The sequence below is a fragment of the Daucus carota genome, chromosome 6, assembly GCF_001625215.2.
Source record: "Daucus carota subsp. sativus chromosome 6, DH1 v3.0, whole genome shotgun sequence".
NCBI classification, from domain to species: Eukaryota; Viridiplantae; Streptophyta; class Magnoliopsida; order Apiales; family Apiaceae; genus Daucus; species Daucus carota.
This window is the reverse complement of record NC_030386.2, coordinates 22501569-22554134: the sequence shown is the minus strand read 5'-3', so window position 1 is coordinate 22554134 and position 52566 is coordinate 22501569. Positions and strand designations below refer to the sequence as shown.

Here is a 52566-nt window from a genome sequence, read left to right as displayed (position 1 = left end):
TCAAGGACCGAGCCCCTCCGTTTATCAAAAGGGCGCGCCTCTATACCACAGGTGTGGGGACCAAATTTGACCATAATAATTTCTGTGGAACTCATCGACTAGAGAATCAAAAAAATTTCATAAATTACTTGATATAATATTTGAAAATCAGACGGCAAATTGGTTTGGCTATGATGAATTTAAAGATGATTATAAAGTTTTTGATATATGTGTTTATAAAATGTCGTTTTTTAAATCAACATTTAAATGTCGGAGAATATTTAGAGATTATCCTTTTAAGACAGGAGTACCCGTGCAGGGCACTCTCTAAAGTTTATTGTTTCTCTGGATATAAAAATGGAGACATATCGAAAACACTTGCTGTGATATATGAAGAATTAACATAACAAGTGTATTGCAGGATTTTTAGCAGAACTTCACGGATTGAAGTGAAATTTTGATATGTTAATCTATGAGTGATTTCAAAAACACGGGTGATGAAAGTTTTTGATTTCATGTTCACTGACGTATAGAAATTTGCACTTTAATCCCAAGAACATGAAGAAAAATCTTATCAAAAATACGTAATTTTATACGTTAGTGAACTCGAAATCAGAAATTTTCACTACCCGTGTTCTTAAGATCACTCGTATATTAACATATTGAAATTTTATTTCAATCCGTAAAATTTTGATTTTTCGTATTTTTAATTATTGTTTTTTCAATTTCCACGTGCCCACTAACAACCGTTAATCAAATTTTGACGGTATAATTTTTATCAGATTTTTTTAAAGTTTAGGTATCAAAAAATTAAAATTTTAAATTCAAGGACCTAAATCATAAACTAACTATAATTCAGGGACAAATAAAATAATTTTTCCTCAAAAAGATAATAAAATAAAGTATTAAAATATGAAATATATATATGGGTAGCGGTCCACAGCCATTAATGGCCGTGGAGCGCTTAACCAACACACACATTTTGGGCCGTTGGATGCATATCCAGCGGCCAGGATCATATTAAAAATTTAATATGTCCAGTGTAGCGCTGGACATGGGAATCCCCGTCCAGCGCTAAAAAAACACGAGACATATTAAACTTTTAATATAATCCTGACCGCTGGATATGCATCCAACGGCCCTGGATCTGTGTGTTTTTTAACCGGTCCCTGGCATATGAATGCCAAAGACCCGGACCTTATATATACTTATATATAATAAGCGTAAGGGAGTTAATTTAGTCGCATGGTCACATGGTCCAAAAACTTATTATCCGTTGGATCGTATATTGAGCAAATAAGTACCGTTAGATTAGAACAAAATTAACTTCTAATTCTATAAGGCAACTGATATCTACTTGCATCTTTATAATTCCTTTTCTGAATTCAAAACAAATTCTGTCTTTCACATGTTTATGATTTTTTTAATCCGAAATAAATATATCCTACCAGCTTTAATTGTGGAATCATATAAATCGCACCGTCACAAAATTATTTTTATCTAATATATTTTAAAATTAATAAGCCAGATATTTTAATCCAAAATAAATATTTCCTACCAGTTTTAATTGTAGAATCATATAAATCGCACTGTCACAAAATTATTTTTATCTAATATATTTTAAAATTAGTAAGCCAAATTTAAATCATATTATAATAATTTTAATATAAAATACATTTATAAATAAAATCTAATGGAAGTTGACGTCACATATTCTACTCAATATATATTAAAATTTGATAGAAAAAATTAATATTTTAGCATGATACATGAGAGAAAAGGAATGGCTTGATTACAATAGTTTATTTGAAACCATTAATGACTGTGACGGTGTATTTTATACGGCATCGCCACTGTCGGATGATCCAACATGTGTAACCAGTTTTTTTTTTTTACAGAAACAAGTCTGAAAAGTAGAACCTATATATTTTTACAATAGTTCTGACTTACAAACAAATCATAATTTCAAATTTTATTTAATTAAAAATTTTAATTTATTATTTATAAATTAAATTCTTTCGCACCACTTACAATATATTTAAAAAATTTATAAATAATTAAAAAGCTCTTGTGCCTTGCACGGGTTATAAGCTAGTATATATCAATACCAAGTAATCGGTGTAAACCAGGTGGGGGTAAAAGACCGATTACAACAGGTCCAGGTCCAGTCCTCGATCCATGATCCCAAAAAAATAAGGTTACTGGATCCCGTTATTGTTGTTGGATGGCGACTCGAAACCCTGAGCCATTCTTGTGGCTTCCGGTAAAGGCTCTTTTACGATTTAAATCGGTTTCCAAGTCATTGTCATCTCTAATATCTAGTGTTGAATTTATCAACTAAGGACCCTCGCTTTACTCACCATCATCTCCTCTTAGGCCATTGGCCCCAGTTGGATATCGTATATGATTGAGTTATCTTAAAACTGAATTCTTGCTGAAATGTTATTTTACTTTCCTGTCATATGTTTATGAGGTACATGAGTATATCCGTTTTTGTTCTTGCAAAATTGCAATGTATCTAGCTTACCAAGTCTTCTGTGCAAAACCCCGAGTCAGATTGTCTAAGCATTTTCCCACTTCAGAAAAAAAAAACGTTTATACCCCGAGTCAGATTGTATGCAGAACCGAGTCGTATGAGTGACAATACCACAAGAGCATGTTACAGTGAACACTGTACCATCCTTCTTAACAAACTTCTTCTTGCGTTTGAGAGGTTTCCTGACATTAATTCTGATTCTGATTCTCATGCAGTCCCGATGCATTGTTTTTAGCATCATATTGAAGGAATTCGCCAAAGAAATTCCCAAGCTGCTTTCCAACAGCTTCCATCGGAAAGTCCATAGGGAGGTCAGGTGCCATAGCTGAACCTTCAAAGGATCCTCACCCGCAGCAATTGTCTCCCGGATCAGCATAACATTATCAAACATCCAAGGCCTTTCCTTTGTTACCCAATGCAGATCCTCCTTGTGAAAAAACTGAAATACAAAGATACCTTGATCTAACTCCTTAACGCTGATTCCCAATGGCTGCCAAACATCAGCAATTTTCGATTTCATTGCTCTAACATTGACATTCTTCTGAGTCAGTAGTCTCCCTACCAGACACAGTTCATATCTATTCACTTTCTCCTCAATGTCAAAACTTCCATTTTCCTCTTATCAAACATCCCAACACTTTATTAACTTATTAACTCATAAATTACTTATCACTTATAAACTTCACTTTCTGCTCCAACTGTCATCTTCAAGCTGAAGCTTCCAAGCAAAACTTAATACATATAACAAGATTAGAAAGGCTTAATATAATCAATTACTCCCTCCATCCCAAATTAGATGAGCTCGTTGACTTCGGGCACGCACATAAAGTCCATTGACCGCATAGCTACATTACTTTTTTTTAAAATTTTATTTTTGCAAATGAAAATTTAAATATGAAATTTTTGTTTACAAAACAAAAATCAAAAAAATAAATTTCGGAATTAGACGGTCAATGCACCTTAAGTTACGTGCCCAAAGTCAACTAGCTCATCTAATTTGGGATGGAGGGAGTATTTTTTTGCTGTATGTAAAATGGTCTGAGATGTCCTTTGCAAACACATTCCTTCGTAGAAAGTTCATACAAACAGAAATTCTGAAAAAGGCACTACACAATTTGAAGGAAGTGAACAAATTATATATACTTTCTACGACAACATGTCTTTCTTCTTCAAGCTGAAGCTTCCAAGCATAATACAGAAAAAATGAGCCTATAGATCAAACCTTTCGAGGACTTGCAGTAATTCAATATATGAACAACAAAACTTAATACAGATAACAACAAGGATACAACGGGAATAACCTACTTAATCTTCTTTGCACAACCCTGATTCTTGGATACGCTAACAGTGTGAAAAGTTGGGCACCTGGATGATGATGTCTTGAATGCAGCAGAAGTTGTTGATTTTGTTGATGAGACCATACCACTTTGACATGGCTTCCCTGCTAACTTAGCTTTTGATGTTTCCTTTATTACGCAAAGCCCATTGCCCTGGGGTTTCAATGAATTCATCTGCTTCCTACTTGAAGCAATCATAATAAAACATATATCTAAAATTAGTCTCTGAAGAATATGCCATTTAACAAGGTCAACAATTATGCAAGTTGAAAATCCTCACCCTTCAGGCCTAACAAGTTGACTCAGAGAAGGTGATTTTAGTTTTCTTATGCAATCTTCAGGTTTTTTATTCTCATTATTGTTGATATTTTTTTGTGAGAAACTTGTATGATTCGGATTTTTCTGCACCGAATTGAAACGTCTTTGTGGAGTTTTACATGCTTGCTCTCGTATAGTCTGCAGGCGAGCTGTTCTGCTCAACTTCTGTAAGTTAAAATGAAGGAGCAAACTTTTACTAACTGCATACGTTGATCCTAAAAGTAGAACATAATTTATAAACCTCAGATTTATGGAAAAATATAACTTTAAATTACACACTAGTGACAAGAACTTACAGCTGCAGCCTTTTGCACTTCTTCTGATGATTCTTTATCATTACATTCGAAATTATTATTGCTTCCGTTGCTTTGTGCTGATAATTTTTCATTTTCCTGTCGTAAAATTGTTCTATCAGAATTAGAAGCTTTCATCTTTTATTATGAATGAAGAACTTAATCTCAAGTTATCTTGTAGAAGTACTAAAATAGAATACGAGGAAAATTACTAACTTTGGTATCATTTCCACGTCTTCTCTGTGAGTTTCCACCTCGAAAACCAGAAACTGCTGCAGCTTGGATCTGAGGATGGTGAAGTTTTCTCTCCATGTTCGCTTCCTTAAGAATACCCCGCTCCTGAAAAAACAATAATAAATCTCAGCCTTCTCAAATTCACCAACAGAAAGTGTCTTCCTTTAAACATTTATGATTAACGTGAAATTATTCCTGCATACATCAGTCCTTAGTCTGAAAGGTTTAGGATGTGTTGGCTTTGGCTTCTTGATTTTCACATCTGGAGCAGCAGGGGTTGCAGTGCTGAGACCATCTTTTACTTCTCGAACAACCTACATCGGTTCCAATAAAGCAGGGTCAGTGCACTGAAGCACTACATATAGATAAAATACAATATGAGATAATATGATTAGGTCCTCTAACTTTTTTGTCATTTTCATGTGTCTGCTTCCTTCCAAGTATTTTCTTCTTAGAATGATTAGTGTTACGGTTAACAGCTCTGCAATTAAGTGAATTCGTTAGTATCACGTGCATAATTGGTGTAATAGATAAAAGTTTAAAAGCATATGTGTTGCCATGCGGAAGAGTAGTATGCATAGCCTTGTACCCGTTCATGTCAGGGGCTTGGCCATTTTCTTTATCATCACCAATCATAATTTCATTCTTTGAACCTTTTTTTGTACGATCTTCTTTATTTATTATGTCCTTGTCTTCTATCCCTTCTTCAACAAGAGCATGAGATGTGGGAAAATTAACCCCTTCTGGATCCACCAGAGAACATATGTCACCTACATTACCTATCGACGAGTTTGAATTTCTTCCAGAAGGCAGTTGCACCTCCGCCACTGATACTTCTTTTACAGAAACTCCAGTTTTTAAATGCTTGTTTCTTTCAGCTGCTATTTCATGACAGGATACAGATTCATCACTCAATACTACTTTTGTGTCTAGATTGCTCAAATAGTTTGTTTCATTTCCTGCAGAGTTGATCACTGTGTTTGAACTGTGTTTCGACATACATTCTTTAGAATCTCCAGACTCAACAACTTCAGATGTTTTCCCCATTCTTAAAGCCTCACCTTGTGCAATTTCTTTTCTTACTGGAGTATCTAATGCCGAACCATCCTTTGATTCTGTGTCAATCCTCTCTTTTCTGGAAGCATCTTCTGAATTTTTCTCAAACTGCTCAGTTGGTATCTGTTTATTGCTCTTGACTTTTTTTAAGGATTTTGCCTCCTTCCCTTTGCAATTTTGATGACATAAAGGCATACTTTTGCCATCTTGAATTGTGCGCTGTTTTCTAGAGGATTCGATAGCTACTGAATTCTGAGTACATTTGCTTCCCTTTGCCGGTTTTCCAGTATACCCCAACAGACGCTTCCTCTGACTTGTTATCTCCAACCTCTTCATCCCTTCACAAAGCTTTGTCAAAGGGGTATGCAATTCCACTGCAGTTTCTGTGGGTATGGCTTTCTTAGGAGAGTGAAACACTAGAGTTTTTGCTACCAAGCAACTTTTAAGGACTGTAGCTTTAGTTGGTCTTGGGTTCTGAACACTTCGAAAGGATGCTTGATTTGACACATTTCTCTTGTTCCTTGGAGTAGTCATATACTTGGAAGCAACTTGCTTTCCCTTAACCATTGGTGTTGAACTCAAATTAACCTTGGGATGAGTTCCGACTTTCTCCTTGGTGTCTAACATCTTTTGAGACATGGATGAAACCATAGCTAATCTTGGTAACCTAGACCTTGAGGATTTCGCAGGAGCGGAAAGTGGGCATTTCATACTACAAAACCAAGTAAGGTAGATAATGTTAATGAGAGCAAAACTAAAGTCTTTGACTACTATAATTGAGGAATCAGTCGACCTATCAGAACAACTTATACAGAGCTAAATGTGTACCTCTTATTTCTTCCATTTAGTGCTCTTCGAAGTCTTATATTAGGACTCCTTGCTGCCATTACCTACGCAGATAGTATATAATCAGGACTAACTGATCCGAAGTTCATTTTAAATATGAGTAAGGAGATAACATACCCTAAGCACAAAATTTTTTGAAATCTCTTCAGGGTCCAGTTCCTCCTCATGTTTTCGGTCACATCCTAAAACCAGTTACAATACGTAAGGATTCAAACAAAACAATAGTGTATGTGGAGGAATAAAATTAATTATGCATTCACCAACAGTGAACTAATATTAGCATTGGTGTACCAGGGAAGAAAATATAAAGATAGAAGCATTTTTCAGCTACTGTGTACTGGATTTTGCACCAACAGGTAAAACTTATGACATATATATATATAATTATTTGGTTCACTATTCTAACCAAACTCATGTTTGCTATATCAAAGAATTATAGTCTCCTTGATCAAAATCTAAGCCTCGACTCTAGAGAATTCGAGTTTAATCAGTAACTTCAGTATAAGAAAGGACGAAATTAATGAAGATATAGATAAGTATTAGTGAATCCCAGCTATCTTTAGAGTCTTGGTTCACAAGTTGAACAAAAGAGAGAGGCTGATCAAACCTCGATTCTTTCTCTTTGCCAAGTTTTAGATAATTTAAATCATGTGAATGTAGCTTGACTAATAACCCCAAGTGAAATTTTCACTACTCGGGACTGATAAATCAAGCAACTTTGTTTTTGCATCATTCAGCAGACTTAATGATATTCCTGAAATCACCAAATCGTAAAGACGATGCTCAATTAAACCTCAAATATTATTTTTTTCTAATAAGATCAAAAAAGGAGACCTTGTTATGAGAAATTAAGCACTGATCAATTATCAATGTGTCTCTCATGGTAATCTCAACAAACAGATTCAGATCTAATCACATAATTGTCAGCTAACACTAAAAGATTGGGCTTTAAGTTAAACAATCTTTAAAGCAAAAAAAGAAGAAAAGTAAACTCAAATAATATGTGAAGAAGATCAAGGAAAATACCAATCTGTTTTTGAACGAAATTGTATGCTACTAGGTCAAAAGAAAACCAACTAACACCCGGTGAATCCCCCGACGCCAAAGATGCAAGCATGCCTTACCTCTATTTTCGTAAAAACTTTTAAACAAATAAAATCCATAATTATTTGAATCACATAACTAGAACAAGATCTAAGCTACTATACATATATTAAACTTTTTAACACAAGCACACATTTGTATTCAACAATTACTCGAATAAGACCCGGGCAAGATCAGGAATCAAGAATTACCAACACGCAAGCAGAACCAGTAACAATCATCGGGGCGAAAAGGGTCATCGGAAGCGGTGAAATCCACAAACTTAGGAGCCTCAATCTCTTCATAGAACTCTTCATCATTTTGCTCTTCTACTTCTCCTTGTTGCTGAACCTCCCTTTCTTCTTCTTCTGTAATAGTCTTCAGAAATCTCTGGACCGATAAATGCGCAGCTTCCATTTTCGATAAGCGAAATATCAAGTGTTTAATTGTGTGTGTTTTGCGTGTAACAGGGAAGCGCTACAGCTATTCTTGTGTCTGTTTGTAGTTTTAGAACACAGCTGTGAAGTCTTGTGAGTGTTTAAGTTTAAACGTTGTTCTGTCTGAATCTGAAACTAGCCGTTGCAGTTCAAGGTTATTTTATGGTCTTTTCGTCGCTTGTTCAATTTTAGGGTTTTTTACCTTTTCGCAACATTGAATAAACTTCCAGAATTTTTCGTGTTTTTCCAGCAAATAATTTTAGTATTAAAGAACATGGTAAAAAATGGATGCATTTCTATTAATGACTTCCGGGATGTTTTTATTTACTAAAACAGACTTCCAGAATGTTGATGTACACGGTTAGAATTGAAATATTACCCAAATTCCGGATTTAACATAAAATTAAATCTATATTTTTTGTTAAAAATTTGAAAATATAATGATAAATTTTATCAAATATTTGAAATTGGCCCTCAAAAATAAGTATTATTTAGGAATATATTACGAAAGTGTTAAAAGCAATATTATTCTTGAAAATTTTATGAATTTAAAATCAGATCATATTTATATTTCTTATTGTTTCATGTTTTTAAATATCACATAAAATATTTTTGAAATTTATAGTATACTTTTACTGAATAAGTGCACGAGAGAAATTTGCCTTCTCATTTTATGATTTTTTTTTTTTCGATACCTTCACTACTTAACTGTATATAGTCTATCGAGTCGTGTTCGGGTTTGACAAACTGAACTAATTTCAAATTGATTGTCAAGTCGAACAATTAAAAAACTTGATTCTCGACTTCATAAGTTTATGGAATAATATTTTGTGTTCAAACTTAGGTTTATTAACGCACTTAGATTCGTTAATGAACCGAGAGTAGATCTTAACGACCTGTTTAGTTTATTTATCACCTAAATTTATCAAACAAGTGTTAAATTAGTTATAAATATATATATATTTTTGTTAAAAAATTGGATATAATGATAAGTTAAATCAAATATTTGATATTTGGCCCTAAAAATAAGTATTTTTATGAATATATTATGAAAAAGTGTTAAAAACAATATTTTTCTTGAAAATTTTACGATTTAACCATAAAATCAGACCATGTTCATTTTTCTTGTTGTTTCATGTTTTTAAATATCACATAAAATATTTTTAAAATTTATCTACTTTTACTAAATAAGTGCACGAGCTCTCATTCTATGATTTTCGGCTTCCTCACTATTTAACTGTATTTAATCGTATATAGTCTATCTAGTTTGTTTGAGTTTAACAAATCGAACCGACTTCAAATTGATTATGGAGTTGAACAACTAAAAAACTTGATTCTCGACTCGATACACATAAAATATTTTTAAAATTTATCTACTTTAAAATACCAAGTATGAATATGAAATGCAATCGCTGGTAATATGAAACAAAAAGGGCTCTCGGTGAGTTTTGTGTACTTAAAAGTTGTCATTTGTTATTCAAAAAAATAAAATTGTAATTTATTCTTCGTTTGCCAAAATCTATTTAGTTTATTACCTATTCAATTGATGTCATATTAACATTACAAAATTAACAAACTTCATTATATGCTAAAATTCCATTGTTTGAACTAATACTCCATGATGTTTTGGTTGATTTTTACTGGGTATGCTATATATTTTCTCATCTCAGCAAAAATTGACCGTTAATTATTAACGTGTTAAACTTCGAAAATATCAATTCCAAATCTTTGTATCAAGATCTTACTTGCTCATAAATCCATCAATTAAAGTCCAATCTCTAATCAAATTATGTGTTCACAATTACAACTTTCATAAACGAACTCTGAAAAACATTGACTCCAAATCTTTGTATCAAGATTTTACTTGCTCGTAAATCCGTAAATTAAAATCCAATATCTACTCGAATTATGTGTTCCACAAGTACAGCTACCATAAACACAATCTATAAATACCCACACAGTTCATCATACATGCATTCTCATTCTTTTATATTTCTGCAACACAGCCATACTACACTCACAGAGCTCTATCTTTTATCGCCAAAATCTCTACTCTCCCCTGAGAAAACATGAATTTGAAGAAAGTGACGATGAAGAATCCGAACGAAAATCGAGATAAATCAAGAAAGCGGAAGCAACCTCAAGTCGAAGATCTTGATGCTGGTAGTCTAAGTTGTTACACTAATAATAATGCCCCTGTTTTCAAGAAACCCAAGAAGAGTACTTATGAATGTGTGATGAATATGAGGATCGCTAAGAACATTAGTGGGTTCCGTTTCTACACTCGTGACGAAGAGGAAGAGGAGAAAATTCTTGGGGTTTCGACGAAACTGAGCCTTTGGATTGATGGTGACGAGAGTGGTGATGATCCCTGGAAAATCAAGAAAACGCTGGAACAGAGTGATTGTGATCATCTCTGCAGACTCATGCTTCGGAAAGATATGGTGCAGAATTATATTATCAAAGTGTGGGAAGATGCTGGGAGAACAGATGAGATTGCTAAGGTATTGGATGGTCAGGGAGGCGGAGTTGTGGTCAGGGTCTGGGACTACGAGAGAGGGAAGGAGTATGAACTGAAGCTGAAGAAACTGGCGTCGAGCAAGTGTTATATTCTTGGCGGGGCATGGAGCAACAAGTTTGTGAGAGAGAGGAGGCTCAAGAAGGGAGACACTATTGGCCTTTACTGGAGCACGGCCAAGTCCAGATTTGTCTTCTCTGTTCGGGCTCGGGCTCCTGGTCCTAATGCTGCTGCATAAGGGTTCTGGTTTTTAAGTTTGGTTAATGCTACTGAGGTTGCTGCTTGATCAATGTTGATGTCCCTTATTCTTAGTATAAGTAGATATAGGAAGTTATTAGTACTAGATAGGTTGTCAATGTAGTTTGGTTACAAACCCTATCATAATATTTTGATTTCTTGGTGAAAAGGGTTTTTGATTCATATCATCTTATGATACCTTGATTATGCCCACTTGATTTTATGTAGCAGTTGAGTGGTTCGGAGAACTATGATTTTTGTGTCTTTGGTTATTACAGAACACTTCATTATGGAACTTGATTGTATTTACTTGATTGCAATTTGCAAGTAGTAATTGAGTCTTTAGTTTTACATAGTACTTTCATGTGTTTGATCATTTATTTACTTACTTTGATTACAATCAGTCAATTATGCAGTTACAATCGAAGTGTTTATAGAAAGATCTAATCAGCTTTAGAAGCCGCAGCAGCAGCTTTCCCACGTATTTTTTCCAATGGAGTGTCACCAAAATGTAGTTTTTTTTTAACCAATTCTCCGCTGCTGCAAAGGCAACAAGCACCAACTTTTAAACCAACTGTTAAGTAAATCCTGGAAATCATTTCAAATAAAAACAAAAAAAAAAGTAAATCCTGGAAAATCCTACGGTTTTTTTGAGTTTTGATAGCAGGTAGAAATGAGAGTTATTTTGAATTTGGTTGGTAGGTACAATTAAAAATCGAGATGGATATAAAAAAAATAAGAAAATATGCTGGAAAGAAAAATATGTTTTTTATGAATATATTATGAAAGAAGTTTAAAATCAATACTTATTCTTGAAATTTTTATGAATTTAATCATAAAATCAAATTAGATTATACTTATACTCATTTTTCTTATTATTTCATGTTTTTAAATATCACATGAAATATTCTTAAAATTTATATACTCTTATTGAATAAGCCCGCAAGAGAAATTCGCACTCACATTTTTTGAAACATGGCTTTGTCCCTATCTAAACGTATATAATGTGTCGAGTCGGGTTCGAGTTTAACAAACCAAACCGACTTTGAATTGATTACCAAATCGAGTTCAACAACTATAAAACTTGATTCTTGACTCCATAAATTTATCAAATAATATTTGAAGTTCGAACTCAGGTTCGTTAACGAATCGAGAGTTAAGCTGAGTTTCTCAATAAGCTGCTCATATTATTTACCACCTAAATTTGTCGATCAAGAGTCAATTCGGTTCGAGCTTTCTACATGTCAAATATAATTTTTTTTAATCGGATCAGGTCCCAATTAAATCAGACTAATTTGAGTTGTTTCCGTGAAAGAGTCTCTTCAAATTTATAAAATATAACCAAGTAATAGAATAGATTTTTTGACAGTTGTGTATATATTTTCTAGTTGAACTCGAAAGATGATCGAAAATAATATGAATTAAATCATAGCAATTAAAAATAGAAAATATGATAATGAGATGAACAATCCCTAATAATATGAAACAAAAAAGGCCCTTGATGAGTTTTGTATATTTAAAAGTTATATTGTTCCTAAAAATATGAAGATGTAAATTATTCTTCGCTCGCCAAAATCTATTAAGTGTAATATATTTTCTCACCTCAGGCAGAAATTGACCGTTGTTATTAACGCGTTAAATAATTCCAATTTTTGTATCAGCTGGTGATATCATTAACCAAAATCCAATCTCTAGCCCAACTGTGTGTTTCACAAGTACAGCTTCCATAAACAAACTCTGAGAAACATTAATTCCAAATCTTCATATCAAAGATTTTACTTGCTCATAAATCCGTTAATTAAAATCCAATCTCTACTCAAATTATGTGTTCCACAGGTACGGCTTCCATAAACACAATGTATAAATACCCATACAGTTGCATCAGACATGCATTGTCGATTCTTTTATATTTCTACAACACAGCAATACTTACACTCACAGAGCTCTCTTTCTTTTCTCGCAAAAATATCTACTCTCCCCCTGAGAAAACATGAATTTGAAGAAAGTGACGATGAAGAATCCGAATGAAAATCGAGATAAATCAAGAAAACGGAAGCAACCGCAAGTCGAAGATCTTGATGCTGGTAGTCTAAGTTGTTACACCAATAACAATGCCCCTGTTTTCAAGAAACCCAAGAAGAGTACTTATGAATGTGTCATGAATATGAGGATTGCTAAAAACATTCGTGGGTTCCGTTTCTACACTCGTGAAGAAGAGGAGGAAGAGAGATTTCTCGGGGTTTCGACGAAACTGAGCCTTTCGGTTGATGGTAACGAGAGTGGGGATGATCCCTGGAAAATCAAGAAAACGCTGGAACAGAGTGATTGTGATCATCTCTGTAGACTCATGCTTCGGAAAGATATGGTGCAGAATTATATTATCAAAGTGTGGGAAGATGCTGGGAGAATTGATGAGATTGCTAAGGTATTGGATGGTCAGGGAGAAGGAGTTGTGGTCAGGGTCTGGGACTACGAAAGAGGGAAGGAGTATGAACTGAAGCTGAAGAAACTGGTTTCGAGCCAGTGTTATATTCTTGCCGGGGCATGGAGCAACAAGTTTGTGAAAGAGAGGAGGCTCAAGAAGGGAGACACTATCGGCCTCTATTGGAGCACGGCTAAGTCCAGATTTGTCTTCTCTGTTCGGGCTCGGGCTCCTGCTCCTGGTCCTAATGCTGCTGCATGAGGGTTCTGGTTTTTAAGTTTGGTTTATACTGCAGGGATTGCTGCTTGATCAATGTTGATGCCCCTTACTCTTGGTATAATTAGATATAGGAAGTTATTGGTACTAGATAGGTGGTTAACATAGTTAGTTACAAACCCTATCATCATATTTTGATTTCTTGGTGAAAAGGGTTTTTGATTCATATCATCTTATGATACCTTGATTAAACCCACTTGATTTTATGTAGTAGTTGAGTGCTGATGTTTGGAAACTATGATGTTTGTGTGTTTGGTTATTACAGACTACTTCATTATGGCTACTTGATTGTATTTACTTGATTGCATGTAGTAATTGTGTCTTTGGTTTTACATAGTACTTTCATGTGTTTGATCATTGATTAACATACTTTGATTAATTCTGCAGTTCCTACATGGGTAACATTCTTTAGCTTTCCGAAAACCAGGTATGTTGTAGTTGCAGTTGTACTAAAGCATACAATCAAAGAGTTTATAGAAAGATCTAATCAGATTTAGAAGCCGTAGCAGCAGCTTTCCCATGTATTTTTTACCAATGGAGTGTCACCAATATGTAGTTTTTTTTTGTCTTTTGTCGTGTTCTCTCCGCTGCTGCAAAGGCAACAAACAGCAATTTTAAATAAGAAATCTCTCCCAAGTTACCAACTGTTAAATGAAATCCTGCTTTTTTTGAGTTTGGATGTCAGGCAGAAATGAGAGTTATTTTAAATTTGGCTGGTAGGTAATACTGTATTCAAATGCTTGTCCAAATACTAGTTCATTAACCATAAACCAGCCTTTTCAGGTTTTTATTCGGTCTTATATAAACCTTTCGAAGTTTTTAGGGACGCAAATTAGGCGCCTCTAGTCCGAACAAAAAAAATTGAACGTGTAATATACACTGTTGGAATCACACGAGTATTTTCAGGGGTTTAGCAAATTGAGTGTTCTAGTTGTATATCAACTTTAAACTTCGGTAAATTCTGGAGCACAAAAGTTTAGACAGAAATGCTTATAGATAATTGTCTGGTCTCAGCACTCCTTTTCCCAGTAATTCCAGATAAGCTCATGTTACAAGTACTAACTCTATATAAGCCTCAAGTGGGAGTAGAAACACAAACTTATACAATTACATCAGCCAATAAAATGTCATGAATCTTCGAAATGATGATCTGTCTCGTCAAAAATCTCCTCCTGCATGACAGAAATAATTGCACTGATCCCGACAGAAACTATGATATTCTTAAAATACTGAATAGAACACGGGTGTAATATTACCTGTAAAAGCTCTTCAATTACGTCTTCCATTGTAATTATGCCAACAGCTTCTTCTTCTTCAGGAAGTTTCGGTAGTGGGCTTCCATCTATTTGCAAGATGTCACAGTACATGTCCTTTGTCCACTTCTTGCTTCTGCTCCCCTTGAATGAATTGTTTCCGCTGTTCGGGAAACTCTTCCATTTCTGGAGTGATCTTTTTGTCTTCAAACTTTTTTCTAAAGGCGGTTTCTCACCATCAACATCTATTTTCACATCCTTCACTGGAACAATGTGCAGAATCTATCAAAGTTAGTTAAATACTTTAACAAAATATGTGAAAGCAATTCTCTGCAGTCCAAATCTTACTGTTAGTAGGGCTTTCATTTACAGCATAACTCTCTGCCTTGACACACTGTCTTACAACAACAGCCATGTGGCTGTGACCTTTCTGGAACTCATTCAGAATGTCATATAGTGGTAAGGTCTCTGGAACCCTAGAATATGTAGAAGAAGTTAAGTGTAAGCTAATATAGAAGTTACAAATAAAACAGATCAAAAAAGAAGGATTTTGATGGGATAAAAATTTTTGATGAGAAAATTGCCTTGGGATCCTGCGGATGGTAACATTCTTCACAGGTACTTTGTCTTCGGGATGTATAGTCAGCAAGTTCTTTGCCTATAATCAATATTTGAAATAAAATACTAAACCTGAAACAGAACTGTAACACCACTCTAGGAAGACACGAACTACATAGTTGAATTAGTGCTCGTAGAACTCTGAATGATGCTAAAAAGTTTGAACTGGCATCCATCTATTTAATGATATTACTCTAATGCATATCCATAATCGATGCAGGAACACTGGAGCAAGATCAGTAACATCAACTCTACACATAAAAACCTCTCAATCAACTCCTTTCCTCATGCAGCTCCACGTACAATTAACTTATGAACTACGGAAGGTCTATACATTACATGTATACGGTGACTTGCACACGTTTATTGACTACGAAAAGACACGATACTTGCTCTGTAAAAATTACCAACCCCATGCTACAGCTATTCTATTTTCCTCATTCACGTTTCAATATTTTTCATGAACTCCTTACAACACATAAAGTAAATCCAAACGCAAACTAACTTCACAAATTCCATCCATGCTACAAAATACAACCAGATTGAGTTGGAACCCAAGGTCAACCAGCTATCAATTGTAAAAGATGTGGATAGGAGAAGGATGATTAAACATACGTCTAGCTGTCTCAAAATGAATGTTAAAAAGTTTCTGTTGTCTTTCATTATTTATAGAAGGTACCAGGAAATAAATTTACGTCAACACCGGATAAGATGAAACTTTGAGCAGAATAATTCCATAATGTAACAGAAGAGTAAAGGGCATATACCAGTATAAGTCCAATTATATTTGTTGGTTGCTCATAGTAGACTGGCACTCTGCTATGGCCTTTCTCCAAAATCAAATTCATCAATTCCCTAAGTGGTTGAAGGACATAAAGTAAAGTCAATAGTGAAAAAAAGAATGTCAAATAATATTCTCTCAAAAGTGGAGAGAATATGTGGTACCTGTCAAGCCTGGCATTAATATCAATTGCAAATGTGTCAGATATAGGAGTCATGGCATCGCTAGCAGTTTTCTCACTGAGTTCTAGTGCTCCGGCAATAATTGTCGTTTCATCGTGTGTAAGTTCTCCGCCTTTTCCTGCCTAGTCATTAATAGAAAGAGCCATAACATTGCAAATTCAGAACCATGCTCAGGTTCAAATGAGGCACAAAAAAAATTAAAAAATGAAGTTAATATTCACAAGAAACTTAGGCCAATATATATTGAATTGCAAGCACCAATAGCAGTGCCAAAATAAATTATACTAATATTGTGGGTAGATATTGGAGAAGGAAGAAAATTTTTAACTGAGACCACTTTTCACACCATGAAGTAAGATAAAAAGCAGCAACTTCAAGAAAGAGCCACTAATTTTATACCTCGTTACCATGCAAATCAACCAGGGTTTTTAACTCAGCTCTACGGAAGAGAGCAACATGCCCGTGTCCAAGGAGGTAGTCCAATAGCTGTATATTAGCACAAATTTAGATGCAGATAATTTGGTAACATAGTATTTTAACTATAGAGTATAGACTAAAGAAGTTTGTCTCACCTTGCTAATTGGATATGCAACAGGAAAACAAATGCAAACAAGAACTCGAACAAATGGTGCCACAGCTGCACCGATAGCCAGTCCATATCTTGAACAAACAGATTGCGGTATGATCTGCATATGGTAGGCCAAATGTTTAATATCACCAAATAATTTTTCATTGCTAGCGTCCACAAGTATATCTAGTTTATATAGGCAGGTCAAGGCACTATAATAAAATATATGAACACTGCTAATTCATAAACATAAATTATTGCAGCAGATTGTGTGACACATAACGAAAGACAACTGCATATGCAGAGTTGGCTACAGCCAATGTTGATCAGTTTGGGCTGGTGTCCACTGTCCAAATCGTTGTTTTAAACTTAGATACGAATATCTTACCTCACCAAAAAGGAGTATCAATGTCACTGAAATCAAGATGGCACCCCAAGCTGTTACAAGACCATCCAGAAAAATAGGAAGTGCCTGACGAGGAATGTAACTTGATTAAGATTCTCCACTATAATACATGGTATAGGTTCTGTTATTATGTCACAACAAAAAATACCTCCATAGCAGCAGCATTGCAGATAAGCAAGGTGCATAGCAATAAATGCTGATTTCTGACAACTGGTAAAATCTTTGCTGTTGAACATATTAAATTATTAATGTCATAATACAAGAGCATTAAGAGTGTCTCATTCAGTATATTAAGAATAAAAAATTATCTTGCATGTGTCACTACTCATTAACGAGTCACTAATGTACACAAGATAATGCATAAATGTATAAAAAAGTGACCTAACATTTTGACTCTCACTTCACTGAGTACCCATCCTTCCCTCATAGTTTCCACATAGTAATGACCAGCTATATATCTATTCCATGAGGATCGAAAGGAAAACTTATGGCACTATTAAGTCCATTCCAGTGTGACAGACCAGAGTAAAACATTCTCATCCAAACTCAATTCTTTAAAAAGAAAAAACTATCTGTGCAGGGGCTTAAGACAACTTATTCATATAGTAGTATTAACAGCTAAGCAACCACCGAAAATTCCAGCAATACACCAAGATATCAAAACTCTATTTGCACAATGTTCATTCCGAACTCCAGAAGCTCCGTTTGCACACCATCAAAGATAACAAACATACTTGTGTAGATCTTCGACTAATCTAGAGTTATTTACTAAAAAAATCATCTGTGCTCATAAAACTGCTATATATATAATAGCATGATTCTGTAGAATATTAAACCATGTCTTCCTCGATTAAGAGGAACGAACACACCTAAACACTTTTATGACAATTTCTACAAGAGCCACAACATGACATTCAAGCTAGACAGCATTAATAAAATTAAATAAATACACATACAGCATATATCCATAATTAGACACACATGTCCACAAGGACCACAGTCCACAATTTCATTAATTGCATCCAAAATTCACCAGAAATATAAATTCCTAAACAGGCACTCGAGCTACTATTAAAACTCGATCGGAGAAATTTAATCATTTATCGAGATTAAAAAAAGAGTATATCGAAGTGAGATAGTACCGGCGTGTATGCGATCAGTAGGAGTCCCAGACTTGGCGAGAACTTCGAGATCAACGAGACTCATAGACATGAGACCTAGCGTGAGTCCAGACATCATACCAGCAAAGCAAACTAAAACCACTACTATTCCTATATGTACAAAAAAGCCTGTCTCGCAACACCTATATTCCACCGCCATTTCACTTTATTTTCAGCTAATTAAACTGTGCAACTAGAGATAAAACAGCTCAAAATCCTTCATATCTTTGATTTCCGTGCAGTTTAGCAGTAAGAAGTATCTTAACTGAGAGAGAGATTGCAGTTCAGAGAGAGAGAGAGGAAGAGAGCAGCTCAGAGAGAGATTGCAGTTGAGAGAGGGAGAGAGATTGCAGTATGGCGGTGAGTGTTAATATAGGAAGTGAGATAGCAGTATGTGATAACTCAGATAAGCGTATGGGTTTGGGAGAGAGAGAGAGAGAGGATGGATTATTATTGTAAGGAGAGGCATATACATACAGTTCAGAACATGTGTGTATATGTGTGAAAACAACAAACTTTATTGAAGCGATGATACGGAAGCTAAGGTGTGAGTGAGTGTGACGTGTTAGTTTCCCCGCAAAATAATGTTGTGACTCGCCCCTGGCTCTAAAATAAATTTTAATTTATTATCCAGGGATTTTATTTCATGATAATATATTCTCAAAACTCAATTATTTGAAAAAGTAATCAACAATTAAATTATTGTGAACAAATAAGCAATTTTAATAAAAGAATATTATCTATAATTTGAATAAATAACCCCAAGAAATCCTTAAAAAATTTCTCGGCCTCCTCTTCTTTCCCAGTGATCAAAAGGCCCAAATCATTTATTTTCTTTTTTCAGTTCTTCTTTTTCAATAATATTTATTTCCAAATAAGAATTTTCATCTTCTCCGATTATTTTATTTGTTTAATTAAATCTTTTATAGTTAAGTTTTGTTCCCAATTTATTTGATTTTATTTGTTGTTTTTTTATGAGAGCTTGGTGTATTTTTTATATGTTTTGATGTGATTCAATATTTAGAACGTTAGATCGGCTAGATTTTCAATATATTTGTATGAGATTGTAATTATGTAATAGATTAAACTAGTTATGGTTGTAAGATCATCTCCAACCATCTAAAGCCCTTGGCTAAAAGATGAGTTGGCATACTTAAAATAAAAAGATTTAGCCAACAGCTCCAGAAACTCAACTCCAACCATGATCAGCTGTTGTCTATAAATTTAGCCAACCTCCAATGGATGGCTAAATTTGTCGAACCTCTGCAGGTCTGTAAGAAAATCCGTAGGAAGATTGTACATCATTTATTACCATATTGAACTGATATATTCTATTTTAACAATTTAAAATATTAATAACATACTATTTTTAAATTATAACCAACCAATATAGTTAGTACCATTGAAGCAAAATGTCTAACAAGTTCAGCAAATTTTACATAATGTCTTACAGGTCCAATTTAACCAACGATTATAACCAATGCTGTTGGAGATGCTCTAATTCTTCGAGAAAGATTCGTCAACTTAAAGTAGAGATATCGTCGCGCTAGATTAAGGCTTCAGTGCGGCTTCATGGCCGGACATGTATGAAATTAATAAGCGATATGATTTGTTTTATATTTTTTCTAAATCGATTTTTTTAAATATTACATGTCTTTTCAGCATTAAATTAACTTATCTTAAAAAACCCGAAAAAGGAGGCCCCTATGTATATGTATCGTAAACTTTTTGTTAAATTTACTTGGGCTATGGACTATGGTGGTAAACTCCTGCAATTTTAGACGTGAATGAGAAAAAGTGGTTACGGGACGATATAGGAATGACGAGAACTTCATCTTTCTTGATATACATAGAATTTCTTACATGTAAGCTTCTTGTAGTTATCCACATAGAAAACTACTTTTCATAATGCAAAATTGAAAATACATTATATATTATTGTTTTCCTGTTTTCCACGTCAGAAATTGGCATTCACAGTCAATTTCTGATTCACGTAGTTACATATTTTTAGGTATTTTTCGTGAAGTATCCACAATTTTCATACATATCCTGTCCCAGAAATGTGATAGAGATGTTCATAATTTCTTGATGACGAGTTCGGTTGATCGACTCTGTTAGAAATGGAGTGAACGAACAAACTTTTAACAGCTTATTAAAAGTCGTTGTTAAAGTAAAAAAGCACAAGGGTCGGTGTAGTTGAGGCAGCATTATGTGCTGATACGATTCGATTATGCTCCCACACCAGCCAATTATTCTATTCTATGTCGAGAAACTAAGGTTAAAACTTGAATGTGGCCTACTTTCTCACTTTTTTTCTTTAGACATGTCTACAACATTTACGTCCATAGTTGTATATTACAAAGCTCCGATTTTAATTTTATTCATTTAAAACAAGATTCCTGGAGCATATGAGTTTTTAAATCATGGATTAAATGATATACTCCTTCCGTCCCTTTTTACATGTTCAGTTTGACTGTTGACCAGTCAAATTGATTATATTTTGACTGAAATTTATATGTATTATATAATTGTGAAAAATAATAAAAAAAATATATCATTAGAAAATATATTTAGTCTATTTTATTATGCAGCTTTCAGATTTTAAAAATAATGAATGGATAATTTATAATATTTAGTCAAAAATTAGTCAGTTAGACTTCTCGAAAAGCAAAATGAACATGTAAAATGGGACGGAAGGAGCGATTGATATTTAGGAGTCATCTAGCATTAAAATTTTAGCATCCCAGACCCCCAGTCTTCAGTTCTCTTCGTAAAACAAAAATATCAATAATTATATTTTGTTGTTTGTATTTGTTCAACTAAGAAATTATTTTATTGTTAAGATTTAATAAACTTAACTAAAGAACTGCTTCATCAACTGCTTTTTTTTATTTTGGTCAATAATAAAGCTTGATTTTTGTAGAATGCGTTTGCTGTTCTTTTCTTTTTAAATATAAAAGATAATAGCACATATATAATGAATTTCCTAATTTGCTTCGAGACATCATGAACTTTATCAAAAAAACAGAACTGGACAACCAATCCCCAGAAGGCGAAATACTTCAGCCATGAATAACTTGAGTAAAAACTGCACAGTTGAAAAAGAGATGATCATTGGATCATTCGTAAGCAATTTACCTTGAAAAACGAACCCAAACATCGAGTGAATTTGGGAACTCGAAAGGAGCACCAAACTATATCATACCACAACACAGGATATGGCCGGTGGCGAATCAAGAATTTTAAATTGGAAGGGGATTCATTACTGTTAATTTTTTTTTACTAAAGTTCAATCTTGCGGAAGGAAGGTAAACACCGGAGTATTGAACTCGAGTAAGAGCATTCTCATCCCATTCCCCAAAGCCAACCCCAATCTCATAATTTAAAGAAATCTACTAACTTTTGCCAAAATGTACTCTACATCCGGAATCCCAAAATAGAGTTTGGTTTTGGGGATTAGAAATAAATCCCCATATTTGGGGTTACACTATTCATCCCTCATACACTATTCATCTTCCATTTTATTATCATTTCATTATTGTTTTATTAATTTCATGTGTTATCTTATACTCTTATGGGGAATAGGGATTGAATATGAGGAATGGGATGGAAGAAATTTTTAAAAGTTTGTAAAAATTTTTGAGGGGTTACTATTTTTAGTAAGTTTTTGGGGTTGGGGATTGGGGGCCGGCTGTGAATGTTCTAAGAGTAGAAAAACTTTTCTTTTAATCTACTATAATATAGTAGATTATTTAGTTAATAGGCTGATCTTGCAATAAAAATGAACGGATTTAAAATAATTATGGTGGACTCATTTATAAAATACACAAATTTTATAAGAAAAATTGAAATTGTTATGGACTCTGAGGTGGACTCAAGCTCTGTGCGGGCCCATATATATCCGCCACTGGATATAGCAATGGGCAAATAGAGCCTCAAATTGTCGAGATATTGATTAAGGAATAATAAGGAATTTAGTGTCTCATAGGTATAACTCAATCCAAGTAAAATCCTGCCGGATTAAAAAGCAACCCCGACAAAAGGTCGGAACCCGAGCTGATGAAAACTAAGATATGCCAACCCACAGAGCGTGACAAAAGGAGCCCAACCCGGGTAAGCATTCACTAACTTTGCTAAGAAGCCTAATCCGGGGGTGAACCCGGACACAAGACGATCAATCCGGATTCATATCCTAACGAAGCCTATAAAGTCCAAAAACGATACTTGCTGCGCAAGCCACAGACTGACATGATAAAGACATAATGCAACGGCCAATTACTGGACAATAGAGACAAGTTCAGGAACATTCCAAAACACTATTCTCCCGTTGACACCTGGACACGCGTAAGGGATCCAATTCCTACAGTTGTATGATCAGGATTTAAGGTACATTCCCTTAAACGCTAATCCTTCGCCTATAAATAGACCAAGGAAGAGAGGTTTAAGGGTTACTCTCTTCACACACTAATTTTTTAGACACACCCGCACTCACTAAAAAGCTAAACACTCAAGCATTGATACAGCAGCTATATTCCCATACATTCACCCTTCCAACACATAGATAGCTTATTTTCTATCTCCCTATCCTGACGCCTGTACTTACTTTCACGCCGGAGGCGCCGCGGGGTCAAACCCCCCTCCCGTATTGTTTTGTAAGTTCCCATCATAAGCTGTATGAATGAGAGAAACAAGTGCGAGGACAATGGAATTTATCATCACGAACACATGGAGATTTGAGAAGAACTACAAAATTGCATAATGAAATCAAGATTCAAGACCCATAAATTTCCACTTAGAGATAAAAATTCCAAGATAAAATCATCTGGTCCAGGACTCCTTGCCATACTTTTTAGAGTGGAATAAATCTCAACAATAATATCATCAATTAACATGTTACAATCAGAACTCATGTAAAGTGTATATCAAATCTCTTAAATAAACTTAAACATATTTTATCACTCATCCCAATCAATATGAGTGTTTGGATTGAAGAAGTAATGACTTCTTTTAAGAAGAAGCACCCTTTAGAAGTCCGAGACTTGTTTGGACAAGAAAGCTGGAGCGCTTTTTTCTGGATTCCAAAGCTGGAAGTGGGAAGCTCCAATTTCCTTACTTCCTTTCTATGCTTCTTACTCTCGTTTCGTAAACAGAACAACTCGACAGTCCCCACTCTTTCTGTGAAGGCTGACCTTTTGTCTTCTTCCCCGTCTCCGGTCTCACTATAGTATTTTTAATTTTGAAATAAATGGAAAAAAGAATACTTTTCAATTTATTTTAACTTGGTATATATCATCAATAAAAAAATTTTAAAAAAAAAAATCAAAATTTATTATATTGTATTTCAGTTATTTTGTGTCCAAGTTTAATTATTTTGTATCAAGTATAATTACTTTTAAAATATATTTGAATTATTTTATAATTTAATTTGTTACCGAAGTTTTATCTATTAACTATAAAAAAAGCTTTAAAAAAAAATATTACAATAGCAAACACTGCACTTATAAGTCAAACAATTCAAACATTACAAAAAGGTTATAAGTTTAAGTTACCAAACAATTTAACAACTTAAAATTTCACCTCTACTTCTCACTTCTAATCCATTTCTTTAGTTTAAGTAAAAAATCACTTTAACAACTTAAATATTTTCAGGATTTGTTTATCGTAGAAGGCTGAACAAATAAATTATTTTTCAAAATCAATTACTCCCCGATTTTCAAGAGAAAATGACCTAAATGACTAAAATCTCAGTACTACATGTCCCAAATACCGAGAATCGGTAAGGACGTCCTTTTTACCCATTAACCCTCGCATATTCTCAATGCGCATACGAGAGTTAAGTAGATTATCCAGCTTTGTGACTTTGTCTAATAAATTAAATGACTTATTCATCTTCCTCCCCTGCACTATTATATACTACCTCCGTCCCATTTTATGTGAATGGGTTTGATTTTCACGGAGATTAAGAAAAAGGTAGTAAATGTAGTTGAAAAGTGGGTAAAGTGATGGGACCTATCAATATTTAATAATAGATTTGAGATGATGGAGAAAAGTAGTGGGTGTAATAGTGTTTATTTAATAATAAAAGAGTATAAAATACTCCCTCCTTCCCATTTTAATTGTCCACTTTGTTCAAATCACACATATTAAGAAATATTAAATGTGATATGTTGTTACCATTGTCATGCATAGATTATACAAAAATAGTACTAAGTTTTCGTTCATTTTTGTTGAAAGTCAACTTAATTTACATTGTAAATCATGAAAATTGTATGGAATAACAAATGCTAACATTGAAACTTGTATAAATTTGTATTGGACAAAGAAGATGGACAAATAATATGGGAAATTTTTTCTTAACAAAGTGGACTATTAAAATGGGAAGGAGGGAGTATAGAGTTAGTGGGTGTAATAGTGAAAAGTAGTGTTCAAAAATAGTAAGTATTCTAGGTTCATTCTTTTTGGGACGTCCCAAAAAGGAAATGAGGTCACATAAAATGGGAATTGTAGTAAAGACACTTTTTAATTATCTATCTTATTCAACCTCATATATCTACGCAAGCCATGTAGGGATTGGGCTGCGGTGGTTGGAGGGCTGAAGGATACACTGATAGTACGGAGGTTGTGTGTATTTGTCGAAATTTTTGCTTGTATCGTTGAACTGATTTGTGGCGATGAGGTTGGGTTTTTGGCGACTGTGTGTGGGCGGGAGATTGAAAGTTGACAGGGTTGAGTTAGAGGTTGATGGAGTAATAATGCTTACAAGATGATTAATGAAGAAAGAGTATGGGGTAATATGGGATGAAAGCTATAGTGGCGAAGACGTTATACTGTACATGGACACGCATTATGACGATGCGTATACCGACACACATTATGACCATGCGTATGTATATTACAGTTTTGGAAGAATTTGCATTACAGGCGCATCACTGAGATGCGTATAGGAGATACGCATCCTGAACATGCGAATATCAGTGGTTATTTTCGTTCCCTTTTCCGAAATCAGTTATTTTGGTCAATCATATTTGAAATTACGTTAAAATGGACTTTCACCCGATTTTCAAGGCAATTACTTATGCACCGTATATTATATTGAGGTGGTATTTGGCGACAGCTTGTAAAGCCAAGTTAAAAGCACTTATTCGTATGATTTGTGTAAAAAATAAAAAAATTCTTAAAAAAAGCTAGAAGTATCAACTTTTATTTTATGACTTCCACCTCTTTCCAAAACACAAATTTCTTACTTCACTTTTTTACGTTAAAGAAGGACTTAGGACGTCCGCCGAGTATCTCTGAAAAAGGAAACTACTACCCTTCTTTACTCACAGTTACATAAATCAACCGGCAAAATGCATCTGAGCTAAAAATAAGCGGCATGGCCGGCGTGCGAGACCATCACACAAAGCGTACCTATTCTCTCTCCACCGGCGCCACACACTCCTCATCTCGCACCTCCATTCTCTTACTCTCTCTCCTCTGCACCGCCTCTCTCTATCTCGCTTTCTCTCTCTTCAAATCGCCTTCTCTCTCCCCTACTTTTCACTCTCTCTCCGATAATCGAACGCCGTGTAATTACTCCGAGGGAAAGTGGATCTACGATCCGACGGTCAGATCTCCTCCGAGATATGATAGTACATGTAAAGAGATATTTAAAGGATGGAATTGCATTGCGAGCAATAAATCGAATGCGTTTGAGATAATTAAGTGGCGGTGGAAACCTAATGAATGTGATCTCCCTCAGTTTGATCCCGTAGCATTTCTCAGGTTATACAGAAACACTAATATAGGTACTCTCTCTCTCTCTCTCTCTCTCTCTCTCTGTATGTGATTTTTTTGTTCAGGTACAAACTAATTTAGCCTACTTTTAGTGATTTGTAAAAGTGCTGCCTTTGATTTTATACCAAGCTGCCTTGATTCGGTCATCTGTAGCTAGTTCGCTAGCTAATTATGCCTGTATTAAGCACAACTCTCTGTGTACAGTTTAGATTGCGAGAAAGTAATGAAGTTTGAAATGTTTTATTTGGTATATATATTTGATGTAATATAAAAAGTGATTGTCAGAGCTAGAAGTTATAGTGTTTGTTGCAATCTGATTAGGTTAGTTGTTATCCTCTGTGAGCATCTAAGCTACACTGGCATTATATAGACCGTTTTTATTAGTTGCAATCTTGTGTTACAGATTTACACATTCCTCGTGGTCTAATTGAATTGACACCTTGTGGAAATTATGTTGCAACACACATGTGAGTTTGTTGTAACATGTCATGAATATTCATAATTAGTATGTAGGTACTAAGTAGACTAGAAATTTGTAAGAGTAAGTTTAGGTTTCACATAATGTGAATACCTCTCATTAGATTTGACCTTGGATTATCTTTCTGTGAATGTATTAGGGTGTAATGCCTTTAATGTTGTGAAAAATTTTAAGATGGAAAAGAAAGATGTAAGAAGGTAGAGTAAAGTAAGGAGAGATTGCATTTTCTTACTGATAAATGAATAGGAAGTAGGAATAAGTATAACCCAACTTGATAAAGTTCTATAGTTTGTGTTTTGTATGTCTGAATGTAAATGAAATGCAATTTACAAATATTTACGGCACTTTTTTTTTAAAATTATATCAAATTTCGTTATTCCACCTAAATGGAGCCTACTTTTACCGTACCTGGAAATAGAAAGCTCCGGAGACTAAAATATCTAATCACTTTCCTGATTTTAGTTTTACAATATGTGGCGCTAGAAATTTTCAGATAATTATTCCGTACTGTACTATGATAAATTATAAATTGCTTTTGCTTGTACTGCTTGACGGGCTAAAATCCTTACAAGAATATACTATGAGTCCCTCCAGGCTTCAGTAATGTGAAATACAGCTGAAGTGAACAATCAAGATAGCTCAATTCATCCCAATCTTATAAAAGATATCAGCGATCAATAATGAATGGTAACATTCAATTTTAAAATATACATTGAGTCACATCTGCATCTATTATCCTATGCTTGCAAGTCCCACCATCTACAAATATATGTCTGTGCCAAACTCAACTTTTCATTATAGGTTTAACTTGTGAGACTGATACTTTTCTTTGTGGTTTAGGAAGTTTTATAAAGTTCCTTGCACTCGTGTTGATACAATGTATAATGCTACTCGTAGACCTCATGCATCTTTAGCGTGCAGGATTTGTTGGCGACTCCTTGAACAGGAATATGTTTGTTTCACTTTTTTGCACTTTGAAGAGAGTATCTGGTGAAGTACGCAAGTGGCGTCCTGTTGGAGCTGACCGTGGATTTACATTTCTTCAATACAACCTCACAATTGCGTATCACCGCACAAATCTTTTGGCACGTTACGGTAGGTAAGCCATGTTTAATTATGTAAAAAGTGTGTCTGAGAATATTAAGTGCTAAATGCTTGTGAGTATTTTTATTAATGATACAATTCCAATAAACTGGACATGGCAGAAAATGACATGTCTGTATGCTTGATATTCTAGGTTTAAGTTTTAAGTCTGGTGCATATAATATTCTACAACTAGCAATTTATTTATTTTCAAACAGACCCATTATACTTTATATTGGAATGGCTCAAGACTCCAATGTTTTGGCATGTAGCCCTGACAGGACTAATTGAAAGAATCTTGAATCAGAGCTCTAGAGTTCTGTTCATCCCTCCCCGTAAGGCGTTTATTAGTTTAATGTCCCATTTTATTATACACATGGAGCAAGCATTGTGTTTTTCCTTGTTGTATGGAGATACTTTTGTAGTTTCTTTTCCACTTTCATATATCCAACTAATTTTATTCCTACTAACTGATTATAATTGATTTTAGTCATCCTCTTTTTTTTTTGTTCGTAGTTATGCTTTGATCTCTTAATATAAGGTTCAGATTTTCTAAAATTCAGCAATTCCTTCTAAAATTATGTAATATTTGTGGACGCTACAAGCTAAATCTAAAAGCTTTTATGAATGGTTATTGAATATCTTATTTACTACTATGTATCCTATTTCGGGTGGACCAAGCCTGGTCGTCACCCATTAGTGTATTCAGGCTTAAGCAGATTTCAAAATGGTCGGTATGGGTTGACTTACATTGTCTCTCTTTCCTTTATCAATATATTTCCCTATGGATTTCGCAGTAGGCTTATATCTTATACTAATATCTTCTGTGAATCTGTTTATTACTCAGTTGGTTAGCCTCCGACAGTAATGGAAAGCTAGAATCTCTTGGATACAAAGAGGGTTACAGGGTTGATGTTGATGTGCCTGATGGAACTTGGGCAGAAGCACCAACTTTCCATGATATTCTCATCTTAAACACAGGACACTGGTATTATATTTCACTTCCCTGAATCTGATATAGCACCACTAAGATGAGCATTGAACATCATACATCTTATGCGTTAATTGAATGTTCAATGGGTCATAACTTAGTCGTAAGTATTACTGAAAAATATCTGGTTTATGAACCGTCAAAGCAAACAACTGCCAATTTCTAAGGTTGCAAGTGAACTTCCTTGTCATTCTGTTTTTGTATTATCTGATGCATAACTCCCGAGCGGAGGAGGCAATGGAAAATTTAGCAGCTTTATTCCTATTTTAAATATTATCCGCCTTGTGCTATTTCTTGTTTGGCACTCGCCACTATTGCTCAGTAACTTTGTATATTAAGGTCAGTATATCATTATTTGACTTTGGGGTGCTTTTGTAGGTGGTGGGCTCCTTCAAAGTTCGACCCTGTTAAATCACCTATGCTTTTCTTTGAAAAGGGTTTGCCTTTGGTTCCTCCAGTATCTCCTGATGTGGGGCTTGACATGGTTCTGAGACACATGGTATGATGGATGTCATACTTCCATAACTATGTATGTATCGTGGAAAGTTCTTCTAAAATATTGTCAAAGCTTTTCTAAACATAGAAATTTGCATGTTAAGGCCGTAGTGGAAAAGAACTGAATAAAGGTCCATCAATGCTGCCCATATTTGATCATAAAATTACAATAGCTGCTACATGGGGTTTCCTAAGTTTACAAATATGCTGTTTTCTTCAGAGTAATACTGGAATATAAATTTGGATTTCTATAATTTTTATTACAATCCTCTGTAAATAGATTAAAATTGCTAATGCAATTAAATTTTTAACTAGTCTTGGGGCATCTCAGTCTTGTAAATAAGCTAGATTGGCTTTTTCTTTTCTCTTCTTAGCTTGAGTTGCTATGGTATTATGAAAAATTCTTCAGTTTTCTTTTAGACAAAAACCAGTAGCATAATGTGAGCAATATGACATTTTGTCAAATTTCTCTTTATATGTAGACATCATTCGTGGAAAGAAAAAGCAGACCCGGTACAGTTCTATTTTTTCGCACCCAATCCCCTCGACATTTTGAAGGAGGTGATTGGGATCAAGGTGGTTCTTGTCAGCGTTTACAGCCTTTGATGCCTCAACAGGTGTGTTTTAGTTTGGAAATTAGATCAAAATTTATTTCTTTTTGTTAGTTGTTGCTTTTGTTTTTGGTCGGTTATTTGATTCTGTAACCTGGCTACATGTTTTTAAATCTTGTTTTTGTTCACTTGCAGGTGGAAGAACTTTTTGCTTTAAAAAATAATGCAACAAATGTGGAGACACGCCTGGTCAACCAGCACCTGTACAAGGCCCTGAAGAGCTCTACTTTCCATGTTTTGGACATCACCCACATGAGTGAATACAGAGCTGATGCCCATCCATCCACATCTGGAGGGAAGAAACACGACGACTGCATGCACTGGTGCCTACCTGGGTTAACGGATGTTTGGAATGATCTTTTCATTGCGCAGCTAAAAAGGGTCAAAGTTAAGAGTTGATATTCTTCAATTTTTTAGCCTCAAAATTTTCTTCCTTTGAAAAATTGCTTTATCAGTTGATCTTGATCATGTCTACATATCCGGGAATCAGAGAATTCTGAGCAATGAATTAGATGGGGCCTCTACTCCTCCTGAAGATTATTTCTTTTGACCTTGTCATTAGGTGGAGGTGGAACCAGGGGAAGATAATTACTACTAGGCTGTCAATTCTCATATATTTGTAAAATCACTATGTATAAATTAGGCATCAAAATTTTTTCAAACATTCTTTAATAGATGAGCATAAGAATGTCATTTGCGAATTATATTGCTTTCCTTCCCTCGTTTGCTTACCTTTCTTTAATCAACTTGTAATGTTGGCCCAACCCTTGGGTCATTTATGTAATCAGGTGTTGGCTTGTCACCTTGTAAGAGATCTTGAGCTCACAAAAAGCTACCTAGTCCCAAAGTCTTCTATTAACCGGTTTTCCCTGGGATTATTTTTTGAGGACTTGCAGTTATCTATAGTTAATTGCAGCAACTGAAAGTACAATCATTTCAGATTAATAATATTGATTACCTTTTAGTATACGTTATGAACACTACAAGAACATTAATAGGATATTGTTTTGTACATACGTGTCTTGTGCAAGTATGTATATACACGCAAGTCATGTCGTATATGATGATTTATAGGGGATTTGATATCGACATTGAGGTTTGCTTATGATTTAACCCATAAATATATGTCCACTTTGTTAAACATCTACATTACTACTAACCTCGAATTTCAATACAAAATCTTAACATGAGTCTCGATAAGTTTGCGCTACTCCTCCTTGCTTTCCTGATTCTAGCTAACTTTTTTCATCACTCTCAGGGCCAAAACTCAGAGCAGGACTATCTCGACGCACATAACAAAGCTCGTGCTGAAGTTGGCGTCGGACCGATGACATGGGACGTCACCGTGGCTGCCTATGCATTAAACTATACCAATTTGAGGGCCAGAGATTGCAACCTCATACACTCCAATGGTCGGTATGGTGAAAACCTTGCTAAAGGCACCGGTTCATTCACTGGAACTGATGCAGTTGAGCTGTGGATTAATGAAAAGATTTATTACAACAACGCATCAAACACTTGTGCCAGGGATCAGGTTTGTGGGCACTATACTCAGGTGGTCTGGAGGAGCTCGATCCGGCTTGGATGCGCGAGGGTTTTGTGCAGCAATGGCCTCTGGTGGTTCGTTACTTGTAGCTATGATCCTCCGGGTAACATTATTGTAATTGGATCTTCCTCAACACTTGGGAAGAGAGCATCCATTTGGAAGATTTTGGTGCTATCTCTCACCATCTTGACCATAATCATATCGTAAATGTTCTTTTCTAATGCCACTTGATCAGTCAACTTGTTTGCTTAAGCAACAAATTTGTAGAACCATCTCCCCTGCAAAAGCATTCCATTTCCATACAAAAGCAATTTATCTTGTAGTATTTGGAAGCCTCGACTAGTCAACCTTGTGTTTTTCACGTCACCTTTCGAGCATTGTATCTCATCGGCTGTGGCCTAGAAAATGCAACTTCCTCGTCAGCGTATATAGCTTATTTATATATTTTCTTGTGGGAACAAAATCTACTATAAACCTTTAAAGTACATATGAGAATGGATGTGTGATACTCTATTCAACTTGTAGTATTGAATCAACCGTTACCTGATATGTATAGTATAATCTTCAACTGTGATGTCTATATCTTTGTTACTCATGACCTTTTGGTATCAATCTAATAATCTCCGCTTTCGCTGTATATTTTTGCACTTGCCAAAAGCCACCTCAAATTAGTACACGAGTGAAGAGTTAAAACAGGATAATTCTTCGACTTTCTTGGTATTATATGGAAATTATGGTTCATTATATAACATAAAAAAGGGTGACACTAACAAAATTCGTATTGAAAATATTTACAAGGATAATTTGACATGACAAAAAAAAGGGTTAAGGATAATTCGACAAACAACAAACTAAATTAATTACGACTTATCACTTCTACTACATGACGTCTTCATTTTAAATAAGAAGTCGCATTTTTAAATTCACCTAAACAACACTTCTCTCTCGTTGTCAAGCAGGCACATAACTTCTCACTTCTACTCCATGTTTTCATTTTAAACAAGAAGTCGCTTTTTTAAAATTCATCCAGACGATACTTCTCGCGTTGCCAAACAGGCACATAACTTACTTCTCAATTCTACTCCACTTCCTCATTTTAAACAAAAAATCGCTTTTTTAAATTCACCCGAACGACCCAATAAATTTACGAATAAATCATTTCGACTTAAAAAATTTAGGTCATCTGTACCTCTATCAGCCAAACACATGCAACTCTTAATCAAATAAATCAGATTACAATCTAATTAAGAGACTAGCTAGCAGTTACATATATGATTAGTACTAATACTATCAGTTAGATTTCATGCACCGCCCTTCAAATTTTAAATTACCCTAATTACTTGCACGTATTTTAACAACACAACACACATATATACATGACTTGAGCTGAAAGTAGTTTCTTCTTTTAGAAAAGTTGATAATCAAGTTGTAACGTCTTATGATCTAATTTCATAATCCTACTTAGCTATTAATCTAAATCAAAAGCTACCACTTACATAACCTCACCTCAAAGCTAACCTTAATTTATACGTGCTTTATCATGTATGCACCCATTTGTGCAAGGGGGACTGCATACTGATGGTGACTTTAGGGTTTACTTAATCTTGTAACCCTATTTTCCACTTTTCTTAACATGCCAAATCCAACTTGCATTTCCACAATGACTCTTAACTCCCCTTTTCACCCTTATAAATACCTCATCAATAATCTCATATTTCCATAAACAAAAAATGGAAAACAAATACTTATATCTTCTTACATTCCTAACCCTAGCAACACTTTCTCATCACTCCCATGCTCAAAACTCAAACCAAGACTTTCTGAATGCACACAACACGGCTCGCTCTCAAGTCGGTGTGGGCCCGATGGTATGGGATGCTGTAGTGGCTCAATATGCACTGAACTACACCAACTCGAGGATCGGAGATTGCGGTCTTGTGCACTCCGGTGGCCCCTATGGTGAAAACCTAGCTAAAGGCAGTGGCTCATTCACAGGTACGGCTGCGGTTAACTTGTGGGTGGCTGAGAAGGCTGATTATAATTACGCGACGAATACGTGTGCCAGCGGGAAGGTGTGTGGGCACTATACTCAGGTGGTGTGGAGGAACTCGGTGAGGCTGGGGTGTGCTAGGGTTTTGTGTAGCAATGGGGTGTGGTGGTTCATTACTTGTAGCTATGATCCCCCAGGTAACTACATTGGGCAAAAGCCTTACTAGGGGAGTTTGCAGCTTTACTCGCGCGTGTGGTGAAAATATTGCGCGAGATGAAAATTAACAATAATTTGAATAAATTGCTTTCGGTGAATGAAGCAATATTTGTTACAATAACGTGGAGAGTATCATTTGGTTATTGATCATTAGCTAGTAACCAGACGTCCGATCCGTTGTACTATTGTGGTGTAATATACTTGTATGAAGCATGACAAATAAGTTGAATTACGTCAAACCAATGCTTAATTTTAAATGCTGTTTTTTTTCTTTATTGGATTTACCTTATGTTGAATGTGTGCTAATCAAACAGAGAGCTGTAAGTACTCGTCAACTTCGTGGCGAATTCTACAGCTAAATTAATTCTTTCTAAGTAATATGAGCGGTACATGTGTGAATAATCTCATGGCATGCCAATATTTGAGGTGCTGATATAGTTTGAAATATTTTATATAATTGTTACATAATAAAATCAGTAATAGAGAAGTAATTAACTATCAAAAAACTGATTTGGACTTATCTCATTACTAAGCGCCGAGAAAATGATTATATCCGGTAATTAGTATCTTTATTACTAGGGATTGCAGAAAAAACCGATCCGAATGGATACCCGACCGTTTCGACCCGAATGGATCTTACCGAACCCGATATTTTGAATTTGGATTTGGATTTGGATTTGATTTTTAGACCCGAATGAGTTTGGATTTGGATTTGGATACTAGGTATTCCGTATCGAAACCGAACCCGAAATCCGAATCCGATCCAAACCCGAAACCCGAAAAAAAATCCAAATATATATGTATGTATGTATGTATGTATGTATATGTTTATGTATACTAATATACTTTTTTTCAATTTTAAATCTTCTAAATTTTGTTTATATATATATATATAGATAGAGTGTGAATGTGTATATTCTTGGGTTATAGTGACTTTTTTTGTTTAACTAATGAGTTTTTTTTTTTTTTTTGAGAATACTAATGAGTTATTTTAAAATTTCATACTCCATATAATGAAAATTTGTGTTCAGAAATTATTAAATACGGTTCAAGATTTTATTAATGTGTAATACTTTATTATTAAAGTAGTTTAGTTTTAAATATAATGAAATTTAAGGGCGAAAAAATCAAAAATAATATTTTTACAATACTATATAAATTTCAGGATTGAGGTTTTGGATAAACCCGAACAAACCCGAACCCGATCCGAAACCCGTGGATTTGGATTTGGATTTGATATGTGAAACCCGATTGGATTTGGATTTGGATTTGGATTTTAAAAATAATTTGGATTTGGATTTGGATATCTCAAATATTCGAACCGATCCAACCCGTTGCCATCCCTATTTATTACCCGTGCGGGACCAATTAATCTATTATCTATTATTATATATCTAATAGAACAACCATAAGTAATTTAATTTAAAATGACGAATCACCCCTTACTCATTATCATATATTTATATATTTGAAGGTTGACTTTTATTACTAACGTATTTATTAGACATTAATGTCTAATCATTATTATACATTAAATTACTTCATAATTAAAATTCCAATACATATATGTGTAATATATTTATATTCATGATTTAATAATAAATAAATAAATATCCAATATTATAAAAAGCGGAAATCAGAAAATCAGCGATTAATCAAAATGATGAATACATTATTCAAAAATAATTTTATTTTATATATGTAAAAATAATAAATATATATAATACTTTTTAAAATTTTAAATTTCCCCCACAAATTTTGTAATTTTCAACCAATTAATCCATTTTTTTCCCAATTTGTCATCGATTTTAACCGAATTTCGCCAAATTCTATTATATATCTAATACAACAACAATGAGCACTTAGCAAAAAAAAAATAATGAGTAATTTTAGGTGGTTGATAATTTAATTATATAATAAAATTTTAAATAATGTATATTTTTTGTATTTATAATTTTATAAATATCATTATTGTGAGGATATGTTTACATATAGACATCAATATAATATGACTTAAAATACAAATAAATTTAAATTATTTTTATAATATAAATAATCTCAATTTAAAAAAGATGAACAAAAAGATATAACATATATTAAAAAAAATATTTAAAGCAACCCGTGCGGGTTAAGAAACTAGTTGCAATAACACTGCAACCTAAAAAGTAACATAAACAACAAATTAGAAATCCAACTCAAAAGCAACCTTTATAATCCCCCTAGCACCCCATATCAACACCATCCTATTACCTATACACACACAATACGCCAAAAACAGCCCTCCACCTCCCAGGTCTTCACCATCGTCACCCTCGTACTCATCGGCGGCCACTCTCCTCTTCCTCACTGGCATACATCACCCTCGTTGGCACGCTCATCAGCCTCGCTGTGGTCACCCCGCTCTTCATCATTTTCTGTCTCATTCTCGTCCCGGCCGCTCTCACCCTAGGCCTCACCCTGACGTCTAAATATAAACCAATGAATCTAGGAGAACGGGAAAGTGTGAGGGATACTGGATGAATCCCTAAGAGCATCTCCAACAATCTCTTAATCATGCATTTCAAAAGTAATATAAAAAATTCACTCCTAAATACTTAAGACATGTTTTTACCTTTCATTTCCAATGATTTCTTCATCTATACCTTCTAAACCACTTTTTTACTAATAAATGTACACATGATACTAGAATAGAGAAAAGTGAAGGCAAAGAAACTAGGAAGAAGCAAATAAATTTATTAAAAAATGAAGTAAAGAGAGAAGAAAGACTCTTAAAATTGAGGAGCATCGGAGAGCTCTTAAATATATGAGGAAGAGTTAGGATGCTCTTGGAGTTTTGTTTTGGACAATCCTCCTCAAAACATAGGTAAAGAGCTTGAATAAGCAGTTTGTTGGAGTTGTTCTAAGGGTTTATAAATGAACTTGGCATGAGTTTTTGCTTTTTGCCACTCGTTCAGTGACTTCAGTCTATATTTAGCTAAGAGTTAGCTTAGAGCAATTCCAATAAACTCCTAAAATTTTTGCCAAAAATAATATAATTAATTGCCTCTTAACGACATAAGATACAAAAATCACTCATCATCTCCAATAATATATTTATTCATCCTTCTTAAGTTGTTTTTTATTATTAAGTGTACTTAAAGTTTTTTATTAAAGAAAAGGAGAGTTGGTGCAAGGTTAAAAGTACATGTATATTAATAAAAAATGAAATAGGGAGAGGAGTGAGAGTCTTAAGTATGAAGAGGATGAGAGGACTCTTAAATATTTGAAGAAGCATCAGGAGTTTGTTCGAGTAGAATTTTACTACATTCTCCTCAAATTTTAACTTTAAGAGCTCACACAGGAGTTTCTTGGGGTTGCTCTTATGATGCTCGTCTACTTTAATTTTGCTCAAATAATACATGTATGTATATATGATTTTAAATTTAATATAAGAATTCGAATATAAAAAATGAATTTTAAATTAATATCATAAAGACTATAACAAATTTACAGAGAAAACACCTCAATCCATATACCACAATTTTTACACATAATATACTCAAAATATCATAATTTGTATAAATGATTCAAAATATTATTTATTAATTTCGGATAGTTCAGTTTTTGGATTTTCGAAAGAAAACACTGACATTTAGATTTGAAAATACTTATAAAACATAATATAATATAATATTTCAGTATGAAACGTTAAATAGTACGTGAAATAACGTTCGCTTTAAGAGGTTAGCACTGTTAAAAAATAAAACATAGATGAATGCTGTATAATAATTTTGAATAAAAAATAATATCTGAGACTATTCCTCCGATAAAGATATTTGGAGATTTATATATATAAAAAAAAGTGAAATACTAGTACATTAAACATCCCATATTATAATACCTGAGTCTACCCAGGTATGCAGTTAACCAATCAGAAAAGAGGAATTATTTTAGGACCAATCAGAAGTCATTCCTAAATTTTAGACCAATCATATTGATTCTCCAACTTTCCTTCTACCACTGTATGCACTTAACCAATCAGAAAATAGGAATTATTTTAGGACCAATCAGAAGTCATTCCTAAATTTTAGACCAATCATATTCATTCTTCAACTTTCTTTCAACCACCTTATGCAGTTAACCAATCAGAAAAAAAGAATTATTTTAGCACTAATATTATTTATCATACAATATAATTAATCAACTCCTTTTCATTATCTGATTATAACTCAACTAATTAGACTCCTTTTCATTATCTAATTAAAAATAATCTAATTAGATAATAATAGAATTTGAGATTTACTTTAAGTAATTTAATTTAATTCAATTCAATTTATGAAAAAATAAATTATTTTAGGATGTTAACCAATAAAAAAAGAGGAATTAATTTAGTACCAATATATCATTCCTTATTTTAGGCCAATAATATTTATCCGTTAACTTTAGATAATTTTAAAACAAATCAGAGTCCATCCTCAAATGCAGTTAACCAATTAAAAAGAAGAATTATTTTAGGACTGATCATATGCCATTCCTAAATTTTAGACCAATCATATTAATTCTTCAACTTTCTTTCAACCACCTTATGCAGTTAACCAATCAGAAAAAAAGAATTATTTTAGCAGTAATATTATTCATCATCCAACTTTTCTTCTATTAAATTTTATCCAAAATATTAACCACATACAAGTTAATCATGAGTTAGTCAATACAATTTTTTATTATACAATATAATTAATCAGCTCCTTTTCATTATCTGATTATAACTAAACTAATTAGACTCCTTTTCATTATCTAATTAAAAATAATCTAATTAGATAATAATAGAATTTGAGATTTACTTTAAGTAATTTAATTCAATTCAATTCAATTTATGAAAAAATAAATTATTTAGGATGTTAACCAATAAAAAAAAGAGGAATTAATTTAGTACCAATATATCATTCCTTATTTTAGGCCAATGATATTCATTCGTTAACTTTAGATAATTTTAGAACAAATCAGAGTCCATCCTTAAAATTTTTTTATATGAATAATCAATAATTATATGTTTAGATCAATTTGATAAATCTTTTTTAAAATTATACGAGTCTCCACACCCTACAGATTAGAACGAGCTTTTTATTTACTCGATGGCAAAGAAATACAGTTTCCTTATGTTGCGGTGGATAAAATATTAACATGTTACATGACGTGCATGGTCTTTCGAGTATTATATGATATATAAAATTATATATTTACTATTTTAGAAAATTAAATTCACACTTAGCCAATATAAACATCGTTTTTATAATTATAAATATATAATTATAATGTGATTGGTTAACTGCATACCTGGGTAGACTCATGTATTATAATATAGGATAAATACAAGTTAGCATCCAGAATGACCAGTTTTCATAAACCTCACAGTGATTTTATAATTTACTAAGACAAATTTTTTATTAAATCCATAAAATTTATTGACATAAGTGAATTTTTACAAAATATACACTTTTACGGTATACTCGATTGAATTTAATAATTTTTATTATTTCATAAATATGTTAAGTGCATACAAATTATCAGAAATATGGCTATAATGACAATTATGCAAATTAAATGAATATGCGTATAAATCAATTAAATTATATAATATAATAATAACGACTGATATTAGGCATGTTCCACCCGATCCGATTGACCTTAACCCAACATTACTTTATTCAATAGAGGAAATTAAAAAACATTATGACCTTGAAATTACTTGCCCGCTCGCGTCCCCATTCACTAACTGGCTCCCCAGTTCTCATATATATATTATAAAAAATTTATACATAAATATTACAATATTGTTAAAATTAAAATAATTTTATACAAGTCCACCCATAAATTTTCATATGACTAAACAATATTTCTAATTTGTTGCGGTGGTTAAAATATTAACATGTATTACGTGACATACATGGTTTTTTGAGTATTATATAATATAAAATTAAATATAAAATATTTATAATTTGTTGCGGTGGTTAAAATAATTTTATATGAGTCCACCCATAAATTTTTATATGACTAAACAATATTTCTAATTTATTGCGGTGGTTAAAATATTAACATGTATTACATGATATACATGGTCTTTTGAGTATTATATGATATAAAATTAAATATTTCATATTTTATAAAATTAAATTCATACTCATCTAATATAGTGAAAATGCCCTAAATAACTAATATTTATGTAATGCATGCCCAAAATAAGTTTGATGCCTTTTTGATGCCTCTTTTAACCAATCAGTGGCGCATTCAAAGGATGCGCGTATATGAATCAAGTGATTTAACCACTACGGGGTAATTCTGATCCAAATAAAGACAACCCATGCATATTTCTTCATATCCAAAATAGCTTTGGACTCCGTGATGATGTATGTATGATCATATATGTGTTTTCAAAAGCGAACAAAAAAAATGACACGCATTCTGACTATGCGTGTTTGTTGGTCACGCATACTATATATGCGTAACTTGCAAGCAGATTCAAAATTTAGTCTAATCCTCACACACGATTGATGCTCATGCACAAAATCAGCCAAAGCATGCGCAATAACTAGATCCGCACTCAGTATTCGCATTCAGAGAATGCGACTCTTTGTGGTTATTTTGGTCCATTTTAGTGTGGGTGATCATTATGGACAATATGCGCAGAAAATGAGTTATATTGGATATTCACCCTCTAATATAAACATCGTTTTTATAAGTGTAAATTTATAATTATAATGAGAAAAATAATATAAAATAAACACAAGTTAACATACAGAACGACCAATATAGAAATCTCACAATGACTTTACAATTTATTAGGACAAAATTTTCATTATGTTTGTGATTAAAATAGATATAAAAATAAAATATATTTATCTTCTTAAATTCATAAAATCTTATTTACATGAGTGATTTTGTTACAAATTTATACCTTTAAGGCATGCTCCATTGAATTTAATAATTTATATTACTTCGTAAATAAGTTAAGTGCATACAAATTTTCTAAACTATGGCAACGAAAACTAATCATGCGGATATAAATGAATTTTTGCGTACAAATTAATTAAATTATATATTATAATAATAATGACTGATATCAGGGGATGCATCCACCCGACCCGATCGACCTTAATCTGACATTACTTTATTACTTTATTTAATACGGAAAATTGAAAAAATTTATGGCCCTCAAATTACTCGCCCAGCTCCCTTTCCTGTTTACTAACTGCCTCCCCAATCCTCATATATACTATAGAAAAATTCATACATAAATATTACATAATTGTTGACGATAATATAATTTTATATGTACATTTTTTATTCTCATATTAGTTTTCAATATCTCATATTATAAAAACAAATTAGTTTAGATCAACATTGGTGCAAATTCAGGATTCAGTATGAAATTGAGATAATTCAGATTTTGGATCCGAAACCGGGAGCAGGGATTGCATTCGCATTCCATGATCTCTAAACGATAGTCGATCCTTATATAATATTTGATTGAAAAGAAAATATGATTATTTCATTTCATATAATATGAGGGTGTTGAGCAGAGTATTTAAGAAATAATATTATTTTTCTTAAAAATTTATACCTATATTATGTAATAAAATTATATAAATGATAAAACAATATGTACTTGAATTTGTAAGTATACAAACTTATTTTTATTTTATAAAAATAACCATTCGGTGCGTAGCACGGTAAAATGCTACTCCCTCCGTCCCCGTAGATTATATACGTTTGGTTTGGACACGGAGACCAAGAAAAAATGTAAAAAGTGAGTAAATTGAGATGAAAAGTGAGTAAAGTGGTGGGACCCATTTATATTTAATGATAGATTTGAGATAGTGGGGGAAAATAGTGGGTGTAATAGTGTTTATATTATTATAGAATAGAGATAGTGGAAGAATATAGTGGGTGTAGTAGTGTTTTATATTATAAAAAGTTACTATATTTGGAATGTATAGAAATGATGGGACGTCCCAAAAAGGAAACTGTATAGAAATGAGTGGGACGGAGGGAGTAGTTAAATTTAAACGTGAGGATACATTCGTTATTCGTAGAGAGCACTAGCATTAAACGTGTCGCGATTTCCGAGGCACGAATCTCTCTCTCTGCTCAGCTCTTTTCGGGTGTCAGGCGAGATACGTCGCAACAGGTCCACCCAACTAAACTACTCCCTTTGACTGCTGTATCTATCTATCTCTATCTTACTCTATATTCGTATAGTAACTTTTAATTCTGCTGTGTATTAGTACAACCCCCGTCTCTCTCCCTCCCATTCTCTCTCTCTCGGTATGTTTTCTTTTCCTTGTTTGATTCTTTTAAGTTTCTTGATCATTATTTTTCTTGTGCATTGTTTACTAGTATTAATTCTTCTACAAGTGGTATGGTTGGTTCTTGGATGTTTATTTAGAGTATCCATCTGCCCCTTTGCTTTCTTGCTTCTTAGTTTCCATGGGGTGACGTTTCTATAGGTTGGGGAAAGATTCCAACTTTGTGTCTGTGAGAGAGAGGGCGAGAGAGAGAGAGAGGGGGGGGGGGAGGGAGGGAGAGGGGGGAGAGATTTGTGTGTGTCTGTGGGAGAGAGGGGGAGAGAGAGAGAGAGAGATTATGTTGGAGTCTTTCTTTATGTCTTGTGATCCCTTAGGTCACGGATTAGAACCCTTATTTGATTTTAGGGTAAGGCTGCTTTAGGACTTTCCCCGTGCTCTGTTATTGTGGGAGCCTTTGTACACCTGTACCAACGTATTATCTGTATCAAGTTTGATTCAATGTGTTCTTTTCTACGCTATAATTAAACTGTTGATGGCTGTGCCCTCTGTTAGAGCCTTTTTATCTTACTTATGTATAAACTTCAGCATAGCTTAAATTTTATGTGGTTAAGGGGTTTAATTAAGATTGGAGTTCTACTCGAATAACTCACTATTGCTCATGTTTCCCTAATTAACTTATCAAACGATATGAGCGTGATATATGTACAGGTTTTTCCATCTGTAAAATCTATAGGGATGATTTGAACAATATACATTTTAGTCACTGAAATTTGTACTTATTGGGACTTCGATTTAACTCTTCTTGCATGTCTCGTGCAGCACTGATCTGTTGATTGAGGGATCGTTCAAAAATGTACAGGCAATCTTCAAGTAGAAACCAGAGGAATAAAGGCTTCAAGGTGAAGCATGCACTGCAAATCTTTTTGTTGTTTGCTGTTTGCTTTTGGTTGATTTACCAGGTCAGGCACTCGTATGACAAGAAGGTTTTTGATGACAACGATGCAAGGAACTCGCAACATCTACAGACAGATGATGAAATCTTGAAACTAGGAAGAAAAGATCCACATCCTCAAGTGAAGGAACCAAGTAAGAAGAATGAGAAGCTTGATGAAGAAGCAGACGAAGATATAGAAGTAGACATCATGGCAAAAGAGAAAGAGGATAAAGTTAAAGGAGGAGATGGCGAATTAGATGAGCACGATCAACAAAAATCTGATGCTGAGCTTGATCGTGATAAGGTTATAATTGATGAAGAGAAGGAGCTAGAAAGGGTAAATGAAAAGAAAAATGGAAAAGTAGATACAGACAGAATCAGTAAAGTTGAAGCTGAGGGTTCTGAAGATAACCTTGATCATGATCGAGATACTAAGAATACTCACAAAGCACGTGAAGAACAATACAAGGCTGATGATGCTTCCAGTGCTGTGACAAATGAAGGCCAAACCTCCAGTTCTGAAATTGAATCTGGTTTCACACAAAACCAGACGAGTACTCTTGGAAACGAAATTAAAGGCATTATTGGTCAAAACTTTACTAATTCAAAGGTGCGCGACGATGAAACTTCTGGAAATAGGACTTCATCAATGGTCAATTCAGAGAAGGGTTCTGAAGTTTTAAACTCCACATCTAAGGGAAGCAATTTTGAGGTAACAGCGGAGTCCACTGATAAATTAAAATTAAGCAATGATACTACAGAGGTTGGTATAGAATTGCGTGATTTGCCTAATGGAACAGAGATCAGCACAATAGATTCAAGTCATGCTCGGAATGACACTGATAATGTTAAGGGTTCTGCTGCTGGCTCCAACATCCAAACTGTCTCGGAAGAACATGCCAACAATTCTAGCATAGCTATGGTTAACAGTCGATTGGATTCCAACACAACTGAGGATTCCAACACAACTGATACTATTTTGACCGGATATGTTGAATCTAATCTAGGCACATTCTCAGATATCTCCAACGATCAAATTGCATTAGAGCATACAGCGCCATCCAATGCATCTGCTGACACAAAAGATGCATCTGAGATTATCATAATAGAGAAAAACAGAGGTGCACATCTGACTGAAACGTTAGGATTGAGTGCTGAGGCCGATGGTAACACTGAAGGGTCAGAGTCCTCGAACACTGAGAATGCGGGTATAATCAAAAATGGAACGGTCGATTCTGTTGTCACGGAGGACACGCTGCCTCAACTAGATTCTGTGACATCACCAGATCTTAGAACGGAGGCAAGCAACAGTGAGGTGGCTGCAGATGAATGATAGACCTCGTCGTCATGTCTTTTTAGGTGCTTTAAAGATGTGTAAGATGTAGTTTTTCTATTAGCTTTACTGCACAAAATGGGATTTTAAAGTTACCACATAAATTGTCTTTGTGTATTGATGACTACTGTTCTAACAATAGGTTACGTTCATATAAAATATAATGAACTATCTTAAATTATAGATGTTCCTCTATTCTGTTTCTGGTGCAAATGTCCAATGGGGAGACGGTGGAAGCGAGTAAACTCTGTATGGGCTTCCATTACACTCCTTGTGAGTTGTGACAGCTTTCAGTCAGAAATAGAACATTAATTTGCATCCACTTGGTGATAAGAACTGAAGTTTGAAGTTTGCATTTGTGGACACTTAAATAGCCTTTTGATCATCTTCTGCAATCATGTACTCCCTCCGTCCCTTTTTATCTGTCCATTTTAGAGAAAAAAACACATACCAAGGAATAATTGATTGTATGAACTTTTTCATTAAATACCTGTAATTAATATCTTGAAAATGGTGGAATACCCCTACTTTATGTCTTGAAAACATGAATTCAACCAAGTTTTAAATAAGTCAAGCCTTGAAAATTGAAATTATGGAGATATATTTGAAAAACTATCATTAAATTAGTTTTGAAAGTATAAATGGACAGATAAATAGGGACAAATTCTTACTTCCAAAGTGGACAGATAAATAGGGACGGAGGGAGTAGTATTTTATGAAATATGTTAAACTTTTACGTAACTACTGAATTATATGCAAGCCTATTGTAATAGTAGTAGTCTTTGACTCTTTTGCGTCTGCAAATTAATTGAGAACATAAAAGTTTGTATATTTGAGGCAAGATCAAATGAGGCTTATAAATGGGATATATGAATATGTTAATCATCAGTGCTGTCTTTTTAAGAGCAGCTCTGGTGGGAACCTGATACTCGTCACAACCTTTAGTAACTTATATGGGTACTTATTTACAAGAACAATTATATTTATAATCAATATTTCCAAAGAATTAAGTAAATTAATAATATACAAGAATAATCTGGTTAGTTAGACTAGTATCCCTAAAATTCCCTTAACGGCTCTAGGTCCCCTGAGAAGGGTCTTAAGATATCGAACTGTGTTGCATTAAATCTCGATTCATCGAACTGTGCTGCATTAAATCTCGATTCGGTATGTTATAACATGTATTTGTCAGAAAAGTGAACCTCGGACTTAAATACAACTTCAAAACTCAAATACATATACATAAAAATAATAAAATAATACCAACACTCTTCTCTCCCTCTGGTTTAATTACAACAGGGCAACTATTCATTCCAACAGGGACATTTTTAGCAATAATATTTAAATTTCTGTTATTAGTCATATCTAGGAAAATAATAACATTTCAATTTCAACCAATTGTCAAGTGATAAAACTTTGTTCAGTGATGTGATTAAACATAACGTTATCCTCAATTGACAAAAACAAATAATTATGTCAACTCTCCACATAATTCCTGCTGTCAAATTGTAATTTTCTATGGATCACAACTATGAAGAAGAGTACGAGACATTGAGACCCACCTGGAGAATAACTGAAAGATACATAAAATAAGGGCCCCCTCCCACGCTCAGCCAGTGGTTTTAAAATTTATACACAGGCATCCATATCCATGCCAATGTTTAAAATAAAGTGTTCAACATGTAAGTTATTGTACTTGTTTAATGACTTGTGACCTGTGAGTTGTGAATAATAAGTATAGTAGCTGGATCTCAGGCACCTGGTATCCAGGGTGTTCCAACCTACAAAACCAACTACATCACTTTCAATACACTGGACTGTCATAGGATTCCAAAACACAGATCATCCTTCTCAAGAAACCACTAGTAATTTTTAACTTTAGACAATGCTGTACTATATACAAACTCAGATGAATGAAAATGTAGATTTCACTCAGAACAAAATCCTTCTTGTCAAATGACTGTACACTCTGCGAAGAAAATTTTAGCAAGCCAAAAACTTATGCTACTTAATTAACAAATCAAGAAAATCTGGACTAGAATGCCTAACTATGATCAAAACAAGAATGAGGAAGTCGATTACTCGTGACCCGGTTGCCTTAACTCCTTTCGTAGTTTACTTGAGAACGATCTGCACGCGTCCATGCTTAGATCCATTGCAGCTGCTAAAGCAACAAAAGCAGCTGCATCTTCCGTGCACGATACATGGTGTGTACTGATCTCCACTTCTGGCTTGCTGCACTTTCCACCACCCATTACGGTTGATGACATCACAAACCCTCGATATAATAAGTGTGCCCATGACCCTGACCCGACATCTGAACTGGATATGGACCCGGAATCAAAGCTGCTGCTTGGAGTGCTCATTGGAGAGGGACCGGTACTGTTGTCAATTATGAATTTCCCACCGTTTTTTGTACTCAGCTTGGAATTGGTGAGAGTGATGGCATCAATACCGCCATCAGGAAAGTGCTCAAACTTGTAACCGAGATGGTCACCCTTTTCGAGCCATGCCTCAAGACGGCCCCATGGCTTCCAGGTTGCCTGGCCAGGCGTAAGAATGAGCCAGGCGCCTGGATTTGAACGGCAGACACGGTTAGTTCCACTGGAAGGGACAAATGGTGTCACCATTGATGCACAAGCGACAGGTGATCCTGATAGGTCATGGATTGTAATTGACCATCCTTTTCGCTCTTTTGGGTGTATTTCTTTATCACTGCGCAGTGATGTTAAACAGCTTCTCGACTTGTTGGATTCTGATTCTATAGATCTGTTGAACAATAAGATAATATTCAGATTAGACAACAATCCAAATTGCATTCCTAATAATATTCAAAACAAAACTAATTACAGATGATTCTCTTCCTATTTCTACCAATATACAAGAATCCTTGATCACCAAAACGATCTGTTTCAATAAACAGCTGCATTCTAATTTCTATATGTCAACTTTCTAGAGATCTCTTAAAATTCTTACTTGTACTAAATTAGCAACACAACTTCTACTATTAAGCTCAACAACAATTACTGTAATCAACAAAAACTAACCGGATCTTCAATTTAACAATCAGTCCCCAAACTATCCTATCTTAGCAAACATACTTATGAAGTCAGTAGCAATCTAAAATTCAAACAAAAATGCAAAAACTTCACAGAGACATGTATAATTAATCAAACAATAATACCAAATTCAAGAATGCAAAGAACTAACCTTGTTCTCAAATTGCGCTCACCGCCCGAATTTCTGAAACCAAATTCACAAGTAAAAACAGCTTGCCTAACATTCCCATTGACCTGAAAAACCTGAGGACTGCACTCAGGCTCACCATCAAACTGAAACACAAATCTGGGGTCAGGCTCAATCCTCACATTCAAATTCAACTTGACCCCATTCCCAATCTCTACCCACCCATTCTGAATCACACAAACCCTGTTCTCCACACTCTTCAAATCCAAAGAAACACTCCCTATCTTCTTCCCCCCTCCAAACCCACATGAAATTTCACCTTTCCCAGCAAAAATCTCAACCTTAACACAAAAGGGTCTCTTGGAAACCCCTGATTTCTCCATCAATTTCTCAAAGTCTGACTTTTTCAAGTTGAAAGAAGCATGAATCTGGTCATCAATCTGCTGGTTTTCTTGCAGAACAACACAAATCTTGGAGGTCTGTGTAGCAAAATCCCTCAACTTGATCTTGCAATAGCAAAAAGTATCTGATTTCAAGACTCCAAACTTCAGAGCAAGATTCTTCACCACAATCCTCACAAAAGGACAGGGATCCATTGCAGCCCTTTTGCACACAGAAAAGATTCAAACTTGAAGAAATAGTAACAACAACAAAATGTTATAAATATATATATTAGAGGAGAGAAGAGAAGGTTAAAGAAGAGAGACAGGCTGGAGGGAGATGAGCTGTGTGCACGTACACACACTAAAAGATTGCCAGCAATTTGGCATCTCTGTCAAACAGTTAGTTGTAAGTATAGATAGATAGATAGAGATACAATGTTGTATGTATGTATATGTATGTATAGATTCAAGAAAGTAAAAGGAATGTTTTTGATTAGCTGGAGATGGCAAGGAGACAGCTGTAAGCGACTTGGTAATATTTGTAATCTACTTATTGGTTTTGGATTCTTGTAGGTCTTCACCAACTATACATACAAGTCTTGTCCACTTCTCTTTCTCTTTAAAATCTTGTTTCTTTCTCCTTTTTCGTTTGTTGCATGATTATGTTGAGTTTTTTTAACACATTTCTTGAACCTAATTCTAGGAGAATATTATTTGGTGAGTATATATTTTGAATATTATTATGATTTTTTGTATATACATCGAGGGTTTCATGAAGATCTAAAATGAAATGTAAAAATATATTTTATATAGAGTTTTCTTTTTAAATATCTAATTCTACAAAGTATTTTACAAATACCGTAAATCTTTAGAAAAATTGTAAAAATATTATCTTTCAAATAGAAATGCAAAATAATCACTTTTCCTAAATATTTTTTTGTAAAAATACGGTAATTGCATCTGTAGTCATATATACAAACTGGTAGTAATCATATATCCAACACAAATGCAATTTCAAAAAAAATTGTCAAAAATTAATTTAATTGCATAATAAGTTGCGAGTATTTGCAAACATCGGCAAATAAGTGCCCGTGCAATGTCAGTACAAATATTATAAAATCAATCCTATATCAATTTATTGTATATCCATCGCTGATTGCTTTTGTTCTTCGATTGATGATGACAACAAAGATGCAATAATATCACTAATTATACAAAATCGTCGGAATAGATATCTTGAAAAGAATCGGCAAAGCAATCGCCAAAAGGTTTAGCACTTCCAAAACTTCATTGTAAGTAAATTGGTTTAAAATATATATCTTTGCATTGTTCTGCTCTTCGATTTATGAAGACCGCAGAGATCAAACGACATAATTAATTATATAATCAGTCGAGTTGTTAAAATAAGTTCTTAGAAAAGAATCGACATCAGTCGTTCAAAAGTGTTATTGACACTCCTGAAACTTCGTTTTAAATAATTATAGTTGGCCTAAGGTTGAAATATATAGCTTTACATAAATACTGAGTTCCACCAGATTGAACAATATATTTGTAATTATTTTTAAAAAATAATAAAATTACAAACAAACTTAAAAAAACAGTATATTTGTTGATTTCCTATTATACATGGATTTTAGTTTATATAAATTTAAACATATTTAGTATGTAAACTAGTATCTAAATTCGTCATATGTATTTTTCAGTTGCAGTTAAATAATTTGATCACTAATTTTAAAAAACCAGAGGTTAGATATAATCATAGAATGTATATTTTGTATAGAAGTTAATATATTAAAAATGCTTACACTTATATTTCTAGAAAACATAAATGAACAAATACGTTTATCAAAAGTTTATTATAATATATCACATTATATATATCATATATATATATTTATAATTTTTTATTTAGATTCAAATATTATTAAATAAATTTATATATATGTATATTAAGGATATTATATTTAAATATGGATAATATTCTTTTCATTTGGAATATGACTATAAATTTAAATAAATATCAAATTCCGAATATTTTAGCAGAAGCTTGATGATACCTATAAATGTCAATATATAATAATAAAACATGTTTGGCTCGTCTATTTTTACAAAACTAAAGTTTATTTCATAAAAGATATTAAGCTCTATTAAATATTAAAATAAAAAAAAGATATAGATAAGTCAAATAACTATATTTAACATATTAATTTCAGATTTATTTCTGAAAAATAAATTAACAAAACCAATTTGTACCTACCCCACTCGAAACATTGGGATAGCGGAAACTCTGTATCCTGACTCAAAAAAATGTTGGCAGGATATGGGTTGATCCAAGTGATGATATTGCAAGGAAATATGAGTTGTTTTCATACCTGCCGTAACCTCATGTCTATTTTATTTATTTATCTATTTATTAATATGCGTATGTAATCAAATTCTTGGTTGTCTCTTTTGATAGAGCTGTATACTACTCATTGTTACTCCTATCTATGTTTCCAATGATATCATCGACTCTTTTTTTCTTGTTTATTACTCCAGAGTCCTGCCCTATCTATAAAAACCAACTGGAGCATCACGCTGTTGATGTCAAATGAACGGCAAAAATGGACTTCATGTATTTGTCGTTGTTCCGAATTTATCATCAAAAGAACATGCTTAAAGTTGTAAATCGGTATCCCCTGTGATATTTTAGTTATATATTTTTAATAATCTCAGCTGGAAATCAATCAAATTCGACATGACATTGTATTGTTAATTACCAAAACCTATCTTGTATTCCTTGCGAATAAAATTTTAATATCTATATATTTATATAATAAAAGAAAATTTTTAGAAAAAATCGTGAACCTATATTTTACATGCACTTTAAAATATGTGTCAAACAGTTGAAAATAAGCTTAAATTAATAAGAGGGATAGCTTCGTACCTTCAAATTTTCAAGTTTTGAATACATTTTAATCTGTGCATGTGTGAACGATTATTAATTAAGAATTTTTTATTAATTGATTTGAAATATGAATATATAATTATCATAATGAAATTTAAAATTTTAATATATTATGTACATGTTCATGCATATATACAATATGAATTAATAATAAATTGACAACTGATTTTTCCAATAAGTTTGAGAACTTTTACAGGTTCTTCCCACATTTTTCATACAAATATTAATTAGAGTGGTTTCAACACAAGATAGGACGAACTGCGGATTAGATACAAGGAATAAGGATATAAACAGTGCTCAAGAGATATTCCAAAATCTCGAAGGACTTAAAACAAATTATAAGCCGAAAGGCCTGTTAAGAATATAATGTGATCCCTTATCCAGGAAGAACAATTAACTTGACATGCTATCTATACTCTAATATAATTTACTGTGTGGCCTGAGATCTATTTTGCAGATAAAAAACTTAGACTCTCTGAGGGGACGAAAGTTCAAAAAAAACATAATAACAATCCTGTTAATTTTGTTTTCTTTTTTTTTTTTTATAAGTTCTCATGACTTAACAAGCTGACTAGAAATATAGAAATATAATATTGATTAACTCCATGGGTTTGTAAAAAACTATTTTGTGTAAAAAGAAAAAGAAAAGGAAAGGAAATCCATCTCAAATCCAAGTTTAGGGTCATAGCCGATCAGCATATTTTTCAACATTCGTACCCAGACTTTTTAAATTTGATTATTTGCTAAATTTGACGAGTCGCTTTCAACTGAAATTTTCTGTTATGATTAAAGACAAAAAGATTTTTACTACGCATGAGAATTAGTAACTCGCTAGTGGAGAAAATATCAAAAATAATTATTTTTCTGGAGTCAAAGGATCAAGTGTCCAAAATGAGACCATCTACGGAAAAAATATCCGTTTTACCCGCTCAAATACGCATCCCGCATGTTTGTAAGTAGTTTTAAAAAAAAATACAAAAATATGCATATATATAATACACATTTTCCACATGCGTGAATATGACGAGTCAACATTACATGTGTATATTTTTTTTTCATTGCATATGCATATGATGAATTCGTGTTGAATGGTCATTTGAGAACTGATCTTACACATGAACATTTTGGACAGTACTATGTAAAAAGTAATTATAAAAGACACTTACCATCACTATTTTGGAGAGTAGTCAAATATAAATATTATTATGGTTGTTGTTATATTCACTTGTACAAATAATGACACGTGTAACATGTTTTATGTTTTTATATTTTCGGACTTATCCATTTTCATTCTATTTTTGAATTTTTTAAATACATTGACATGTTAAAAATTAAATGTCAATAAATCAATTTATAAGAATAATACTTAATTAATAAGATGCTAAATCTCTTCAAATTTTTTCTTATTCAACCGGTCATGAGAATATATAAATTTTATCATTAAACTACTTTCTCACATATACCCTCTCTCTTTTAATCTTCAATACTACATGAAAACAGGGTTACGGAGCCCAACTCTAGCCAAGCCCAAGCCCAAGCTCAAAAATGATAACCCAAAAAGAATTTTAAGCGGTAGTGTCTCCAACTATTTTTTTTTTGGGAGAAGACTACAACTAAATTTTTATTTCCATAGAAGTCTGTATAGTTTTTCTTTCATTGGGCTAGAATGTAATTTTTGAGTTAATTATTGAGTACAAAGTTAAACACGAACACTTGTTAAGATGCTTGAACTGATCAGCCCGTCTCTCAAAATACACTAGCCTCAAATTCTTCTC

General features: G+C 33.6%; 9 protein-coding genes across 11 annotated transcripts; 6 read left to right on the top strand and 3 right to left on the bottom strand.

Annotated features, from left to right (window-relative positions):
• Positions 1-3629: 3629 nt before the first annotated feature.
• Positions 3630-8244, bottom strand: LOC108227845 (uncharacterized). 2 transcript variants are annotated; one of them, XM_017403209.2, is made up of 10 exons: positions 7895-8244; positions 6717-6781; positions 6582-6643; positions 5287-6465; positions 5103-5178; positions 4901-5011; positions 4680-4802; positions 4467-4562; positions 4133-4335; positions 3630-4033 (listed from the first exon to the last, which is right to left on the bottom strand). In XM_017403209.2, exons 1-10 carry the CDS (start codon positions 8097-8099, stop codon positions 3817-3819), a joined length of 2337 nt encoding a protein of 778 aa, XP_017258698.1. In that variant the 5' UTR covers positions 8100-8244; the 3' UTR covers positions 3630-3816. The 2 variants fall into 2 exon arrangements, with proteins under 2 accessions (XP_017258698.1, XP_017258697.1); XM_017403208.2 differs by having other exon boundaries at positions 3630-4036; positions 7895-8233.
• A 1944-nt stretch (positions 8245-10188) lies between these two features.
• LOC108226084 (putative B3 domain-containing protein At1g78640) lies at positions 10189-10875 on the top strand. Its single transcript, XM_017401037.1, has one exon. The coding sequence runs from the start codon at positions 10189-10191 to the stop codon at positions 10873-10875; it is 687 nt and encodes a 228-aa protein (XP_017256526.1).
• A 1989-nt stretch (positions 10876-12864) lies between these two features.
• Positions 12865-13557, top strand: LOC108226083 (putative B3 domain-containing protein At1g78640). The gene has a single exon (XM_017401036.1). The coding sequence runs from the start codon at positions 12865-12867 to the stop codon at positions 13555-13557; it is 693 nt and encodes a 230-aa protein (XP_017256525.1).
• A 924-nt stretch (positions 13558-14481) lies between these two features.
• Positions 14482-19033, bottom strand: LOC108227846 (DUF21 domain-containing protein At2g14520). Its single transcript, XM_017403210.2, has 11 exons — positions 18523-19033; positions 17529-17605; positions 17363-17446; positions 16979-17092; positions 16806-16892; positions 16389-16528; positions 16211-16298; positions 15410-15483; positions 15174-15301; positions 14829-15088; positions 14482-14744 (listed from the first exon to the last, which is right to left on the bottom strand). Exons 1-11 carry the CDS (start codon positions 18698-18700, stop codon positions 14700-14702), a joined length of 1275 nt encoding a protein of 424 aa, XP_017258699.1. The 5' UTR covers positions 18701-19033; the 3' UTR covers positions 14482-14699.
• A 6743-nt stretch (positions 19034-25776) lies between these two features.
• LOC108228177 (protein trichome birefringence-like 13) lies at positions 25777-30678 on the top strand. The gene is made up of 6 exons (XM_017403692.2): positions 25777-26327; positions 27716-27893; positions 28725-28865; positions 29247-29367; positions 29846-29980; positions 30110-30678. Exons 1-6 carry the CDS (start codon positions 25916-25918, stop codon positions 30371-30373), a joined length of 1251 nt encoding a protein of 416 aa, XP_017259181.1. The 5' UTR covers positions 25777-25915; the 3' UTR covers positions 30374-30678.
• Positions 30679-30830: 152 nt separating this feature from the next.
• Positions 30831-32132, top strand: LOC108228178 (pathogenesis-related protein 1B-like). Its single transcript, XM_017403693.2, has one exon. The coding sequence runs from the start codon at positions 31161-31163 to the stop codon at positions 31725-31727; it is 567 nt and encodes a 188-aa protein (XP_017259182.1). The 5' UTR covers positions 30831-31160; the 3' UTR covers positions 31728-32132.
• A 1112-nt stretch (positions 32133-33244) lies between these two features.
• Positions 33245-34002, top strand: LOC108224998 (pathogenesis-related leaf protein 4). The gene has a single exon (XM_017399783.2). The coding sequence runs from the start codon at positions 33251-33253 to the stop codon at positions 33734-33736; it is 486 nt and encodes a 161-aa protein (XP_017255272.1). The 5' UTR covers positions 33245-33250; the 3' UTR covers positions 33737-34002.
• A 7778-nt stretch (positions 34003-41780) lies between these two features.
• LOC108224996 (uncharacterized) lies at positions 41781-44818 on the top strand. Of its 2 annotated transcripts, none has more exons than XM_017399780.2 (2): positions 41781-41890; positions 42828-44818. In XM_017399780.2, exon 2 carries the CDS (start codon positions 42860-42862, stop codon positions 44273-44275), a length of 1416 nt encoding a protein of 471 aa, XP_017255269.1. In that variant the 5' UTR covers positions 41781-41890; positions 42828-42859; the 3' UTR covers positions 44276-44818. The 2 variants fall into 2 exon arrangements, with proteins under 2 accessions (XP_017255269.1, XP_017255268.1); XM_017399779.2 differs by having other exon boundaries at positions 41786-42027.
• A 1362-nt stretch (positions 44819-46180) lies between these two features.
• Positions 46181-48490, bottom strand: LOC108224388 (uncharacterized). The gene is made up of 2 exons (XM_064079987.1): positions 47486-48490; positions 46181-47044 (listed from the first exon to the last, which is right to left on the bottom strand). The coding sequence occupies exons 1-2, from the start codon at positions 48055-48057 to the stop codon at positions 46354-46356; spliced, it is 1263 nt and encodes a 420-aa protein (XP_063936057.1). The 5' UTR covers positions 48058-48490; the 3' UTR covers positions 46181-46353.
• Between the last annotated feature and the right edge of the window lie 4076 nt (positions 48491-52566).

What these genes read in the sequence shown, in the direction of transcription:
- LOC108227845 (XM_017403208.2), bottom strand. Translation starts at nt 8,099, where the DNA reads ATGGAAGCTGCGCATTTATCGGTCCAGAGATTTCTGAAGACTATTACA. An exon ending in CAAAAAATTTTGTGCTTAGG is followed by an intron (nt 6,644 to 6,716) that starts GTATGTTATCTC and finishes CTATCTGCGTAG; the next exon opens with GTAATGGCAGCAAGGAGTCC. An exon ending in CAAGCCCCTGACATGAACGG is followed by an intron (nt 5,179 to 5,286) that starts GTACAAGGCTAT and finishes ACTTAATTGCAG; the next exon opens with AGCTGTTAACCGTAACACTA.
- LOC108226084 (XM_017401037.1), top strand. Translation starts at nt 10,189, where the DNA reads ATGAATTTGAAGAAAGTGACGATGAAGAATCCGAACGAAAATCGAGAT.
- LOC108226083 (XM_017401036.1), top strand. Translation starts at nt 12,865, where the DNA reads ATGAATTTGAAGAAAGTGACGATGAAGAATCCGAATGAAAATCGAGAT.
- LOC108227846 (XM_017403210.2), bottom strand. Translation starts at nt 18,700, where the DNA reads ATGGCGGTGGAATATAGGTGTTGCGAGACAGGCTTTTTTGTACATATA. An exon ending in TTGCATATCCAATTAGCAAG is followed by an intron (nt 16,893 to 16,978) that starts GTGAGACAAACT and finishes GCTAATATACAG; the next exon opens with CTATTGGACTACCTCCTTGG. An exon ending in TTGATTTGCATGGTAACGAG is followed by an intron (nt 16,529 to 16,805) that starts GTATAAAATTAG and finishes ATTAATGACTAG; the next exon opens with GCAGGAAAAGGCGGAGAACT.
- LOC108228177 (XM_017403692.2), top strand. Translation starts at nt 25,916, where the DNA reads ATGGCCGGCGTGCGAGACCATCACACAAAGCGTACCTATTCTCTCTCC. An exon ending in ATCTTAAACACAGGACACTG is followed by an intron (nt 28,866 to 29,246) that starts GTATTATATTTC and finishes GTGCTTTTGTAG; the next exon opens with GTGGTGGGCTCCTTCAAAGT. An exon ending in ACATGGTTCTGAGACACATG is followed by an intron (nt 29,368 to 29,845) that starts GTATGATGGATG and finishes CTTTATATGTAG; the next exon opens with ACATCATTCGTGGAAAGAAA.
- LOC108228178 (XM_017403693.2), top strand. Translation starts at nt 31,161, where the DNA reads ATGAGTCTCGATAAGTTTGCGCTACTCCTCCTTGCTTTCCTGATTCTA.
- LOC108224998 (XM_017399783.2), top strand. Translation starts at nt 33,251, where the DNA reads ATGGAAAACAAATACTTATATCTTCTTACATTCCTAACCCTAGCAACA.
- LOC108224996 (XM_017399780.2), top strand. Translation starts at nt 42,860, where the DNA reads ATGTACAGGCAATCTTCAAGTAGAAACCAGAGGAATAAAGGCTTCAAG.
- LOC108224388 (XM_064079987.1), bottom strand. Translation starts at nt 48,057, where the DNA reads ATGGATCCCTGTCCTTTTGTGAGGATTGTGGTGAAGAATCTTGCTCTG. An exon ending in GAGCGCAATTTGAGAACAAG is followed by an intron (nt 47,045 to 47,485) that starts GTTAGTTCTTTG and finishes ATTGTTCAACAG; the next exon opens with ATCTATAGAATCAGAATCCA.